Raw genomic sequence first — 72,089 nt, forward strand, 5'->3', positions numbered from 1 at the left:
CATATGGCTAAAGACTGCTATAAAAAGCAGAATGACATCATGAATGGAAAACTGCAACAAGGGAATTATGCATCTTCTAGCAGACAGGGTGATGACAGAAATGAGCATTTGTTCATGGTGCAGCACATGAACAATTCTGTGACAAGTGCAGAAGAAAGCAATGATGTATGGTATGTTGACTCAGGTGCATCAAACCACATGACAGGTCATGCAGAATGGATGGAGGATGCAAGGAAAATGGAAAAACCAGGATTTGTGGAGACTGGTGATGATACTGCACATCCGATTGTGCAGATTGGAAAAATTCCTTTGTCTATGCAGGATGGGAAAAAGAAATACCTGTCCGATGTATTTCATGTCCCGAATATCACCAAGAATCTGGTTTCTGTCGGTCAAATGGTTGAGCAGGGGTTGCAGGTCAGATTTAATCCTCATGGATGCTTTGTTGAGGATATGAAAAATAAAGGTCGCTTGATAGCAAAAGGAAAGAAGAAGGGCAGAATGTTTACGTTGGATGCAGACATGCCTGAATTGAGTGCAGCAATGTTTGCACATGGGACCGGTGTAGTTGCAGATATTGATATCTGGCATAAATGCATTGGTCATGTTAATGTACAGCGACTTAAATCAATGCAGGCCCAAAATATTGTCGCAGGTTTGCCAAAATTCAAGGTTGCAGAAATGCATAAGGTATGTGAAGCCTGTCAGTTTGGAAAACAGGCAAGGAAACCATTTCCTAGACATGTTCAAGAGAGTAAGAAGCCATTGGAATTAATCCACTCTGATGTGTGGACTACTAAAGCTGCATCTCTTGGAGACTGTCATTATTTTGTCAGTTTTATTGATGACTATAGCAGAAAAGTTTGGGTGTATTTTATGAAAAAGAAAAGTGAAGTTTTTGGGCATTTCAAAACTCTTAAAGCTATGGTTGAAAAAGAAACAGGTCTGCAAGTAAAATGCCTAAGGTCAGATGGAGGGGGAGAGTACCTCTCAAATGAGTTTGCAAGGTTCCTGCAGGAGCATGGCATAAAGCAGCAATATTCATGCAGTCATACCCCACAGCAAAATGGAATTGCAGAAAGAAAAAACAGACATATTGGAGAGGTGTCTCGTGCCATGCTCAATGAAAAAGACCTGCCAGATTTTTATTGGGCTGAAGCAGTTGCTACAGCAGTCTACATAATGAACAGGATTCCCACTGCAGCAATACATGGAATGACTCCAGAGGAGAGGTATACTGGTAGGAAACCAGATATTTCTCATTTGAAAATTTTTGGTTGCATTGCCTATGTACATGTGCCAGATGAGTTGAGATCCAAGTTTCACATTCTTCGCCATGGACAGGCAGATTGAGATCAGGAGAATCTTCTCAAAGCAATGCAGATGGTGGTATGCAGGTATCACGAAAAGGAAAAGAGAAGGTTGATCAGCCCATGTTTGATGTGAATGCAGGTCACTCTTATGTGGATGGTGAATCCAGTGGCTCAGAACAGAGCATTGATAATGAGTTGGGTATCCCCTCTATTGTTACACCTGGAGTAAGGAAGACCAGGGATGTTTTGAGAGCACCGGGGAGTGAACCCACTTTGCGCAGGTCTACCAGAGTTAGGTATCCTGTGGATAGGCTGAAATATGATGGATTTACAGCCATTCACTATGCATATATGGTCAAGGTGATACAGGAACCAGAACCCACTTCTTTTGAGCAAGCCATGGGAAAAGAAAAATGGGAGAAAGCCATGGATGAAGAAATGGATGCCTTGGAAGCAAATGCTACATGGGAATTGGTACCTTTGCCTAAAGGTAAAAATGCAATTGGCTGTAAGTGGGTTTATAAGGTGAAGCATAATGAAGATGGTTCTGTGAACAGATACAAGGCAAGATTAGTAGTCAAGGGGTATGCACAAACATATGGCATTGACTATGAAGAAACATTCAGTCCGGTTGCAAGGATGGCAACCGTAAGAGCAGTCATTGCTATGGCTGCATCAAAGGGATGGTCTTTACATCAGATGGATGTAAAGAATGCCTTCTTGCATGGTGATTTGCAAGAAGAGGTCTATATGGAGCAGCCACCAGGTTATGTGCATGCTGTTCATCCTGAGTTTGTTTGCAGGTTGAAGAAAGCTTTGTATGGATTGAAGCAAGCACCTAGAGCATGGTCTGACAAGATAGGACAGTATCTTGTCACTATTGGCTTTCAGATTTCCAAGGCAGATTTCTCACTTTATGTGAGAAAAACAGAGAAAGGTATTATGCTACTTGTCATTTATGTTGATGATTTGATTATGACAGGTGACAGTGATGAAGATATCCTTCATGTGAAAATGCTATTGAAGCAGAAGTTTGAGATGAAGGATTTGGGAGAGCTGCGTTATTTCTTGGGCATTGAGGTGATTAGATCACCAAGTGGGATACAGCTCTTGCAGAGGCAATATGGATTGGACATGCTATCCAAATATGGGATGACAGGCTGTAAGCCTATTTCAGTTCCTTTGGAGCAAAATGTGAAGCTGAGTGCAGATGCAGGTGAGCTTCTGGAAGACCCTACTATGTACAGACGCATAGTAGGAAGCTTGATTTATATGACTATTACCAGGCCAGATTTGAGCTATGCTGTTGGATTGGTAAGTCAGTTTATGCAGGCTCCAAGGAAATCGCATTTGGATGCGGCTAGACGCATACTCAGGTATGTGAAGTCCACATTGCAGTATGGACTATTTTATGAGACTGGGGTTCAGATACAGCGGCATGGATACACTGATGCTGATTGGGCTGGTAGTATTTCTGATAGACGATCTACCAGTGGATATCTGTTCTCTTTTGGGAGTGCTGCAGTCACTTGGAGCAGCAAGAAACAGCCTACAGTTGCCTTGTCGAGCACAGAGGCTGAGTACAGGGGTGCAACAATGGCTGCATGTGAGGTAGCTTGGTTGCATAAGCTACTTTATGATATGCATCAGTCTACAGATGGGCCAGTTGTCATTTATTGTGACAACATGAGTAGTATACACTTGGCAAATAACCCAGTCTATCATGCTAGAACAAAGCACATTGAGGTGCATTATCACTATGTGCGAGAGAGGGTTTTACTAGGTCTTATTGATCTAGTTTATGTCAGCACAGAGGATCAGGTAGCTGACATATTCACGAAGGCATTGGGCGCAGAGAAGCTACGCAAGTTCAGAGACCTGCTTGGTGTGCAGGAATTGGGATTGAGCTCGAGGGGGAGTGTTGAGATATCGAGCTCCACTCGTGATATGCCAGGGTGACCGTTGTGTATTTATGTCACCGACTTGTCAGTTGCAGACGCGGTTGGTACACCGCCCATGAATAATAGCTACATGATAGCTATCCTTATCTACTCTAGTTCGTGGCTCAGTTAGTATGCCACCTTAGTTAGTTGAGTTTGGTTTGAGACCCATATATAGGGTTCTTCTATTTCTTTGTATTTGAGTTCTTTTGGCTTACACAACTAAGAAGAGGAAAACTGTTTTCAGCCTCCACCCTTGTGTGTATTCCCCCATTGTGCAAGCAAGAAAGCTACAAGTGAGACTCCTTCCTTCTCTCCCACAATCTTGACAGTCCAGCACATCACTTGCCACACATCTCAATTACATGGAAGGACTCCTAACCCAACTTACAAGAATCAACATTAAAATGGATGAAGATGTTTGCATCGGTGTTCTACTTAAGAGTTTGCCTCCTGAATATAATAATGTATCAACAACTTTAATCAATATGCCAAATCCTGAACTTGTTGATATCCAGGCATCACTGTTAGAAGAGGAAAAGAAGCTAAAAACTAAGGAAGAACCAAGTATTTCTAGAGATGAGCATGCATTATATGTTGGCAACAGGTACAAAGGCAAGAAGGATCAGCTCTTCTGTGACTTCTGCAAAAGGAACGGACACACCGAGAAGTTCTGCCATGCAAGAAAGAGATCCCAAAAGGCCTATCTAGTCGCAGTCAAAGAAAAAGAAGAAAATGGAGCAAAGGAAGAAGAAGATGAAGATGAAGACCACCAGGATCGAAAGGACAAGACTCATCAGTCCTTCTACTCTCATAACTCTGATAGACTGTTTTAAAAGCCTTGTATTTCCTTGCCCTAATGCTTCCTGCCATAAGATTTGTAAACTCCTTATGTAACTTGGCATTACAGTCCCTGTACACTTTGTGAGGCCCCTGTTACAGCCTCTGGATGTCCATCATGTTTTGGTGCCCACACTTAGCCTTTTCTGCAACAGCCTCTAGTGTCTACCATGTTTGTGGTGTGCCCACACTTTGTAGGTGGTTCTCATTACAGCCTCTACACACTTTGTGCCTTATCTAGTTGTGATTGAGGAGGGGTGTTGAGAATTAGCAATCACACTCACTAAACAGCCTCTTTGTATGGAGCTTCAGGGTCAAGGATATGCAGGCTAACCTATCCCATATGCACAATGGTGCCTACTGCAGTTTCCTACTTTCCTATAAAGCATTGTACTTGCTTCCTTTTCTAAAAACATAATGATAGTACTCTTTTCATTTCAGTGGAGTGTCAATGTCATTGTCCACATACACAAGATTGTGTTTATGAGTCCAAGTCTCAATCTTGGAACCTAATTCACTTGTGTAACAAACAGTGTCTTTATCTTCTTCATCATGAGTCCACACTTCTTCTTTCATCCACCATAACTCACTGCCATGCTCTAGATCCCACATTTCTCACAATGAAGATATTGAGGAAACACATGATGGGTTCTATCAGCCCATTGACAACTTTGGTATGCTACAGCCAATAGAAGAAGATGTTGATTGGAATGCATATGGAGATGTACATGAGAAAAATGTTTGGGATGCATATACTTTTGATGAGACTATCAATGAAGACATGCCTTATGATGATGATGAGATATCTTTTCCCTATGATCCGGGTAGTCATGATGGAGATGATTCTCTCTTTCCTTTTGACCCGGGTGGTTTGACATTTATGGTTCATGACAATCCTACTTCTCTTGATTGTTATTATCTCGGTATTCCATATGACCTAGGTGGTCTTATACTAAGAGTAAGTCATTTGCAGCAAGGCATCCTACATACAAAACTTAATGATACTTTGCTCTCATGGTTTCTTCATGGTTTATATGGGAGAAAGGCTGAGGAAGATGGATTTTCCTGCAGAATACAGCTTGTTGTATTAAATTCTTATCATGGAATTAAATGATTTATCTTTGTCAAAATCATGGATTTTTTCTTGGAGAGGGTAGCCTACATCATATACTTCGATATGACATATCATTTGTCCAATTTGGATGTGTCTATCAAAAGTTATGCCTATTTTACTATGGCAGCCCGCTTATGCCAGCATGCAAGAAATTCACTATAGATTTCTTGTGGAGCTTCATCAATCATGGGATCTTTTCAGCCACATATGCTTTGATCTACTATTCCATCCATTGTATTCTTTCCCATTTTCTCAAGCTTTGAGGACAAAGCTTCTTTAGGTCGGGATGGATTGTAATAAAGTAATTTTCATGCTACTTTAATTAGGCCAATTAGTCTATTTTAGGCTAGAGTATAAAAGGCAAGAGAGTGCCAATGTAACACATCTTTCAATTCATTTCTTGAAACTCCACTTCTTGGAGCTAGAAGGTTTCTTCCTTCCCCACCATTGCAAAGGGTGTGTACCTTGCAGCAGCCATCATCATAGTATTCTCAAGAAGCAGTCATGGCTTCAACATTTGTATTTCTTCTTCTCATTGAATATGAATGGCAAGCTATGGTTTGTTTCTAGCATTTCTTAGAAGCATTTCTTGTTAGTTTTCTTATAATTTTCTTGGATATGGCAAAGCATCATTTCAGACAGTTGCCATCCTAGCAACTGGACTGAAGGTTTCTTCATAATCTATGCCATATGTCTGGGCATAGCCTTTTGCAACCAGCCTAGCTTTGTACCTACTAATAGAACCATCTGCATTGTGCTTAATCTTATAAACCCACTTACATCCAATAGCTTTCTTGCCCTTTGGCAATGATACTAGATCCCAAGTCTTATTGGCCTCTAATGCAGCCATCTCCTCATCCATTGCTGCATCCCAATGAGCATGACCAACAGCCTCCTCAAAACATGTGGGCTCAACATCCTCAACTAGTTTCACCATATAAGCATAATGCTCATTGGGATGCAGCCATCTCCTCATCCATTGCTTCATCCCAATGAGCATAACCAACAGCCTCCTCAAAACATGTGGACTCAACATCCTCAACTAGTTTCACCATATAAGCATAATGGTGAGCTGCATAACCTTCAAAACCAAATCTTTTAACAAGGTATCTGACCCTGTTAGATCTGTGTACCGCTGGATCACTCAATGGAGCCTTTACATTATTATGAGCTCTCTGTACACCTGGTGTCCTGACAGAAGGAATACCAAGCTCATCATCTAAGCTCTTTGAGCCACTGGAGTCTCCATCAAGAATTGCATCAATGCCATCTGACACTTTATTCTTTCCCTTATCTTTACCTGTAGTGCTACTAGATGCACCTGAAGATGTAGAGCTACTCCTTAGTCTCCCAGACCAAGGACTACCAGATGATGTCTCCAGTCCACTACTAAGACTCCGTGATTCTTGCTTTTCAGCCTGCACATGAGTGTCATGATCATCATCATTATCCAATGCATCACCACTAGATGTATACCAACTGCTCATTTCATCAAAGATGACATCCCTGCTCACTCTGAACTTACATGTGACAGGGTTATAACAGTGATACCCTTTCTGCTCTAAAGAGTATCCAATAAAAACACATTTTTCTACCTTTGGATCAAGCTTCTTCCGTAGCTCATCTGGCACATGAACATATGCAACACAGCCAAATACCTTCAAGTGCGATACATCAGGCTTCTTTCCAGTAAAGCATTCTTCAAGAGTCATCCCATGAACTGTAGCTGTGGGAGTTTTGTTCATAATATAAACAGCAATATGAACAGCCTCAGACCAAAAATGCTTAGGCATATTCTTTTCAGCCATCAAGGCGCGTGCAACTTCTGCAATATGCCTATTTTTCCTTTCTGCAACCCCATTTTGCTGTGGGGTATATCTGCATGTGAACTGTCTCTTTATCCCATGAGATCTTAGAAAATCAATGAACTCATTTGAGAGGTACTCTCCCCCTCCATCTGACCTCAAGCACTTTACTTTCAAGCCTGTTTCTCTTTCAACTGCAGCCTTGAAAGTTCTAAAGTGCTCAAACGCTTCACTCTTTTCCTTCATAAAATATACCCACAGCTTTCTAGAATAATCATCAATGAATGTGACAAAGTATGAACTGCCTCCAAGAGATACATTTTGTGTAGGCCCCCAAATGTCTGTATGCACAACATTAAGGATATTTCTGCTTACATCTCTGTCATGTGAAAAGGGTTGTCTTGCCTGCTTACCAAACTGACATGCTTTGCATACCTTATGAAATTCTACAACTCTAAATGTAGGCAAACTTGCAACCAACCCTTTTGACTGCATTAATTTCAGCCTTTGTACATTTGCATGTCCAATGCGTTTGTGCCAAATTTCAATATCTGCAACAATACCTTTTCATTTAGCATACATAGCAGCATTCATAGTAGGAATTCCAGCATCCAGAGTAAATATACGTCCAACTCTACTTCCCTTTACTACCAACTTGCACTTGTCATTGAAGTCTTCTACAAAGCAACCCTTTGCATTAAATCTGACTTGCAGCCCTTGCTCTACCATTTGACCGACTGACACCAAGTTCTTTGTAATAGATGGCACATGTAATACATCTGAAAGACTCTTTGTCTTACCATCATGCAAGGACAGTGGAACTTTTCCAATGTGTGAAATTGGGTGGCATGAATCATCACCCGTCTGCACATAACCTGCATTTTGCAAATCTTGCATCTCTCCAAACCATTCTGCATGGCTGATCATATGATTGGATGCACCTGAATCAACATACCAAACATCATCATGTGTTCCCTTTCCTGTAACAGCATTCAGCATATGCTGCATAACAAACAGACGTTCATTTTTGTCTTCATTCTGTCGTGAAGACGATGCATAGTTTCCTTGCTGCAACTTACCACTGCGAATATCATCTTTCTTAGCATAACATTGGGCTGCAATATGACCTGTTTTGCCACAATAGTGACACACAATACCAGAGTTGTCACAGCCTCTTTTCTGCCATCCACCTCTTCCTCTAAAGCTCCCCATGCCTCTAAAGTTACCACGATCTCCTGAAACCTGCATATCTCCAAATTGCTGATTCAATTTGTTTTGCTGGTTGTCACTACCACGTCCTGTACCACGGCCTCTTGAAGAAAACCTACCACGTCCCCTTCCTGAACTGGATCTCTTCAGTGAGTTGATCATAAGGGAGATCAACTCATCGAAATCTAGAAATGGCTTTCTGACATATACGGAAGTTACGAAAGACTTCCAAGCCTTTTCATTGTTAAGTCCACCCAAGGTAGACGATACCAAATCATCATCATCGGGTATTGCATCAATCGCTGCCAATGCATCTGCAATGCTCCTTACCTTCAGTGCATACTCATTGATAGACATATTCCCTTTCTTCAATGTATTCAACTCTTGCTTGAGTTGAATCTTTCGTGTCTTTGTATTTAAGGAAAACATACTTTCAAGTATGGTCCAAGTTGCATATGAATTCTCTGCATTTCTAATATGTCCCAGCATATTATTGTCAATTACTGCAGACAACCAATACATGACCTTCTTGTATTTTGCATTCCATTCCTTCCGTGCCTTTGTCTCTTCTGCAGTTGGAAGATCACTCACCTCCGGCTCCTTTTCTTCACCTGAAACAAACTCGTAGAGGCCTTTTCCAATAAGGAAGTTCGTGACACAGAACTTCCATGAAGGGTAGTTGTTCTTGTCGAGCTTCTCAATGATGGGGCTTCCACTGTTATCTGCCATTATAATAAAACTAATATCAAATAGCAAGCAAATCTTCTGCAACCCTCAACCTGTAGTGCACAACAATACACCAGAGAGTCTTTTTCACTGTTTGCTCAACAATACATGCAATCTGCAACCTGTTTGCAGATAAACCTTATGTTTGCTTCCTGCAAACACCTCAAGAATTACAGATTCGCAATCTGTAACCTGCGCACCCACTTTTGGTCAAAACAGTCGAAATCACAGTGTACCCCAAAACTGCTGTCCGCAACCTTGCGGCTCTAAAACGGGGCCTGAAACGGCTTCAGATGCCCAAAATAAGTGCGGGAAAGCCCAAAGGGTTAATCTACAGAATAGACATCACTCTTCGCGCACACCAAATCTCACTACAATTTGAGATTTTTGCTCTACCCTGCTTCCGGTGCCTCCACAGGCACTATCCAAGAGAAAGAGTGGAAGGATGGGAGAGCTTCTTACCCGTGGCTTGCTTGCTCGAACCTTGCTTCTTGTCCTTTACTTCAGCCTTCAAAATCAGCCTCTCTCAGTGGCGTGGCTCTGATACCATGTCAAGAATCGCGTGGTGGGGGGACTTGCTCAAGATGCTGCGCTGAACACACATAGAATGCATAAGGAGAAGCTCACTCAAGAGACAAGAAGAGAGATGGAGGCCAAAACGTTTTCTTGCCGATTTCTTCTTCTTCCACACTCTTTACAATGTACACTAAGTATAGATAAGATACAACATAAAGAAAAGTGGCCTACTAAGTCAAACAATGCATAACCGACTACACTAGTCAACTGGTGCTATAACTATGCTAGCTGTAAATAGGTGTAACAACCTGAATATAATAAGTAATGAGTCAGTGGCCATGTGAGAGTCATAATGACCACCGACGTGCTAAGTGTAGATGTGTGGACCCATCTAACTAGGTGGTCCATCTCATCAATGTCCGCATGTGTTGAGCTTGTCATCTCAACAGAAATAACAACTCGATGCTCTAGACTATGCATTTGAGTAAGTTGTGATCTTGTGCCTCAGCACTTCCCTCTATGCTTTCCATCATCGTTGCATCTCTTTGTACAATGGTATGTAAGGTAAGCCTCTCGAATGCAATATTTGGGAGAACTTCCTCTATCGTTTTATCCATGCTAATGATATATGTTTCCTCAGTTATAGGTCTCAATCACAAGGCCTACAAAAATGTATCACGTCATGTTCGGCAATATATATCAACTATAGTACATGAGATGTGTTGGCTATCAAACTGTAAAATATCAAACCTCTACAGATTGGAAAAGCCAAATTAATTGGTACGATGAGATTGGATATCCACTCAGACTTTCTTAATCAATAGAAGAAGTCTATTTGCTTTTATGTTTTCATTTTCCAACAATTGCACTGTTGGTATCACTTTCTTGTGACTAGGCATCATCTCTTTACAAGGAGACAATGAAGTGTGTCGTATTCAAAAGAATACATATCAAATTACTTACCACAGCTTTGGATCCTTGTGTCTCTTGTATTTTTTTTCTTGGAGTATTTTTGGTATAATGCTTTCTTATTGGAGGGGAATTTACCTTGAACACAGTAGTTGAGAAAGACAAGGCATTTTCGATACACCTCCTCATCCCATTATTGCTCAATTTGGTGATCCTTGTATGTGCATTACTCCTTCTCCAAGTTTAACTAGAAGTCCTTGCATTCTCTTAGCAAATTTTGTAGCGCTCCCCTCTCCAATTTCCCATACATGAACGTATCAGACAAAATCACTATTATGTATGGAGAATATAATAATATGATAGCATCATAAACATGCTATTATAGAATGATAATATGTTATGCCTATAGAGAAGCTCCATGCCACTAGCTTGCATGACTTTTAAGACTCAATATTATCATCTAGTTTGAAATCATAGAAAATAGTGTGAAACATATGTTCTCTATGTTTTCTCTTTATCTGCAGCAACAAGCACAACGCCAAGATTGTTCATCCATTAGGGCATACATTGTGATACTTCCCTGCAATTAAAAAATTAGTTGGTTAGTTTGAAATTTAGTTAGTTAATTAATAAGTTAGTAAGATTACTAACCAAAGTAAAAATTAACTAATCTTAATAGCTAACAAATTTTATTTAATTAAAAATAAAAAATTAAGAGTCATAATTCGACATTTTTCTCGGATTGACAAGGACTGTAGCCACCCTTCACGAAAGTTATAACGTGAACAAGAGTTATGAGACATATTAATCACTAGTGTTAATGTGTATAGTATGGATGGTCCAAAAATATTAGATTTTGGAAAAAACTAGCATATTTTAGATATTACTTATTGTAAATATCCTAAAAAGTTATGGAGATTTCTAGAACATGATGTCATGTAAAAAAAGAAAGTGGGTTTTTCACCTTGTTTTGGAGATTTAATAAAAAAAAGAAGGATTGGCGAAATCGTGTGCATTGTGATCGCAGTTTACAGGCAGTAAACATCACTTCGAATAGGGAGAAGAAGAAGGAGCGATCTCAAAGATTTCTAATCAAGTGTCTTGGAGTTTTACCCTCCTTTCGGAGCTTACGAAACTATCAAAATTGTGATTTAACCATCATATTGCTAATTTTTCCAAGATCCCCTCCATAAAGAGCTCTTCTTCTCAGCCACCACAACCCTTCTTCTCTTGTTTAGCTATAAATATGAGGCATGGGAAGCAGTTAGAAAAGCACAAGGAGACCTCAAGAGGCTGCAAGAGAGAGGTAGAGAGAGGGAGGTAGAAGGATACCCCTCCAAGATCTTGCGAGAAGGAGCGAGAGAGAGAGAGAGAGAGAGAGAGAGAGAGAGAGAGAGAGAGAGAGAGAGAGGAGTACCCCGAGAGGCTGCAAGGGAGAGAGTTAGCTCAATTCTCCCTATCTTTGTCTTCAATTAAGCCATCTTCTCTTACACTCTCCCATCTCAAATCCATTCCTCCTTCTTCATCTCTTGAATCCACTTGCAAATGATGGTCCCCCAAGCGAAAGATATCTCCAAACACTGAAACTCCCACCACAACCAACGGAACCGCAAACCAAGGGACTACAACTATGGGAAATGCATGTCTTACGAATCAGGTGCACCCCATTGTATTAGGAAAAAGAAATTGGGAGAAAATAAACATGGTAGGATGTTTCATAAGCTAGGAGCACATTGCATGGATGATGGGGTCACAGAAGCTGGTAGTGGGGCCTTTGGTTGTACTTGGAAAGAAAAGAAAGGTGCATTACGTTGGTGGATTGTGCACGTACTAGTGGGATGGGGCTTAGGGTGACAGGTCTAACCATAGGCGAGTGTTACCTCCCTGGGTGTGTCCTGCCCTTGATGTTCCCTAAGCAAAAAGTGGGGTATCAAAACAAGGCTAGGGGGTTAGGAATGGAGCCGGTCGACCGGGGCCATCAGACACACCTATCTTGAGGACCCCTAGGTGTGGTGGTTGTAGTGGATGTGCAGCTTGCGGGGGTGATTTTTTTTTGTTTTTTTTGGGCCACAGGGGTGCTCACAGAGACTGTACCCCATTCTTACTTGGACGAGTCACAAAGTGGTCTTAGGTATTTAGTCAATAAGGTTTGGCTTTGCAGGTATTCCTTGATGTTAGCCCTCATATTGAGAGGTGTGGTTGACAAAAAAGGGTGGCTACACCTTGTAAAGTGGCTATCGTTCATGTCTTCAAGGATCCTCATGCAAAACGAGGGGAATAGGGTTGCCCTCATCATGAGCCTAGCCATAGCACAACTATCTATTCCTAGGTTAATGTCAAAAAAGAGTGGGGAAAGGTGGGATTCCTCAGCCAGGCTTTTGTTTTAGCAGAAACCCAATGATCCTCAGGTAATTACAAGTGGTTATGAAGGCTGGGTCTTGGCACGAAGAGAAATCCTCGAGGAAGCAGTTAATAGAAGGGCACAAGTCCCCTACTCTGAAAGTCATTCATTCCCCGAGAGTTGCCGCATTGACATTGTAGATATTCAAAAAGTCATACCTACCATGCACCCCCTATTGTAATCCACCCTGTGTCTACGAGGGTAGGGCATGTAGGCGAGATCATTTCGTTCTTCCTGTAGAGTGCCGTAGAAAGCCCTCCACGCATCAAAATTGGTGTCCCAAATCCTCCTCCGCCACTTTGGCACTCTACCTCATAGCCTTGGATAGTTTTGGGAACCTGATGGACCTTGTCCTGCCAATAGTCCATGGGCTCCTGCCTCCATTGTGTGATGCTGATGCTCTGCTTCTTGACCCATCGGTTCACTAGAGTATTGCCCAAGCGAATGATTCCTTCCACTACTTTTAGGGGTAAGACTCAGTTTAAGGGCCGTGGGTAGAGGAAGGAGAACTCGAAGGGTCAGGATTGGAGCTCTTGTTGTTGCCAAATAGTCAGCTCCTATGGCCAGTTGATGGGGTGGTGATCCTTGTGTGGCGGTATGGGCTCGTCAGGAAGTTGTTGTGGTTGTGCCTGTGCCCTATGATGGGCTTGTTCCACAAGTTCATGTCTTCTTCTTCTTGCAGCAATAACATGCTCGGGAGCTTGGGTGCCCTCCAACTCTTCTAGTGGTAGATTAGGTGAGGGCGGACTAGCCTCCCTGATTTGCAGTTCTTCTTCGAATGCTTGCTCGAGGTCAAAGGCCCTTTCTCAGTGTCTTGCTTCATAGAGAGATGGACTGGGGATGGGTGGGGCTGCTCTTGTTCCTCGAATCCAAGTTTCTTGAGCTTGTCAGTGGAGAGGTCGGCTTGTCGCAAATATCTATGTTGCTACTCCTTGGTTATGCCCATGCCAGTTGGAAGCGTGTGCTCTTGCAGACCATATCTTAAAGCTCTGGTTATCAGTTCCAGCTTCCTCCTCATTCTCTCCACCGAGTCCTCACATTCAACTTGTGTGAGATGAAGCACAATGCTAAAAAAAACTTGTCTCTTCATGTTAGAGCATGCTTCAGCAGCCTCAACTTTGGACTCTGTGAGCATCCTCTCATATTCTGATACTGCTAGGTGCTCTATCAGTCCTCGCACTCTTTCAAGGTTCCAATCGTCCCACTACTGTGCCTTTTCTTCCATGTTTTCCTTGCCCCTCTCCATCTCCTGAGACCACATCATTACCACCTATTGCTACTTGCTCCAGATTTCTAGCATCTGGGTCTTATCTTCATCTTGGTGGTTTAGCTACTCTTCGGTTATCCTCCTACCTTGCTTAGCCACAGAGCACTATTGGTAGGCTTCTGCAATCTGCTCTGATAGATCTTCAATGGTTTGTGCACAACTTTCAAGGTCTGCGCGATGCAGCTTCCTTTCAATCATGGCCATGGCCATTAGTGCCTCCACCTCCTCTCGGGTGTTCTTCAGGTCATCCTGTAGGCTTCCGGTGGCTTTGTCGATGGCTCGTCCCTCATTTCTGATGCAATTTCTATTTCTCTCTCTAGTCGTCCCTGCTCTTCCATTGTTGTCCACAGCTGGAGGCCCAGGGCATCCTCCTGTTCTTGGCGCCGTTCTTCTGGTGCCTGGTCTCCTTCTTGTGGGCTTCCCTGTAGTTGTGCATGCATAGCTTCCACCTGCACCATCCTTTGTTGGAGCTCAGCATATTACTGGATGAGCCACTTATGGTCTCGTTGCTTCGCCACCAGATCATGGGCTTGATCTTCTAGTCTTCACCTTAGGCGATCTTCATTTTCTTGAGCCTTATTTTCTTGGGCACTAAGTTGCTCCTTCAGGATTTGAATTTCTTTTTGATGCTCAGAGGCTTACCATGTCATCTCTAGTCGCAGGGCTGCGGTAACCTCTCTTTTGGCCTCTAGCTCCACAGTAGCAGCCTTCTTCTCTTCCTTGGCCCTTTCTAGTTGGGCTAGGAGCTTTGCCACATAGGCGTCATAGTCCGCGGCCGAGGGCATCGTTGGCAGTGCTGTGGTGGATGCTTCCAGCTTTTGCCGCTTTGGGTCCTGCCTAGATTTGGCGTTTGCCGCAGGTAACCTTTTGGCTCCTGTCCCTAGCGCCATCTCGTGTACTTTTGTGACCAGGAACTGCATCATGGACATGAGCTGAGTGGTATCCATGGCAGACACGGGCTCCTATATGGTGGAGGTGGTGGTGACGGTTTGAGGCGTGAGTTCGATGGAATGGGGTGCAATGGGGCCTTACCCTTTCCTGTGACGATTGAAGCTACTTTAGCACTGCCGTTTGGTTCGCCTTCGTGCCGTGGGTTCAAGGTGGCCTTTCCTCTAGAAATGTAGGCCTCCTCTATAGACCTGTGCATGGCCTCTGCCATGTCTTCATCTTCCTTCCTTTTTAGCTCTTTTGCCCCCCTCTCGGCTCTTATCTTTCTCTCATCTTCAATCCTCTTGGACTCTTTTTGGGCTTTCCTCAACTCGGCCCATTCTTCCTTTTTCATTGTTTCTTTTGTCTCCTTCTTCCGCTTTGATGGGGTTTCCTTCGTCTGTGCCTTTGGCTCTCCATGGCCTCATCTCCTGTTCTTCCTTATCACTTATAGTACTTTCGCTTGACTGCACTTGTTTATGGTGAGGCAGCCGGTCATGGATTTCCCCTACTCCCTCTCCACCTTCCTCTATGTCCTTCAAGGCCTCTTGGATGATGGTCGTTAAGATCTCACCAAACTTGATGGTGGGTGCTTTGGAGGAGGACTTCTTTCGAACTGATCTTGCTATGGAGGTCGGGGATTCTCCTCTTGCTACCATTCTACCAGTGGTTAAATCTTTCATTGAGCTTCCATTAGTTTTGCACATGAAGGTGTTCCAATCAATTTCATATGGGGATCCTGCTGCAATGTTCTCCAACAATGGCACCTCGATTCTGTTCATAAGGGCATTATACCTTTGATTGGAGAATAGAGTATGGACCATCTTTGCCTACAGCTTGATCTCAGGATTTGGAATATCCGCCAAACTTACCCCATCCATGTGTGCGTATGGCAACCTTGTTCATCCCTAGCATGTTGTACACATCCCTTTTTGGGTGTTGCTCGGTTCTGCTAGTTAATCCTAGGGCCCTCTCCACCACCTTAGGGCTCAATTCCACCTCCACTTGGTGGGCTTATTCCCCTTTCCTAATTGTCACCATGCCATAGTTCCTTTTGGTATTGAAGCCCCTGAGAAGCTCTGCGCATTTTTTGTAGTTGACCGCCTGCCCAACCTTTTCTGTGAACTTCTGAAAGCTACACTGGTCCATGAGTTGTTTTATGGGTGGCTCTTCCATGATGATGTCTTCCAAGTTCATGGCATGCTTGAATGTGAATTGGTTGTAGCCCCTTGTTTCTACCGTCAAGCCATACTTAGCTTGCTCTTCCTCCATGAATATAAGCTTGTTGCCTTTATGTTGCCTTGCCATTTTAGGTTCCTGCCACATAACATGGTTCACCATTAGTATTCCTAGGACATTCTCTTGGAAAATAAACAGGAATAGATCATGCCTTTATGGCAAGAAGAACATGCTTTAACCAACAAAAGGAATTTCCCCTTAGGCAATTCTATTCCTTTCCAAGATCTTATGATACTTTTCCTTGATTTCATCTTTATTCATGTTTACCCCCCCCACCTCCCCGAGAAGGATCCTCCTAGGATTGGACATGGGAGAGCCAAGACATTTGAGCATCGTAGGGTGCCAGTTACTTGGGCATCAGCCAATTATAGAAATCAAGGCTATATTCCAATTGGGCATGACGATCGAGATTACAAGGACTAATGCATGTTTGGGTAATGTAGGTTAGGACATCGGTTAGAAAGTCACCCAAGTTGATGTGGCTAGCCACATCTATCTCTTCTTCCGTAAGGATACGATATCAATGTAAGGATGGGCCAAGACCTGGTCATCTAGGTGTTGGTGTGAGTGGTGGCCAAGACCCTAAACGAGCCATTATTTGGCAACCTTGCTTCTCCCATTGGAGATGTAGATTACCCCATTTTTGTAGGAACAAGGAGTTAGAGTCAGCGAGATGAGTAAGTTCCTCAATCTCAATGGTTGCCGCAGACCTTTGGGGCTTGCGGTAGGATGTTATCAATCGTCTGATGAATGCGTGCTTTTTTGATATTTCACCATTATTGATCAACTCCTTTGAGACTTTGGGGGATGTTATAGTTATGAACTCGTATTCTTCCCATGTGTAGGACAAGGAACGAACCTCAGAGGCAAGGGGTTCATTAAGCAAACTGAGGCCAAGTCTTTTGTAGCTCCTAGCAAACTTGGTAAAGGTGTCATCCAAGAGCTTGATGCAAGTCACCGAATCATCTCCCGTATTCTCAGCAAGGTCCTTGGCAACCGATAGCATTGAATGTTGCTCGTAGGAAGGTCTTAGACCTGTTGGTGGTTGCGGTGGAATTGAGAGCGACAACAATGGTTCGACGGGTGGTGGAGTAGGAAGTGCTGGATATAAAGATAACTTTGTAGTCCAATCCGTGTGTCTAGCGCTGCTTTGGGGTATTGAGGGTGGCTCCGGTGTGGCATGGACAATGTATTGATTCCCTCTTGCACAGCCACTGGGGTGCCAAGTTCTTTGGACTTGGATGATTTTGAGATATCGAGCTGCTATTTTAGTCAATATATTGGTTGGTTCTTTTTACCGCACCCGTCATGGGTTTTGTGGGCTTTGTAGCTTGGGTTTCCTAGGTGTTCCTCACCTTAGCTAGAGCAGGGCTTCCTGGAGATGGGGTGGCAGTCGATGGTTGTGATTGGGCTATGCTTTTAGGACTTCTCATCACAGATACCCATATCCAGGAGTTGCCTTGGTAGTATCCTTGGGCTTGCAATAGATCTTTGGGAATCCGTCGCGGCTTAATTGTGCATCTATCCTGATAGCATTGGGTTGGTCATTTAGGTTTCGAATGATAGCTGTTGGCAGTATGGGGCCATGTTTGCTTGCTATACATAGGTCATTTTTGGTGCCTTGGCATCCATTTAAGCGTGGGATCTGCGGCCTTGGGCATGGCCTTAGTTGGCGGTGGTTTTGTGGTCTGGGTGGATTGTGATAACTCATGATCCCCCTCCTTAGGCTTGGTCCCAGGTGGCTCTATCGTGGCATAGCAGGCTTTGGTGGAGCCTTGCTGTCCTTGTTGAAAGGTGTCACGATTCGAACGTTTGCCAATAGAAAGGTGAATCCGCTTAGATCGTAGTCCACGTTGCAGTGTGCTTGCTTCTTGAAAGTGCATCCTAATAGTGTTTCTTGAGTTGCATCCTTCGTATTTGGCAATATGTAGAAGATGACTGGTAGGCTCTCAGAGTTAATAGAGACTGCAATCTTGCACTAGTGCATATGAATTGCCCTCAAATGGGCTTGCACTAGTGCATATGACTTGCCCTAAAATGGGCCGAGTTTAGCATTGGTGGGCTATAACTGTGGCTGACCAATGAGGGTCCAATGAGCATAGGTCAAGACATTGAAGTCAGCTCCGTCATCAATCAAGACATCAAAAGCATGTGTGTGCCGAGGGGTGGCTGTGATGCGTAGGTATGTTGGTGCTACCACCTCTTCATCCTCGTCCTCTAGTTCGGTGACGGTGGCTACTCGAACATTGATAGGGGCTTCCAACATACGGGGCTTATGCCATCGGTGTATGGGAGGATAGTACTTCTTTACGCGAGTGCCATTAAAGAAGCCTATGCCCTCACCTTCAGTGTTAGATTCTATGGTGTCCACCTCCTCCCTAGTCTCCTCACTACTGGAGTAGCAGTCCTTGTACTCATCATCAGAGTTGGGTTCTCCTTTTTGCTCGTTATCCCCCAGACTCTTGTCTCTGGCATGTCCTTCATCGGTAACTAAGGCCCAATTGTACCTGAGGTTCAGGTTATGCACCTTAGTTCATCTCCACTTAGGAGCATTTAGGAGGTTTCTAAGGGGCTTGAGATTAGCGGTGGGATTGCCAGTCAACTTGCCCGTCAGATACTCGAGGGTCTTGTGTTGTTCTAGCTTGTTGCTAGGAACATGGGAAGGGATAGGTCTAGGTCAGTTGCATGAGCTCCTGGCCATCGTATAGAGGGTCACTACGGGCTCCCTCCTTGAGACACTTGCGATTTTTGTAGCCTGTTTGTATGTCTCCTCTTCGTCGGAGAATGGAAGATCAGTGGTTGCTAGTGTGTGTATCCGATCTCCTCATCATCAGGGCAAAGAATGCATTTGATTAGGGGTCTGTGAGACTCCCTTATTGGTGTGTCACACCTGAGCAAGGCAAGGATGGCACCCAGGTCATTAGGGGTTGTCTCCCAAGTGTCCATGTCAACCTTTACCGCTTTTTTTTGGTTCTCTAGGAACATTAGACCATTGCCCCAATCTTCCATGACTCGATCGTTCCTCATCCAGGGTCATCCTAGCAGAATGTCATAGTCCACTCTCTTCATGACAATGAATTTTACATAGAACTAGACACCTGTGATCTTCACTTACCAATTTTTTGAGACTGTAAATGGCCTTACTTTCATTCCATTAGCTAGAGTGCTACTGACCCTAGCAGTTTCGATGGACGGGTTTCCCCAAGCCTGGAGAAAAATTACTTGCATCTCAATACCTTCCCAGAAGGTATTAACATGTAGTGACTTTGGCACTAAGTGCAGTGTCAAGCTGGGTATTTGCATGACTACATCATGATCCTGCAAGTTAGCGGTAGCTTGCTCTGTCAGTTCTTCTATCTAGCATTTCAATTCCTGCCATATCATGGGGTGCTATCTGAATGGGTCTCCTAAACTCAGGGTCACTAGGGTGGTCACAAAATCGCTCAGTGTGAGGTCTGCCTCTAGCATCCTCTCTCTCTCCATGTTTGGTCCTGGCTTGCTTTTATCAGCTAAGGCTAGCAGTTGTCAAGCTTCATGCACATCCACGTCCTGCTGCAGCTTCTTAGCTCTCTACTCACAGTTGCAGGTGGCTACACCCTGCAGTGCTTCCCTAACTTCTCTCCTCTCTTCCTCTAGGCCTGCCACGACCTCCTCTACTGGTCTATTGTGGATTACTATTTTGGTCAGCAGGTCATATTCATTGATCACGTCTTGGATCGCGGCTGAGAATTCACCCATGTCCAGCTAGTCTACGTTTACTCTTGATTCCTACTTCCTGCTCCACGAGGTTGTCAACCAATTGGAGCAGCTTTGTAGTGCTTTGCCCTCAATTTTGATGTTCTTTCAGTCCCCTTGCCATCTTCACGGGTCCTATTAATAGGGCTATGAGGCACTTGACTATGTTTTGGGGTCTCCTTCTATTGGTGGGTTCCTTCGAGTTATTTAGTCACCTGTATTCTTATTATTGAAAACAATCAACTTATATACATTCAGTGATGGGTGCTCTGTTGTGCATGGTGCACAATCAGGCTTCTCTGTCCTTTTCCAGTGCACTTATGTGGAAGAAATCACTGTGTGGGGTACACCTGCAAAATGATTATGCAATTCTAGCCATCCACCCTTCTTGTCTATGACCTAATATGTCTCTAAGTGTAGTCTCTGGTCACTCCTAAGGATTGTCCAGGATCTGTGCTGCTCCCTCTACATTCCATCAAGGCTGGGTTATAGTCTAGAGGCCAACCTTTGGGCTACACATCTAGTCGGCTAGACTCCTAGAGTTTGCCTCTAGGCAGCATAGTCACGATTTCTTCTTGTTACTGGCTTTGGCCAGCGATGCTAGATTTCCAAGGGTGTTTTGGTTTCGATCCTAGCTGGCTCTGAGCCATGGAACTGGTCCTGGGTTTGTATCTTTTTCCTTTGATTTGTTGGTCTGATTCCCACTCTGATTCTAGGTGGTTTGACTTTCAGAGTTGGACGGTCTGGTTGGGCTGATCCAACTCCATGAGTGGTTCGATTACGAGGGTTGATTGTCATGCGCTTAGACGGTTCGGGTCGTCCTCCCGATTGGATGGTTGTGTGTCCAATTGGAATTGGTTGGAGTTTGACTATAGGGTGATCTGATAGTTGTGCACGTTCGACTAGACAAATGGGTGTTTGATCGGATAGTTGGTTCGATCGGCCCAAAAGGTATGGTCTGACTCTTGCAGTTGAACGGTTCGACTACCCGATTCTAGGAGTCGGACCGGATACAATGGTCTGATTGTGAAGCAACAGGGCGCAAATGACAATTTTGGGTCGATTTCTTCAAGCTTGGTCCATGACTATCTGCAAGCTCTCTAGATCATATCTATGCCAATCAAGGAAGGGATTTGCATACCTAGATCAAAGGAATAGCTCGAAAATCGAGTGCTCCAATCTCTTCTACTCAGCAGGTCTCTCTCTCTCTCTCTCAAGCTCTCCTTAATCTCTCAAATGCAAAATGAGGTCTCCCTTGTCACTCATGGCCTTTTATTGCCCTGCCCAGGTCTACATTTACCTTAGCCTTGCTCCTCTTACCAGCATTTAACCCATGACTTCATTTTTTGCCCTTCTTTTCCTTGTTTCTGCCTGTTATACAACAGTAGAATTCCTGCTGTGTGCTCAAATGTTTTGCTCCTATCCTACCTAAATGCAAGCAAAAATCATAAAGAAAATACCTACACTACTCCAACCTACTTTTCCAAATCCAAAAAACCAAAAACCTACTTGCTAAGGAGATCGAATACCTCTTCAAACTCCCTCACTTCCTACCTATCTACCTCAAGCACCAGTTTGGGAAAAAACCCTACTTCAATACTCAATTCGAAATGCGTAAGTGCTCAAGGATTGAATCCGTGGTCCTAGAAACAGAACCAAAATGTAGAGGCGATCAACTGCCAAGATCCTTGGACTGCTTATTACTTCAAGCGTTCCAAGCTGAGCACTAATGGCTACCTCTCACATAGCCGATATGCTATCCATCTCTACGGGTGTAGTGAGCTTACCTCTATGCTCGATCGAGTTACCTCCTCTCCCGAGCACTCTGATAGCTCCACGATCCAAGTGCAAGCTTCATCCTCAAGCTCCATGCTCCAAGCTCCATTGCCACAAGCAAGAGAAAAGAAGAGAAGAGAAGAGAAGAAGAGAGGAGAAGATGAAGAGCTTCTCCTCCACGGTCCCTCACCCTCACACACTCACTCCCTCACACTCTCCCACTCCCTCTCTCAAGCACAAGCACAAGCAAGAAAGAACAACAAGAAGAAGAAAAAGAAGAGAGCTACCTTTGGCCACACATAAGAATGAGCTTATCGTTCACTTTTCAACTTTATATGCAAAGCCTTGAATCCCATTTGGGCGGCCATCCCCTTATCTCCTTTTTTACATGGCCGGCCGTAGCCTGCCCTTTTTCCCATTGTCCTCCTATCTTCTTAGCTTCCTTCCCACCACCCATCTACTTTTACAATTTGCACGGGTGAGAGCTCAACACTCTTAAAATAACTCATGGTACACCTTGCACTCTTTTACAAAAGTGTTGATATGCGCTTTTTCTTGTGCACCTTTTTCCTTGATTTAGGACTTTTTTGCACTTGTTGTGTTTCTAGATTCTTCTTGGCGCACCTTCGTCTTTCATTCCACTTTTGCCTTGGCTTTGTCTTCTGCTTTAGATTTTCTTGATTTTCCACCTTGTTTGTTTCAGAATTAACAGCAGCCTCAGTCAGGTCAAGCTTGAGACTTTACATTTTTGTCGGTAGAGTTTGTTACATCCACTATGGGAAGCAGATCCACTAAGGGAATATGAGATTAACTATGGGAAAGATCCACTTTGGGAAAACATGATCCATGATGGAAAATTTTTGCAAAACATTTTGTTTGTAGTAGCGGAAAGTATCTTCTTCTTCATGCTTCTTTGGCATTCTTCGAATTTCTTCTTTGTCTTCATGCTCTTTTTGTTTGTTGTGCTTCTTATCCCTTTTGTTAGTGCATGGTACTTATCTTTTTGCTTCAGGCTTCTTAACATAGTCGTTTTGCTTCATGCTTTTACAAGTGAACACAGTGATGGGTACATGGTCTTGGTTTGACAAACTCTCATACATGAGATCAATTTTGGGATACATGATTTTTTGTATTTTATTTGGATTGATAACATATTATTTCAAATCAGCACCAATCTCATAATTGGTAACGGTTTCATCATGTTGGGTTGATATTAACACAATGTGCACACAAAGAGGAACCATTGCACCATGATCATTCTTGTACTCAACAATGACTTGAGTTTTCCCATTAGGACGAAGCTAGGCACAAGTACCATTCTTTTTTACCTTAGTTAGCTTTGCCCCAAGCTTGGTAGCTAGTACATGACTCAAAGGCATTGATTCTTCCATTTCATTTGTTGCATACCCAAATATGTGGCCTTGGTCACCAGCTTCAATCTTCTCAGGCTTCTTGGTAAAATGCCCATGGACACCTTGAGCAATGTCAGGAATTTGTTGTTTGATGTTAACCATAACCTTTCATGATCAACATCTAGACCAACATCATCAGAAATGAAACCAATCTCCCTGCATGTGTCCCACACAACTTTTCATAGTCCACCTTGGCTTTTGTGGAGATCTCACCAAAAATCATGACCATATTAGTCTTAGTGCAGCTTTTCTCATTTGACAAGCTGCCTTCAATGGTGTTGGGGTTTGGCCTTGTGACGATGTTGCTACTTGTTTGTACAACTAGAGCTTCACCAGTTCCCCAATGACATTTAGCTCATGAAGAGTGGTAGCTCCATCAGGGATTGTTGCAATGTTGCTGAGGATCAAGAGGGCTCTGCTTCCCAGGTCACGCCTCTCTTCAGATTGAGCAAGACTAAGGAGAATAGGAACTGCACCTACCTTAACCAACTTTTCCATGTTGCTCTTGAATAGGGAGAGATGGTAGAGCGCCATGGCTGCAACTGGCTGAGACCCAGGAGGGCCAAATTGTAGGATGTGGACGAGAGTTGGAATAGCTTCTAACACCCCAATGGGATGCATGTTTTCATCACACTGAAAACAAGGCTGAAGACTGCACTGCAGCAAGCTCTTGAGCTTCAGGACAGCCAACCACTGGTGAGGGCATAAATTATGCACGGAATAGATCTAGCTTGGATGATTTTGACCTTATCAAGCTTCTCCAGGGAAAGGTTGACCAGAGGAGCCACGACATTAATCTAGATATTGGAATTTTGCAATCGGCTGAGAGGGATGACTGTGAGAGGGACTTGGATGCCTGCCATGGTCATTGCAGGCCAAGCTTACACCAATATGCCTAAGGTATGGATATAGTAGAGGGCCTTAAGATAGGTTCAATTCCTACTATCCATAATTAAACAAGGCTAAATAAGGACTCTACTCTAATGAAGCTAGTCATAGCTCACCATGGCTCTGATACCATGTTGAGAAACACGGATCTAGAGCTATGCTAGCTATGGTGGATGGAGGTTATAAACATAAAACATGATGGAGATAAAGAATTGTAACTAAGTGAATTAGGTTCCAAGATAGATTAATTCGGACTCATAAACACAATCTTGAGTGACACAGAATGATAGTACTATTACATTGAAATAAGTGTCAAGTACATGCTTATATAGCTTTTGGATAGTACCACTTTTCTTCTCTATGCTTATGGGATTTTGGACATCTCTTCCTAGAGCTTCTAGAGCATACATCTTTGTCATATCTCTCATACAAAACCATTAATGGGAAAGCCTCTATATTAGGCATCATTTGATGTTCTCAACAAATGTGGATGCTAAGAAGTTTACTACAAGTTTTATCTTCACATTCACGAGGTATAGCTTCATGGTTCCTTGATTACAACCATACATGGCCTTATCTACCACTAAGGTTGACTGAGGCATGTAAGGGAGCTATATGGCTTACTCATCTATTGGGAGATCTAGGTATTGCTAAAAGAGATGCCCATTTTGTGTTATGATAATTAAGAGTGCCATCCAATTAGCATAGAAACTTATCTTTCATGCCAAGATAAAGCACATTGAGGTAAAGTATCACTTCATCAAGGAGGTTCTTAAGGACAAACACATTGAGCTTGTCAAGATTCATATAGATGAAAACCCTAAAAATCCTCCTACGAAGAGTTTATCTTGCAAGTGCTTTGCACATTGTAGAGTACTATTTGGTGTTTGATAACATCTAACATTTTTACTCTCTATTCTCCCTTAAAGATGCATTGGCCTTTAAGTGGGAGGTTACTAAGTAAAAGGCAACACCAAAGGTTGGCAGATACCCTTTGTACTAATGTCGGTGCTATCTCTAGCAACGATCGAAACCCTACAGAGACCACTTATCAAGTCAAGCATTTCAAGTGAGTGGCTATGGCTACCTCTCTCATAGTCATATACCCTCTCACACAAGGATGTAGTGAGCTTACCGTTGAATCTGATCATTGTAGTCCTCCTCCTCAAATTCTTAGATGGCTCTATGATTCAAGATGCTAGCTCAAGAAAGATTGATCTCCATGCTCCAAGCTCCAAGATCCAACCTCCACAGCTACCCGAGTGAGAAAAGAGAAGAGAAGATGAAGAGAGGAGGATAAGAGCTTCTCCATAGTTCCTCACTCTCACACACTCACACTCTCTACCTCTCACACTCCCTCTCTCATGCACAAGAAGGAAGCAATAGCAAGAACAAGAAGAGAGCTAGTTTGCACACACACCAAGAAAATGAGCTTATCCATTCACTCTTCAAATTTTATACATGCCCTTCTCCTTGGGCACCCAACCCATTTTCATGACCAGCCATCGACCTTGGTCCTCTTTTCCACTTTTTTTTCTATTCTCATGGCTCCTTTATAGACTCCTTTTCATTTACAACTTGCACATGAGAGAGCATGGTGCTCTTTTACAAAGGGTTAAAATGTGCTTTATTTCTTGACATGTGCCTTGTTCTTGATTTTTCAAAAAATTTCCCCCACTTTTCTTGGTCTTCTTTTTCCAATGAGCTGTCCTTTTATGCTCCTTCTTGAGTCTTCTTTGCACCTTGTGTCATTCCGAGGGTTGCATCTTGTGTTGTTCCGAGGGTTAACATTATCCCCCCCCCTAGCTGAGTGCTAGTCCCATGGCACTAGATTGCATGGGTTGAAGAGTTGAGGGTGGTCTAGAAAATGGTACTTGGGGCTTTTAGGGAATTGGTCATGTAGGATAAGCTTGTGTTATATTATTAGAGATTGTTGGTGCTTACGTGTTGGCTAGTTGCATAGCTGCAAAATATACATGCAAAGGAAGAATATGTACACTACCTAGGGGGTGTGTCTGCCTTACCGTGCAGTGCATGGTGCAAGTGGTGGTGGACTGAGACCATCTCTTAGTCCATCAAGCCTGCCTGAGGTGCTGTCCCACACTTGAGGACCCAGTTCATGGAAGGGGGAGGTGTTGTACATGACTTAGGGAGATATGCCTATCATAATGTCCTGCTCTTGATGTGCCCTAAGTGCGTGAAGTGGGGATGGGCTAGGGATTTAATGGTCCCTAGATGTAGTATTCATGGCACTCATACATCACAAATGAGAAAAAATTTTAGTTTTACTTTTCTTTTTGTCTCTCTCTCCTTTTCTTCTTTCTTTCTCTCTTTTTTTATAATAATAATATAAATAAATTAAAAAGGATGATGCTAAGTGGGATCCTGTTCTTCTACAGGGGCAGAGCTAGGTGGAGGTTTAAGTGACCTACTTAGGAAGGACCAGCCTAGCACATAGCTTTTTAGGTTAACCCTCATGTTCAGAGGTGTACTAGACAAAAGTGGGTGGCTACACCTCGTGAACTGACTATTGCTCATGTCCGCTAGGAGGTTCATACAAGAGGCTGGCAATAAGGTAGCTCTCATCATAAGCCTAGTTGTAGTGCAACTATCTATACTCGCATTCATAAAAAAAAAGAAAAGGGGAGGTAGTAACTCTTCCTTTATTGCTAGCTTTTTCTTAAGAAGTATGGTTAGGAAACGTAGATAGTTACAAGTGGTGATAAACACCGGATCTAGACATGAAGAAAATTCTTTGAGGAAGTGCGCAATAGATGGTCAAAGATATTTTCCCATGAAGAGCATGCACTCCTCAGGGGTCACGGCTTTAACATTGGTAGATTCGAGGGAAATTGTAACTCCCATGCACCTCATGATCAAAATCTACTCCACGTCTTCTTAGGTAGGGCATGCAGGTTGGATTATCCCTTTGATATGGCAATGTGTTGCAGAAGGCCATCCATGCATCCATACTACCATCCCATATATTTCTTCTCCATTTTGGCAAGGATTCATAGCCCTTGACTGCTCTAGGCTCATCCATCACTTTATCTTCCCAATATTCCCTCTACCACAACATTGGATGTCTTGCCCTTTCCTCTAGCCACCTTTTTCCCAACTACATTGAGAGATTGATCACCTCCTCCACCACCCTTGGATAGCACTCAATCAAGTGATCAAGGGTAGGAGAAGGTGAACTCAAAAGGATTGCAACAGCTTTCATAGGGATAATTCTCGAGCCCAATTGACTAGTAAGCATTCTTCCTGTTGAAGGATGGGGGACTTCAGGTGCACTGTGGTTGAGGCTTGGCATTAAGCTTCCTCGGTGACACCTCCACCAACTCTCTTCTTCTGTGCTTAGGTCCTTCTTCCAAATTTGGCTCTACAGGATCTTGAGTGGGGGACTATGCTTGCTGCTCTTGTTCCCCAAAATCTAGCAGGTCAAGCGCTTGCCTAGATAACCATGCCTTGACCATATGCTCCCTTTTCTCTCCTATGCTTAGGCTAGTGCTGGCTCTGGGTATCTTTTCATAGAGGATGTTGAGATGACAAGCTCAACACATGCGGACATTAATGATGGACCACCTGATTAGATGGGTCCACATGTCTACACTTAGCACGTCGGTGGTCATTATGAATCTCACATGGCCACTGACTCATTACTTATTATATTCAGGTCGTTATACCTATTTACACTAGCATAGTTATAGCGCCAGTCGACTAGTGTAGTCGGTTATACATTGTTTGACTTAGTAGGCCACTTTCCTTTTATGTTGTATCTTATCTATACTTTGTGTACATTGTAAAGTGTGTGGAAGAAGAAGAAGAAATCAGCAAGAAAACGTTTTGGCCTCCATCTCTCTTCTTATCTCTTGAGTGAGCTTCTCCTTGTGCATTCTGTGTGTGTTCGGCGCAACATCTTGAGCAACCCCCTCCACCACGTGATTCTTGACATGGTATCAGAGCCACGCCATTGAGAGAGGCTGATTTCAAAGGTTGAAGCAAAGGAGAAGAAGCAAGGTTCAAGCAAGCAAGCCACGGGTAAGAAGCTCTCCCATCCTTCAACTCTTTCTCTTGGATAGTGCCTGTGGAGGCACCGGAAGCAGGGCAGAGCAAAAATCTCAGATTGTAGTGAGATTTGGTGTGCGCGAAGAGCGTTGTGTATTGTGCAGATGAGCCCTTTAGGGTTTCTCGCAGTTATTTTGGGCATCTGAGGCTGTTTCAGGGCCTGTTTTAGAGCCGCAAGGTTGCTAACAGCAGTTTTAGGGTACGCTGTGACTTCGACTATATTGACTGAAAGTGGGTGCGCAGGTTACAGATTTCAGATCTGTAAGTTCAAAGGTGTTTACCAGTGAGTAAACACAAGGTTTATCTGCAAACAGATTGCAGATTGCATGTATTGTTGAGCAGACAGTGAAAAAGACTGTCTGGTGTATTGCTATGCACTACAAGTCCAGGGTTGTAGAAGATTTGCTTGTTGTTGGTATTAATTTTGTGATAATACAGAGAACAGCGGAAGCCCCATCATTGAGAAGCTCGACAAGAACAACTACCCTTCATGGAAGTTCCGTGTCACGAACTTCCTTATTGGAAAAGGCCTCTACGAGTTCGTTTCAGGTGAAGAAAAGGAGCCGGAGATGAGTGATCCTCCAACTGCAGAAGAGACAAAGGCACGGAAAGAATGGAATGCAAAGGATAAAAAGGTCATGTATTGGTTGTCTGCAGTAATTGACAATAATATGGTGGGACACATTAGAAATGCAGAGAATTCATATGCAGCTTGGACCATACTTGAAAATATGTTTTCTGTAAATACAAAGGCACGAAAGATTCAACTCAAGCAAGAGTTGAATACATTAAAGAAAGGGAAGATGTCTATCAATGAGTATGCACTGAAGGTAAGAAGCATTGCAGATGCATTGGCAGCGATTGATGCAATGCCCGATGATGATGATTTGGTGTCGTCTACCTTGGGTGGACTTCACAATGAAAAGGCTTGGAAGTCTTTTGTAACTTCCGTATATGTCAGAAAGCCATTTCCAGATTTCGATGAATTGGTCTCCCTTATGATCACTGAAGAGATCAACATGCAGAGTGAGACATCTGAAAGAAGTGGTGAACAGGTCCAAGCTTTCTACTCCAGTTCTGGAAGGGGACGTTGCAGGTTCTCTTCAAGAGGCCATGGTACAGGACGTGGTAGTGACAACCAGCAAAACAGATTGAATCAGCAATTTGGCGATATGCAGGTTTCAGGAGGTCGTGGTAACTTTAGAGGCAAGGGGAGCTTTAGAGGAAGAGGTGGATGGTAGAACAGAGGTTCTAACAACTCTGGTATTGTGTGTCACTACTGTGGCAAAACAGGTCATATTGCAGCCCAATGTTATGCTAAGAAAGATGATATCCGCAGTGGTAAGTTGCAGCAAGGAAACTATGCATTGTCTTCACGACAGAATGAAGACAAAAATAAATGTTTGTTCGTTATGCAGCATATGCTAAATGCTGTTACAGGAAAGGAAACACATGAAGATGTTTGGTATGTTGATTCAGGTGCATCCAATCATATGACCAGCCATGCAGAATGGTTTGGAGAGATGCAAGATTTGCAGAATGCAGGTTATGTGCAGACGGGTGATGACTCATGCCACCCAATTTCACACATTGGAAAAGTTCCCTTGTCCTTGCATGATGGTAAGACAAAGAGTCTTTCAGATGTATTACATGTGCCATCTATTACAAAGAACTTGGTGTTAGTCGGTCAAATGGTAGAGCAAGGGCTGCAAGTCAGATTTAATGCAAAGGGTTGCTTTGTAGAAGACTTCAATGACAAGTGCAGGTTGGTAGCAAAGGGAAGTAGAGTTGGACGTATGTTCACTCTAGATGCTGGAATTCCTACTATGAATGCTGCTATGTATGCCAAAGGAAAAGGTGTTGTTGCAGACATTGAAATTTGGCACAAACGCATTGGACATGCAAATGTACAAAGGCTGAAATTAATGCAGTCCAAAGGGTTGGTTACAGGTTTGCCTACATTTAAAGTTGCAGAATTTCAGAAGGTATGTGAAGCATGTCAGTTTGGTAAGTAGGCAAGACAACCCTTTTCACATGATAGAGATGTAAGCAGAAATATCCTTGATGTTGTGCATACAGACATTTGGGAGCCTACACAAAATGTATCTCTTGCAGGTAGTTCATACTTCGTCACATTCATTGATGATTGTTCTAGAAAGCTGTGGGTATATTTTATGAAGGAAAAGAGTGAAGCTTTTGAGCACTTTAGAACTTTCAAGGCTGCAGTTGAAAGAGAAACAGGCTTGAAAGTAAAGTGCTTGAGGTCAGATGGAGGGGGAGAGTACCTCTCCAATGAGTTCAGTAATTTTCTCAGGCCTCATGGGATAAAGAGACAGTTCACATGCAGGTATACCCCACAGCAAAATGGGGTTAAAGAAAGGAAAAATAGGCATATTGTAGAAGTTGCACGTGCCTTGACGGCTGAAAAGAACATGCCTAAGCATTTTTGGTCTGAGGCTGTTCATACTACTATTTATATTATGAACAGAACTCCCAGAGCTGCAGTTCATGGTATGACCCCCGAAGAATGTTTTACAGGTAAGAAGCCTGATGTTTCACACTTGAAAGTATTTGGCTGCATTGCGTATGTTCATGTGCCAGATGAGTTGCGGAAGAAACTGGATCCAAAGGCTGAAAAGTGTGTCTTTATTGGATACTCTTTAGAGCAGAAAGGGTATCACTGTTACAACCCTGTCACATGTAAGTTCAGAGTGAGCAGGGATGTCATCTTTGATGAAATGAGCAGTTGGTATTCATCTAGTGGTGATGCATTGGATGATGATGATGATCATGACACTCATGTGCAGGCTGAAAAGCAAGAATCACGAACTCTTAGCGGACCAGACACATCATCTGGTAGTCCTTGGTCTTGGAGACTAAGGAGTACCTCTACGTCTTCGGGTGCATCTAGTAGCACTACAGGTAAAGACAAAGGAAAGAATAAAGTGTCAGAAGGTATTGATGCAGTTCTTGATGGAGACTCCAGTGGCTCAGAGAGCTTGGATGATGAGCTTGGTATTCCTTCTGTTAGGACACCAAGTGTACAGAGAGCTCATAGTAATGTAAAGGCTCCATTGAGTGTTCCGGTGGTACGCAGATCTAGCAGGGTGAGATACCCTGTTAAAAGATTTGATTTTGAAGGTTATGCAGCTCACCATTATGCTTATATGGTGAAACTAGTTGAGGATGTTGAGCCCACATGTTTTGAGGAGGCTGTTGGTCATGCTCATTGGGATGCAGCAATAGATGAGGAGATGGCTGCATTAGAGGCCAATAAGACTTGGGATCTAGTATCATTGCCGAAGGGAAAGAAAGCTATTGGATGTAAGTGGGTTTATAAGATTAAGCACAATGCAGATGGTTCTATTAGCAGGTACAAAGCTAGGCTGGTTGCAAAAGGATATGCCCAGACATATGGCATAGATTATGATGAAACCTCCAGTCCAGTTGCTAGGATGGCAACTGTCAGATGTGTGATTGCTTTGGCAGCAGCCAAAGATTGGAGGTTGCAGCAAATGGATCTAAAGAATGCCTTCTTGCATGGTGATTTGCAGGAAGAAGTGTATATGGATCAGCGAGCAGGTTATGAAGATTTAGAGCATCCCATGTATGTGTGCAGGTTGAAGAAGGCACTCTATGGGGTCAAGCAAGCACCTAGAGCATGGTCTGACAAGATTAGAGAGTATCTTGTCAATATTGGCTTTTATGTTTCTGATGCTGATCACTCACTTTATGTGAGAAAGGGAGATGCAGGTTTGGTCATCATAGTCATCTATGTGGATGACTTGATTATTACAGGTGATAGTGATAGTGGGATTGCTGAAGTCAAGGGCTATTCGAAGATAAAGTTTGAGATGAAGGATTTAGGTGAGCTAAGGTACTTCCTTGCCATTGAGGTGATCAGATGTGATGATGGTATATGGCTGTCCCAAAGACAGTATGGCTTGGATATGTTGTCCAAGTATGGTATGACTGCATGCAAACCACTTTCAGTCCCGTTGGAGCAGAATGTGAAGCTGAGTGCTGATGTTGGGGATGAGATAGAAGACCCTACTATGTTCAGGAGGATAGTGGGGAGTTTGATCTACATGACCATTACAAGGCTAGACTTGAGCTATGCTGTTGGTCTTGTGAGTCAGTTTATGCAAGTACCTAGAAAGCCACATTTGGATGGAGTCAGACGCATATTGAGATATGTGAAGTTCACATTACATTATGGACTTTTCTATGAGGCAGGTACAGATGTACATGTATTTGGATACACAGATGCAGATTGGGCTGGTAATATGTCTGATAGAAGATCTACCAGCGAATACATGTTCTCTCTTGGTAGTGCAGCAGTTGCATGGAGCAGCAAAAAGCAATCTACAGTTGCTTTGTCGAGTACAGAGGCTGAGTATAGAGGTGCTGCTATTGCAGCATGTGAGGTAGTATGGCTGCAAAAGCTATTGGCTGATTTGGATGTCCAGGTGGAAGGTCCAGTTGTCATTTATTGTGACAACATGAGTAGTATACAGTTGGCTAGGAACCCTGTGTTCCATGCCAGGACAAAACATATTGAGGTACACTACCACTTTGTGAGAGAGAAGGTACTAGCAGGTGAGATTGACTTGGTGTATGTCAGCACACAGGATCAGATAGCTGACATCTTCACGAAGGCATTGGGTACAGAGAAGCTTCAAAAGTTTCGAAGCTTACTTGGAGTTGCAGAGATGCAGTTGAGCTTGAGGGGGAGTGTTGAGATGACAAGCTCAACACATGCGGACATTGATGATGGACCGCCTGGTTAGATGGGTCCACACGTCTACACTTAGCACGTCGGTGGTCATTATGAATCTCACATGGCCACTAACTCATTACTTATTATATTCAGGTCGTTACACCTATTTACACTGGCATAGTTATAGCGCCAGTCGACTAGTGTAGTCGGTTATGCATTGTTTGACTTAGTAGGCCACTTTCCTTTTATGTTGTATCTTATCTATACTTTGTGTACATTGTAAAGTGTGTGGAAGAAGAAGAAGAAATCAGCAAGAAAACGTTTTGGCCTCCATCTCTCTTCTTGTCTCTTGAGTGAGCTTCTCCTTGTGCATTCTGTGTGTGTTCGGCACAGCATCTTGAGCAACCCCCTCCACCACGCGATTCTTGACAGAGAGAAGAAGATAATGGGACAACAGACAGTCAGTTGCACTTGAAGATTGAAGTGCCCAGAGTTGACAGCAAAATGATATTACGAAAGAAAAGTCTGAATCTCCTACTTTTACAGACAGAGATGATCATCTCTATTTTTGGTTTCCGCTTCTTGTTGGATTGTCAGAACTAAGTTTTGATCCATGTCCTGACATACGCAAAAGTGCGCTAGATATATTGTTCGATACTTTGTGCTTCCATGGTCATTTATTTTCCCTTGGATTGTGGGACCGTGTATTTGAGTCTGTTTGTTCCCTATATTTGACTCTGTCAAGAGAGCAACAGACCCTGCAGCTCCTAAACAATCAGATGAGGGACTTGAGGGTGAACAAAATGACGTTGAAGTAGATGCATGGCTCTACGAGACTTGCACTCTAGCATTGCAACTTGTGGTTGATGTCTTTGTGAAGTTCTATGGTGTTGTCAACCCTATTGTGGAAAAAATGTTGCATTTGTTGACAGGATTTATAAAACGGTCTCATCAGACTTTGGGAGCAATAGGCATTGCTGCATTTGTACGTCTGATCAGCAATGCAGAGCACCTTTTCTCTGATGAGAAGTGGTCAGAGGTTTTGTCAGCTTAGAAAGATGCTGCCATTTACACTCTGACATTGTCAATAGGGGTTGGAGAATGATCCTTCTGTTGGCACTTCTTTGGTCGACTTGTTTAGCAAAGCTGGCTCCCTTATAGAAGCAGAGGACATTTTTAACAAGCTAACAGATCAAGATGTTGTTGCATGGAGTGCACTAATTGCAGGATATTTGAACAAGGCCTTGCTGAGGAAGCACTAACTTGTTTTAAGCAGATGCAACTTGAGGGTTTGCATCCAAATCCTGCTGCTTATGTATGCTGCTTGAAAGCTTGTGGCATGATTGGGGCTTGTTGGATATGCTGAACATGGGTTTGACAAGGAAGCTTTAAGCCAGTTTGTACAGATGCAATAGGATGGCATCTCTCCAAATGATGTTACATATGTTTGCATACTAAAAGCTTGCGCAAGCATGGGTTTTATTGAAGTAGGCAGAGAAACACATGCTGAAATTGCCACGAAGGGACTAGAAACAGATCTTTCAATTGGAAACACACAACTTCAAATGCAACTGAGTGCTTAGCGAGTTGTATTTGACTCACCATTTGAAAGTATCATTTACATTGGTATCATTGTCACTATGGACAGCATGTATAACGGGGGGTATAGACATGTAAGTGTGAGACCTATGCTCAGTCAAAGGCAACAACCTAATCATCAGCATTCCTATAGACATCAAGTGCATGAAGGGCATTGTTCTTATGATGATAGATCTCATAGGTATTATCCTTATGGTTAGCAAGAGTATGCAGGAAATTACCATATGGGGCAGCATTCATTGTGAGAAATGCGGGATCTAGAGCATGGCAAAGGCGGAAGCTATGGAGGATGGAAGAAGAAGTGTGGACTCATGATGGAAAAGACATTGTTTGTTACACAAGTGAATTAGGTTCCCTGGAAAATGATAGCCTTGCCATTTGGATTCCTATCATGACACAATAGCTCATAATGAGTTCTTTCTGGAAGGACAATTTTTGCTTAAAAAGCGAAGTAGTTAGAAGGATACATTATTAAATAGTGAATTGTATAAGCCAAGGAATGAAAATGTTTCATTTTAATCAATCCATACATTCCACGCAAGAACTTCGTGAAGAAAATTTTCACTAAATAAAAATTCAATTCATCCTTCTCTTTGGAGTTCAATCATATTTCTATTCACATTCACCTTTCACCTTCTCTCCCCTCTTGGAACAATGAGAATCCTTCCTAGGATTGGAGAATGAAGGGATAAGGCCATTTGGTATGCTCTTGATGGGCTCTAGTGTTTCAAGATCTAATTCTAAAAGTGTGGGTTATACTCCAATGTAGCCTAGTAGTCCATGTCTTGTGGGTGAACGCCCACATATGTGATATAGGTGAGAATGTTGATCACCTGAGTTCATTCTTCTAGCAACATGAGGTTCTTCTTCTGTCAAGGTCCTATCTAAGTATGGATTCAATATGACGTTGTCTTCTAATGGTCGGTTTTGTGTCATCATGGCCAATACTCTAAATAAAGTTGGGGTCATATTCAGAAGTTTTAATGGCACGTTGTTACTCGAAATTTGTCATGATTTGACAACCCTCTCATTCCCATTGGATGTGAAGAGAGTATCATTTTTGTAGGAAATCGAATTTGGATTCAGTTAGCTTTTTCAACTCATCAAGTTCATTAGGTAACATTTGAACTCAGGTTTTCTTGAAGGACGTGATTAACTATTGGTTTAAGGCTTTTTCTCAGGGGATTTTAGTGGCAATCAACTCCTCTACAATCCTCGAAGTTCTTGAAAATATGAATTCACATTTCTCCCAAGAACAAGGCAAAGAGCATACATCATTTGCTATTTGTTCATCAAGCATGCATCATTCATAGCTTTGAGAAAATAGTGTGAAAGTTGAGTCCAATCATCTAATACAAGTCACTAAGTCATCTCTTGTATTCATGGCCATATTGAATGCCAAGAATGGATTGACATTGATAAGATGGTTTAAGGCCTATGGGTGGTTGGGGTTTGACTTGAATGGACTGTTGAGATATCGAGCTCCACTCGTGATATGCCAGGGTGACCGTTGTGCATTTATGTCACCGACGTGTCAGTTGCAGATGCGGTTGGTACACCGCCCATGAATAATAGCTACATGACAGCTATCCTTATCTACTCTAGTTCGTGGCTCAGTTAGTATGCCACCTTAGTTAGTTTAGTTTGGTTTGAGACCCATATATAGGGTTCTTCTATTTTCTTTGTATGAGACTTCTTTTTGGCTTACACAACTAAGAAGAGGAAAACTGTTTTCAGCCTCCACCTTTGTGTGTATTCCCCCATTGTGCAAGCAAGAAAGCTACAAGTGAGACTCCTTCCTTCTCTCCCACAATCTTGACATGGTATCAGAGCCTTGTTCGTGGTAAGGAGCTCAAGAAAGCAAGCCAAGCTCGCGGTGTTCTGGTAAGAAGAGCAGTGTTGCTTTCATTTTTTGTTTTGGGAGCAGATCTCTACAGCAAGTAGCACAGCCGAAAATTGCAAGAGTGCAGTGTCTCAGGTTGAGACGCCCTTCGCGGTGAAGCAAGAGGGCAGTATATGCTGCAAGTAAGGGATTTAGACCTTGGCAACCCTGTTTTTTTTATTTGAGGCCATTTCGGGGCCTGTTTTGGAGGCGGAAGTTTTCTGCACGCACTCAGGAAAAGGCCCAGTTTTATGCTGTGCAGCCACTGTTCTACATATCGGTGAAAAGTTACTGTAGAAATTGCATCGTATGCTTGTGTGCAGAGACATTGGGAGTTACAGAATCATCCTTGGTTCCTGTTTATGCAAAATCGTCACTAGGAAGTGACTGTGTGGTCAAATACCACTTTCGCCAGTTTTGCAGATTTGCCCTTGTGAGAGTGAAGCTGTGTTTTTTGTAGTGACAGAATTTTTTGCAGTATTCTGTAATGGCGTCTGATTCTCTTTCATAGATTGTAACTGAAAAGCTTGACAAGAACAACTTCCAAGCATGGAAGTTTAGAATGACGTATTTCCTTATGGGAAAAGGATATTGGGAATTTGTTGCAGGAAATGAAGAAGATGTTCCCAATCAACAGCAAATGCAGGCATTCAAAGCATGGCATGAGAGAGCCAGGAAAGTTATGTACTGACTGTCTATCAGTATTTCAGACTCTATGATTGTGCATATTCAGGATGCAAGTACGCCAAAGGAGGCATGGGATACTTTGTCAAAAATGTATAGCATAAATACGCAAGCCATGAAAATGCAGCTCAAGCAAGAGTTGCATAATGTGCAAAGAGAAAATATGAGCATCAATGACTACCACATGAAGGTGAAGAAGATTGCAGATGCACTTGCTTCCATTGGATCGCCAATGGAAGATGATGATTTAGTTTCTGTGACCTTGAATGGTCTAGGAAAGGATTATGCACAGTTCCGAACATCCATTTCCATCCGTGAAAGATTTCCTGATTTTGAGGAGTTGATTGCTCTTCTAATTTCTGAGGAGCAGAGAAATGGTGGTGCATCTTCTTCAGGAGGAACTTCAAAAGAAGCTGTCTTCTACTCAAATACTAGAAGAGGTAGAGGCAGAGGTAGAGGAGGCAGATTTGGAGGCCGTCGTAGAAATCAGAATATGCAGCAAACTCAAGAAAACCAGTCCTATGGAGGAGGACGTGGTAACTCTAGAGGCAGGGGGAGCCAAAGAGGTCGTGGTGGATGGCAAAGAGGCCAAAATGCAAACAGCAATGTTGAATGCTACTACTGTGGTAAAATGGATCATATGGCTAAAGACTGCTATAAAAAGCAGAATGACATCATGAATGGGAAATTGCAACAAGGGAATTATGCATCTTCTAGTAGACAGGGTGATGACAGAAATGAGCATTTGTTTATGGTGCAGCACATGAACAATTCTGTGACAAGTGCAGAAGAAATCAATGATGTATAGTATGTTGACTCAGGTGCATCAAACCACATGACAGGTCATACAGAATGGATGGAGGATGCAAGGAAAATGGAAAAACCAGGATTTGTGGAGACTGGTGATGATACTGCACATCCTATTGTGCAGATTGGAAAAATTCCTTTGTCTATGCAGGATGGGAAAAAGAAATACATGTCCGATGTATTTCATGTCCTGAATATCACCAAGAATCTGGTTTCTGTTGGTCAAATGGTTGAGTAGGGCTTGCAGGTCAGATTTAATCCTCATGGATGCTTTGTTGAGGATATGAAAAATAAAGGTCGCTTGATAGTAAAAGGAAAGAAGAAGGGCAGAATGTTTACGTTGGATGCAGACATGTCTGAATTGAGTGCATCAATGTTTGCACATGGGACCAGTGTAGTTGCAGATATTGATATCTGGCATAAACACATTGGTCATGTTAATGTACAGTGACTTAAATCAATGCAGGCCCAAAATATTGTTGCAGGATTTCCTAAATTCAAGGTTGCAGAAATGCATAAGGTATGTGAAGCCTGTTAGTTTGGAAAACAGGCAAGGAAACCATTTCCTAGACATGTTCAAGAGAGTAAGAAGCCATTGGAATTAATCCACTCTGATGTGTGGACTACTAAAGCTGCATCTCTTGGAGGCTGTCATTATTTTGTTACTTTTATTGATGACTATAGCAAAAAAGTTTGGGTGTATTTTATGAAAAAGAAAAGTGAAGTTTTTGGGCATTTCAAAACTCTTAAAGCTATGGTTGAAAAAGAAACAGGCCTGCAAATAAAATGCCTAAGGTCAGATGGAGGGGGAGAGTACCTCTCAAATGAGTTTGCAAGGTTCCTGCAGGAGCATGGCATAAAGCAGCAACATTCATACAGTCATACCCCACAACAAAATGGAATTGCAGAATGGAAAAACAGGCATATTGGAGAGATATCTCGTGCCATGCTCAACGAAAAAGACTTGCCAGATTTTTACTAGGCTGAAGCAGTTGCTACAGCAGTCTATATAATGAGCAGGACTCCCATTGCAGCAATACATGGGATGACTCCAGAGGAGAGGTATACTGGTAGGAAACCAGATATTTCTCATTTGAAAATTTTTGGTTGCATTGCCTATGTACATGTGCCAGATGAGTTGAGATCCAAGTTGGATCCAAAAGCTGAGAAGTGTATCTTTATTGGTTACTCTCTGCAGCAAAAAGGGTATAGATGCTATAACCCTTCTACTCGTAAGTTTACAGTGAGCAGAGATGTTGTTTTTGATGAGATGAGTAGCTGGTATAAACCAGTAAATGTGATTGATGATGTAGATGCACAAAATGGTAATGCTGCACAGAATTTACAGCAGCAGTCACAAAATATTAGTGGACCTGGAGCGTCCTCTAGCAGTGGTTCACATTCTTCGCCATGGACAGGCAGATTGAGATCAGGAGAATATTCTCAAAGCAATGCAGATAGTGGTATGCAGGTATCATGAAAAGGAAAAGAGAAGGTTGATCAGCCCATGTTTGATGTGAATGCAGGTCACTCTTATGTGGATGGTGAATCCAGTGGCTCAGAACAGAGCATTGATGATGAGTTGGGTATTCCTTCTATTGTTACACCTGGAGTAAGGAAGACTAGGGATGTTTTGAGAGCACCTGGGAGTGAATCTATTTTGCGCAGGTCTACGAGAGCTAGGTATCCTGTGGATAGGCTGAAATATGATCGATTTACATCCATTCACTATGCATATATGGTCAAAGTGATACAGAACCAGAACCCACTTCTTTTGAGCAAGCCATGGGAAAAGAAAAATGGGAGAAAGCCATGGATGAAGACATGGATGCCTTGGAAGCAAATGCTACATGGGAATTGGTACCTTTGCCTAAAGGTAAGAATGCAATTGGCTGTAAGTGGGTTTATAAGGTGAAGCACAATGCAGATGGTTCTGTGAACAGATACAAGGCAAGATTAGTAGTCAAGGGGTATGCACAAACATATGGCATTGACTATGAAGAAACATTCAGTCCGGTTGCAAGGATGGCAACCGTAAGAGCAGTCATTGCTATGGATGCATCAAAGGGATGGTCTTTACATCAGATGGATGTAAAGAATGCCTTCTTGCATGGTGATTTGCAAGAAAAGGTCTATATGAAGCAGCCACCAGGTTATGTGCATGCTGTTCATCCTGAGTTTGTTTGCAGGTTGAAGAAAGCCTTGTATGGCTTGAAGCAAGCACCTAGAGCATGGTCTGACAAGATAGGACAGTATCTTGTCACTATTGGCTTTCAGATTTCCAAGGCAGATTTCTCACTTTATGTGAGAAAAACAGAGAAAGGTATTATGCTACTTGTCATTTATGTTGATGATTTGATTATGACAGGTAACAATGATGAAGATATCCTTCATGTGAAAATGCTATTGAAGCAAAAGTTTGAGATGAAGGATTTGGGAGAGCTGCGTTATTTCTTGGGCATTGAGGTGATTAGATCACCAAGTGGGATACAGCTCTTGCAGAGATAGTATGGATTGGACATGCTGTCCAAATATGGGATGACAGGCTGTAAGCCTATTTCAGTTCCTTTGGAGCAGAATGTGAAGCTGAGCGTAGATGCAGGCGAGAGCTTTTGGAAGACCCTACTATGTACAAACGCATAGTAGAAAGTTTGATTTATATGACTATTACCAGGCCAGATTTGAGCTATGCTATTGGATTGGTAAGTCATTTTATGCAGGCTCCAAGGAAACCGCATTTGGATGCGGCTAGATGCATACTCAGGTATGTGAAGTCCACATTGCAGTATGGACTATTTTATGAGACTGGGGTTCAGATACAGTTGCATGGATACACTGATGCTGATTGGGCTGGTAGCATTTCTGATAGACGATCTACCAGTGGATATGTGTTCTCTTTTGGGAGTGCTGCAGTCACTTGGAGCAGCAAGAAACAGCCTACAGTTGCCTTGTCGAGCACAGAGGCCGAGTACAAGGGTGCAGCAATGGCTGCATGTGAGGTAGCTTGGTTGCATAAGCTACTTTATGATATGCATCAGCCTACAGATGGGCCAGTTGTCATTTATTGTGACAACATGAGTAGTATACACTTGGAAAATAACCCAGTCTATCATGCTAGAACAAAGCACATTGAGGTGCATTATCACTATGTGCGGGAGAGGGTTTTACTAGGTCTTATTGATCTAGTTTATGTCAGCACAGAGGATCAGGTAGCTGACATATTCACGAAGGCATTGGGCGCAGAGAAGTTGCGCAAGTTCAGAGACCTGCTTGGTGTGCAGGAATTGGGATTGAGCTCGAGGGGGAGTGTTGAGATATCGAGCTCCACTCGTGATATGCCAGGGTGACCGTTGTGCATTTATGTCACCGACGTGTCAGTTGCAAATGCGGTTGGTACACCGCCCATGAATAATAGCTACATGATAGCTATCCTTATCTACTCTAGTTCGTGGCTCAGTTAGTATGCCACCTTAGTTAGTTGAGTTTGGTTTGAGACCCATATATAGGGTTCTTCTATTTTCTTTGTATGAGACTTCTTTTTGGCTTACACAACTAAGAAGAGGAAAACTGTTTTCAGCCTCCACCTTTGTGTGTATTCCCCCATTGTGCAAGCAAGAAAGCTACAAGTGAGACTCCTTCCTTCTCTCCCACAATCTTGACATGGACTACTTAGCTATGGTTGCCTTCGCCATAAGGTTGTCATTGGAGTGTTTGTTATTTTCCACCTGTAGTTGAGCTTGTGATTCATGAGATATGTGGGTCTCTATTTGTGTAATGTGTGGTGCGTTTTAGGTATTAGGGCAAGGCCTATCGGTAGTAGGTGAGACTTTTGGGCGATAGGCCCATTGAGTGTTCATGGGTTGAGCATCATTTTTCTCATTTGGGTTTTTACCTCCTGTTGGCTTACAGGTGCATGTATGTTGGTTGGAAGGTTGTGGCGGATGGGCAAGTGTGCCATGTATGGGTTTAGGTAACCACACCAAGGTGTTTCCATCTTAGAAGCCTTGGGCGTGCAATAGGGCTTTTGGCACCCATTGCAGTTTTGTACTTTTCCTATTCGTGTAATGCCAATTTTTCTTTTAGGTCTAGTGTATGGGATAAGAGAGTCATGAAATCTTGTGGATGTTCCCTTAGTAGGTTGCGATTTACATTTGGGAACCCACTTGATTATCTGAATTTCATCTTTGGTTGGGGCTTCTAAGTGTTGCGAGTATTTCCCATTGGATGTCTTTGCATGTTCACTACCATCCTCCTTAGTATTGGTGTCGGGTTTAACTACTGATGGTGATGTGGCTTTGGTGAAGCTACAGTACGCATGCTACAAGCCGTGACTATCTTAACATTGCCTATGGCAAGGTAGATGTGGTGTGAGTTGTAATCAACATTGCAATGAGTTTGTTTCTTGAAGGGCAATCCAAAAGTGATTCCTTACCAACACTTTTTTTGTTAGGTGAATGGGGTGCTACTACATTAGTGTCCAACACAAAAGAGATCATTACCAATCAAGCCCTTAGTAGTAGATAGATATTGGGTGATTTTACAACCAACTAGGACTAACTAAGTTTCTAAAGGAAATATCTACATTGTTTGCCATTTCGAACTTGATAAAGGAGGATAACTTGAGCGACCTACTCCAACTGATTAGAAGTGATTGTATAAAGAAAAGAATGCAAGCACCATAATTTGTGTTTCAATATGGTCAAGGCAATTGTAAAATAGTTCCGTAAGTCCTTCTTCTGAAAGGAGTCAAGCAAAGCTACATTTTTTGAAATGTTTTGATGATATTAATTGGCCACACTTTAGCCCTACAACAACAATATTTGTGGATAATAGCATAGAGAAAATGCAAACGAATCCATCTACATCCTTTATATGCTCACCTACATTTAAGAGAAATCCCATACATACGAGCCTCTTGGAACACATGCTTCCCTATTTGACTAAGCTAGCAAGTTTTAATGGGGGAGTCCATGAGTTTGTTAGAGATCACCCATTCTAGCCTCCAACAATAGAGCTAGATTGATATTTGATGTTTGTAATTAATATGCACATTTGCTTTGTGCACAATAATTCACCGTCTTGCAATTGTAGTTATGGACTTAGTATACTTTTTTGTAGTAAGTTTATGTAGTATAATGTGAAATATATTAGTATATCAAAATATTTACTTGTTGAAGTTTGGAGTGTTAAATGGTATACTCTTGGAAGGAATAATTGATACATGTAACAAGGCAATAAGATAAAGAGAGAGAGAGATATAGAGAGATGGTGTTATTTAGGGGGAGGAGGAGAGGGAGATGCATGTCATGGGTCCCCAACATATGAGAGGGAGAGAGAAAGAGAATGGAGGAGTAATGGTGAGTGTGAGAGTTGGGGGGGGGAGAGAGAGAGATGTTATTAAATGGAGGGAGGTGTTGGTTGGTCCCTAACATATGAGGGGAAAGAGAGAGAGAGAGAGAGAGAGAGAGAGAGAGAGAGAGAGAGAGAGAGAGAGAGAGAGAGAGAGAGAGAGAGATGAGAGAGACATTATTGAAGGCAATGTTGGTGGTTGGTCCCCAACATATGAGCACAAAGAGAGAGAGAGAGAGAGAGAAATGAAATTATATATTAATGTCTACAAAAGATCAAAATGACCTATGAGACCATGACTTACAATCATGTGTATGATGATACAACTGTTTGGGCAAAATATGTAGCACAAGGAAAAATAAGAAAGGAAACTAACTATAGCTATGTGCAAAACATAGAGGTTTGTCTAGTAACAATGAGGTCCAAATGGTATAATCTCATGTGGGTATGGAGAGCCTAGCTCTAGCCTGAGCAATAATCCCAATATATCCACCTATGAAGGTGTCATCGGTGTCTGTGTCGAGGCCTAGGACGTTTGGATCGGCTAAGTTGAACGGTCAATCAATCAGTACTCCTTGTCTATGTGTGGATTGTGGCAGTGAGAGAGGCTCTCATGTGGATTGTGTCTGTAACTGTATTGAAGTCTTCTGAGTCTCCTTTGCAAAGAAGTCTGTGAGCTGCCTTTGTGAAGGGCCTCGATGTCCTAGAACAACTGTACTCCTAAGGCACATGTCAGAAAGCCATCGTATCTCAAGAAGAAAGAGGCCAAGGCATCACTGATTGGTAAAATCCATGACTCTGGATAGTGGTCCAAATCCGTCTCTAAAGAGACAGTAGAAACGACCACGGACCTCATAATACGCTGGGCAATGGCAAATTTAATGCTCCTTTGTCTCTGGATCTGATTGGCATATTTGGCATATGTGCTCCTCTGGTGGGATGGATCTATATCTGCTAGTCTCAATCTCTAGCTGATGGCTGCTCCATGCAACTGCTGCACTACCAAGAGAGAACATGTATCCGATGGTAGATCTTCTATCAGACATACTACCAGCCCAATCTGCATCTGTGTATCCAAATACATGTACATCTGTACCTGCCTCATAGAAAAGTCCATAATGTAATGTGGACTTCACATATCTCAATATGCGTCTAACTGCATCCAAATGTGGATTTCTAGGTACTTGCATAAACTGACTCACAAGACCAACAGCGTAGCTCAAGTCTGGCCTTGTAATGGTCATGTAGATCAAACTCCCCACTATCCTCCTAAACATAGTAGGGTCTTCTATCTCATCCCCAACATCAGCACTCACCTTCACATTCTGCTCCAACGGGACTGAAAGTGGTTTGCATGCAGTCATACCATACTTGAACAACATATCCAAGCCATACTGTCTTTGGGACAGCCATATACCATCATCACATCTGATCACCTCAATGCCAAGGAAGTACCTTAGCTCACCTAAATCCTTCATCTCAAACTTCATCTTCCAATAGCCCTTGACTTCAGCAATCCCACTATCACTATCACCTGTAATAATCAAGTCATCCACATAGATGACTATGATGACCAAACCTGCATCTCCCTTTCTCACATAAAGTGAGTGATCAACATCAGAAACATAAAAGCTAATATTGACAAGATACTCTCTAATCTTGTCAGACCATGCTCTAGGTGCTTGCTTGACCCCATAGAGTGCCTTCTTCAACCTGCACACATACGTGAGATGCTCTAAATCTTCATAACCTGCTGGCTGATCCATGTACACTTCTTCCTGCAAATCACCATGCAAGAAGGCATTCTTTACATCCCTTTGCTGCAACCTCCAACCTTTGGCTGCTGCCAAAGAAATCACACATCTGACAGTTGCCATCCTAGCAACTGGACTGAAGGTTTCATCATAATCTATGCCATATGTCTGGGCATAGCCTTTTGCAACCAGCCTAGCTTTGTACCTGCTAATAGAACCATCTGCATTGTGCTTAATCTTATAAACCCACTTACATCCAATAGCTTTCTTTCCCTTCGGCAATGATACTAGATCCCACGTCTTATTGGCCTCTAATGCAGCCATCTCCTCATCCATTGCTGCATCCCAATGAGCATGACCAACAGCCTCCTCAAAACATGTGGGCTCAACATCCTCAACTAGTTTCACCATATAAGCATAATGGTGAGCTGCATAACCTTCAAAACCAAATCTTTTAATAGGGTATCTCACCCTGCTAGACCTGCGTACCACTGCATCACTCAATGGAGTCTTTGCATTAACGTGTGCTCTCTGCACACCTGGAGTCCTCACTGAAGGAATGCCAAGCTCATCATCCAAGCTCTCTGAGCCACTGGAGTCTCCATCAAGAACTGCATCAATGCCTTCTGACACTTTATTCTTTCCTTTGTCTTTATCTGTAGTGCTACTAGATGCACCCGAAGATGTAGAGGTACTCCTTAGTCTCCCAGACCAAGGACTACCAGATGATGTCTCTGGTCTGCTAAGAGTTCATGATTCTTGCTTTTCAGCCTGCACATGAGTGTCATGATCATCATCATCATCCAATGCATCACCACTAGATGCATACCAATTGCTCATTTCATCAAAGATGACATCCCTGCTCACTCTGAACTTACATGTGACAGGGTTGTAACAGTGATACCCTTTCTGCTCTAAAGAGTATCCAATAAAGACACACTTTTCAGCCTTTGGATCCAGTTTCTTCCGCAACTCATCTGGCACATGAACATATGCAATGCAGCCAAATACTTTCAAGTGTGAAACATCAGGCTTCTTACCTGTAAAACATTCTTCGGGGGTCATACCATGAACTGCAGCTCTGGGAGTTCTGTTCATAATATAAACAGCAGTATGAACAGCCTCAGACCAAAAATGCTTAGGCATATTCTTTTCAACCATCAAGGTGCGTGCAACTTCTGCAATATGCCTATTTTTCCTTTCTGCAACCCCATTTTGCTGTGGGGTATACCTGCATGTGAACTGTCTCTTTATCCCATGAGACCTCAGAAAATCACTGAACTCATTCGAGAGGTACTCTCCCCCTCCATCTGACCTCAAGCACTTTACTTTCAAGCCTGTTTCTCTTTCAACTGTAGCCTTGAAAGTTCTAAAGTGCTCAAAAGCTTCACTCTTTTCCTTCATAAAATATACCCACAGCTTTCTAGAACAATCATCAATTAATGTGACGAAGTATGAACTACCTCCAAGAGATACATTTTGTGTAGGCCCCCAAATGTCTGTATGCACAACATCAAGGATATTTCTGCTTACATCTCTATCATGTGAAAAGGGTTGTCTTGCCTGCTTACCAAACTGACATGCTTCACATACCTTCTGAACTTCTGTAACTTTAAATGTAGGCAAACCTGTAACCAACCCTTTGGACTGCATTAATTTCAACCTTTGTACATTTGCATGTCCAATGCGTTTGTGCCAAATTTCAATGTCTGCAACAACACCTTTTCCTTTGGCATACATAGCAGCATTCATAGTAGGAATTCCAGCATCTAGAGTGAACATACGTCCAACTCTACTTCCCTTTGCTACCAACCTGCACTTGTCATTGAAGTCTTCTACAAAGCATCCCTTTGCATTAAATCTGACTTGCAGCCCTTGCTCTACCATTTGACCGACTGACACCAAGTTCTTTGTAATAGATGGCACATGTAATACATCTGAAAGACTCTTTGTCTTACCATCATGCAAGGACAAGGGAACTTTTCCAATGTGTGAAATTGGGTGGCATGAGTCATCACCCGTCTGCACATAACCTGCATTCTACAAATCCTGCATCTCTCCAAACCATTCTGCATGGCTAGTCATATGATTGGATGCACCTGAATCAACATACCAAACATCTTCATGTGTTCCCTTTCCTGTAACAGCATTCAGCATATGCTGCATAACGAATAAACGTTCATTTTTGTCTTCATTCTGTCGTGAAGACGATGCATAGTTTCCTTGCTGCAACTTACCACTACGGATATCATCTTTCTTAGCATAACATTGGGCTGCAATATGACCTGTTTTGCCACAGTAGTGGCACATAATACCAGAGTTGTTAGAACCTCTGTTCTGCCATCCACCTCTTTCTCTAAAGCTCCCTCTGCCTCTAAAGTTACCACGATCTCCTGAAACCTGCATATCGCCAAATTGCTGATTCAATCTGTTTTGCTGGTTGTCACTACCACGTCCTGTACCACGGCCTCTTGAAGAGAACCTGCCACGTCCCCTTCCAGAACTGGAGTAGAAAGCTTGGACCTGTTCACCACTTCTTTCAGATGTCTCACTCTGCATGTTGATCTCTTCAGTGATCATAAGGGAGACCAATTCATCGAAATCTGGAAATGGCTTTCTGACATATACGGAAGTTACAAAAGACTTCCAAGCCTTTTCATTGTTAAGTCCACCCAAGGTAGACAACACTAAATCATCATCATCGGGCATTGCATCAATCGCTGCCAATGCATCTGCAATGCTTCGTACCTTCAGTGCATACTCATTGATAGACATCTTCCCTTTCTTTAATGTATTCAACTCTTGCTTGAGTTGAATCTTTCGTGCCTTTGTTTTTACGGAAAACATACTTTCAAGTATGGTCCAAGCTGCATATGAATTCTCTGCATTTCTAATGTGTCCCAGCATATTATTGTCAATTACTGCAGACAACCAATACATGACCTTTTTATCCTTTGCATTCCATTCTTTCCGTGCCTTTGTCTCTTCTGCAGCAGTTGGAGGATCACTCATCTCCGGCTCCTTTTCTTCACCTGAAATGAACTCGTAGAGGCCTTTTCCAATAAGGAAGTTCGTGACACGGAACTTCCATGAAGGGTAGTTGTTCTTGTCGAGCTTCTCAATGATGGGACTTTCACTGTTCTCTGTATTATCACAAAATTAATACCAACAGCAAGCAAATCTTCTGCAACCCTGGACCTGTAGTGCATAACAATACACCAGACAGCCTTTTTCACTGTCTGCTCAACAATACATGCAATCTGCAACCTGTTTGCAGATAAACCTTGTGTTTACTCACTGGTAAACACCTTTGAACTTACAGATCTGAAATCTGTAACCTACGCACCCACTTTCGGTCAATACAGTCGAAGTCACAGCGTACCCTGAAACTGCTGTCTACAACCTTGCGGCTTTAAAACGGGCCCTGAAACGGCCTTAGATGCCCAAAATAACTGCGGGAAACCCTAAAGGGCTCATCTGCACAATACACAGTGCTCTTCGCGCACACCAAATCTCACTACAATCTGAGATTTTTTCTCTGCCCTGCTTTCGGAGAGCTTCTTACCCGTGGCTTGCTTGCTCGAACCTTGCTTCTTCTCCTTTGCTTCAACCTTTGAAATCAGCCTCTCTCAATGGCGCGGCTCTGATACCATGTCAAGAATCGCGTGGTGGAGGAGGTTGCTCAAGATGCTGCGCCAAACACACACAGAATGCACAAGGAGAAGCTCACTCAAGAGACAAGAAGGGAGATGGAGGCCAAAACGTTTTCTTGCTGATTTCTTCTTCTTCTTCCACACACTTTACAATGTACACAAAGTATAGATAAGATACAACATAAAAGGAAAGTGGCCTACTAAGTCAAACAATGCATAACCGACTACACTAGTCGACTGGCGCTATAACTATGCCAGTGTAAATAGGTGTAACGACCTGAATATAATAAGTAATGAGTCAGTGGCCATGTGAGATTCATAATGACTACCGATGTGCTAAGTGTAGACGTGTGGACCCATCTAACCAGGCGGTCCATCATCAATGTCCACATGTGTTGAGCTTGTCATCTCAACACTCTCTTATCATACAATGCTGGGTCATGGTTATGTCACTAGGCTTGTATGGTGCTGAAGGTGTTAATATTGATGGCTCTAGAATGAAGCCTCTTGCGGTTACCCAAGTTCTGTTGATTTTTTCTCAGGAGGAGAAAGAATAGTTAAATTCATTTGCATGGCATTCAGTAAGTCAAAGGCAGAGAAACTTTCCTCCCAAACAGCCCCAACACCATCAAGTAGACCCCCTTGAGACTCCTAAAGAAGTCCCTGCACAGATGCCAATATGGGTTGCACGGCCACCAGGGGAGGGTAGAGGCAGGAACCAGTTTTGCTGCCATGCTACTGGCCTCGAATTACTGATCAGGAGCTTTAGCAAATTACAGCAGGAGACTCAAACTATACTATCACTCCATTGTTTGAGAAAATATTGAGTGCAAGTGATGCAAGTCGAATAGGACGACTTGTTCTTCCTAAAGCATGTGCAGAAGCTTATTTTCCTCCGACTTCCCAACCTTGTATCCAGTCATTCTTTGGCAAGAGTGGATTTTCAGTGTTGTTGCCTCGGATGAAGGTGTCTGCTTCATGGAACGGCAAACAATACTGGAAGGAGGCTTTTCGTCTCATGTCCGATGAGGTGCCTGTTGTCAGACAAGGCTGAAGCAATGCAAACCATGTAGTACCACAGCAAAGCAGCTCGCAAGACCATGACAATCAACATTAAGGCAGCAGCTCACAGCCTTCTGCAAGAGAACCAGATAGGATGAGAGATTCGTCTCGCAATAGAGGAAGCTCGACTAAGGAAGAGCCTGTCGGCAAAAGCACAGGGCCAAAAATTGCAAAGCACTTGCGGCAATGCCATAGGTTGATCACACCGTTGATCAACGTCAAGTCCATGCACCGGTCCGGCGCCAAAATGAACGTCCAGCAGAAGATCCTCCCATCTTGGTCGAATATGCATGCAAGGATTGAAAAACTTGTCTTCTTCTTCTTCAACCAAAAACCTTGTGAAGGATTTGATTTGTATTGATCCACAAAGCTCTTTAGTTTTCCAAGTACTGATCACTGTGAGACTGACTCTGTGTGTGTGTGTGTGAGAGAAAGCGAGAGACCCAGTAGCACCAGATCGCTCCTTCCACAGCCAATGAGACACTCCAAGGGGCTACCACCTTACACCCCGCCCCTCCTATTACAGGTCCCAGCCTTGAGAGTGGCAGGGAAAGCCCCTGTAGCAAGGCGAAATCTTTCCTTGGGAAGGTTAAGGATAAGGCCAAGAAGCTCAAGATGAAGATCAAGAAGCCTAAGTCACCTGGTGAAGCTGGTGAAGATGATGCCAAGAGTAGCCCCAATAGACCCAATACAGTTTTGCCTTATGCCAGAGGAGCAGCTAGCTCTGACATGTACCAAGTTCCATTTGATGGCGGTCCTGGTTCCTTCCAGGCATTTGATGATGACTATCACCTATTTGGAAATCTCCTGAATGACTGCCTGCAGCTCTATGGGAGCTATCTAGCCCCAATTTTTGTATCATACGTGAGTATGTTCTTGAGCGCCATGGCAGCAGCACACACACTCCGAGATGCGCAAGAAACAACGAGATGAACTAACCATAAGGCTACTCCTCATGAAGCTCATGCTGAAGAGAGGCAAGATTTGAAGTCACTGGATAGTGTAGAAGCCATAGATTGAAGATATGAGCAAGGATCCACCATGAAAGCTTGAGGGAAGCTTGAAGGAAAGAGGAAAGAGAAGCTTGTTCCAAAAAGTAATCAAGGTTTAACTCCTGTAATCCTTGTTTAAACTCTAGTTAGAGCCAAGAACCTTCAAAATGGGCCTTCATTTGACCATGACCTACTATCTTGACCAAGAACCTCCATCTTCCTCAAGATCTCTCCAAGAAACCTCCAAAATTAATCCCGACTTACTGCAGAGAACCCTGACTAGTCACGGTTTGAACTGCACCAAACCCTGTGACCAAATCTTGATGCTCCAGTTACTTGTTGCTTGTCCCTGTGACTAAATTCTCCATGACAGTGACTCTTCCCATGGATCAAAGTTGCAGCTCTGATACCAATGAAATGATGATTTGCCATATCCAAGAAAATTACAAGAAATGTTTTCAAGAAATGCTAGAAACAAACCATAGCTTGCCATTCATATTCAATGAGAAGAAGAAATACAAATGTTCAAGCCATGGCTGCTTGTTGAGAATACTATGATGATGGCTGCTACAAGGTACACACCCTTTGCAATGGTGGGGAAGGAAGAAACCTTCTAGTTCCAAGAAGTGGAGTTTCAAGAAATGAATTGAAAGATGTATTACATTGGCACTCTCTTGCCTTTTATACTCTAGCCTAAAATATGTTGAGATGACAAGCTCAACACATGCAGATATTGATGATGGACCGCCTGGTTAGATAGGTCCACATGTCTACACTTAGCATGTTGGTGGTCATTATGACTCTCACATGGCCACTGACTCATTACTTATTATATTCAAGTTGTTACACCTATTTACAATTGGCATAGTTATAGCACCAATCGACTAGTGTAGTCAGTTATGCATTGTTTGACTTAGTAGGCCACTTTCCTTTATGTTGTATCTTATATATACTTAGTGTACATTGTAAAGTGTGTGGAAGAAGAAGAAGAAACCAGCAAGAAAACGTTTTGGCCTCCATCTCTCATCTTGTCTCTTGAGTGAGCTTCTCCTTGTGCATTCTGTGTGTTTTCAGTGCAGCATCTTGAGCAAGCTCCCCCCCACGCGATTCTTGACATGCTATCAGAGCCGTGCCACTGAGAGAGGTTAATTTCGAAGGCTAAAGTGAAGGGACAAGAAGCAAGGTTCGAGCAAGCAAGCCATGGGTAAGAAGCTCTCCCATCCTTCCACTCTTTCTCTTCGATAGTGCCTATGGAGGCATTGGAAGCAAGGCAAAGCAAAAATCTCAGATTGCAATGATATTTGGTATGCGCGAAGAGCACTGTGTATTCAATAGATTAACCCTTTGGGCTTTCCCGCACTTATTTTGGGCATCTGAAGCCGTTTCAGGCCCCGTTTTAGAGCCGCAAGGTTGCGGACAACAGTTTTGGGGTACACTGTGATTTCGACTGTTTTGACCAAAAGTGGGTGCGCAGGTTAGATATTGTGAATCTGTAATTCTTGAGGTATTTGCAGGAAGCAAACATAAGGTTTATCTGCAAACAGGTTGCAGATTGCATGTATTGTTGAGCAGACAGTGAAAAAGGCTGTCTGGTGTATTGTTGTGCACTACAGGTTGAGGGTCGCAGAAGATTTGCTTGTTGTTTGGTATTAGTTTTGTTATAATGGTAGAGAACAGTGGAAGCCCCATCATTGAGAAGCTCGACAAGAACAACTACCCTTCATGGAAGTTCCGTGTCACGAACTTCCTTATTGGAAAAGACCTCTACGAGTTTGTTTCAGGTGAAGAAAAGGAGCCGGAGGTCAGTGATCCTCCAACTGAAGAAGAGACAAAGGCACGGAAGGAATGGAATGCAAAAGATAAGAAGGTTATGTATTGGTTGTCTACAGTAATTGACAATAATATGCTGGGACATATTAGAAATGCAGAGAATTCATATGCAGCTTGGACCATACTTGAAAGTATGTTTTCCGTAAATACAAAGGCACGAAAGATTCAACTCAAGCAGAATGAAGACAAAAATGAACGCCTGTTTGTTATGCAGCATATGCTGAATGCTATTACAGGAAAGGGAACACATAATGATGTTTGGTATGTTGATTCAAGTGCATCCAATCATATGACCAGCCATGCAGAATGGTTTGGAGAGATGCAGGATTTGCAAAATGCAGGTTATGTGCAGACGGGTGATGATTCATGCCACCAAATTTCACATATTACAAAAGTTTTCTTGTCCTTGCATGATGGTAAGACAAAGAGTCTTTTAGATGTATTACATGTCCCATCTATTACAAAGAACTTGGTGTCAGTCGGTCAAATGGTAGAGCAAGGGCTGCAAGTCAGATTTAATGCAAAGGGCTGCTTTGTAGAAGACTTCAATGACAAGTGCAGGTTGGTAGCAAAGGGAAGTAGAGTTGGAAGTATGTTTACTCTGGATGCTGGAATTCGTACTATGAATGTTGCTATGTATGCTAAAGGAAATGGTGTTGTTGCAGATATTGAAATTTGGCACAAACGCATTGGACATGCAAATGTACAAAGGCTGGAATTAATGCATTCCAAAGGGTTGGTTACAGGTTTGCCTACATTTAGAGTTGCAGAATTTCATAAGGTATGTGAAGCATGTCAGTTTGGTAAGCAAGCAAGACAACGCTTTTCACATGACAGAGATGGAAGCAGAAATATCCTTGATGTTGTGCATACAGACATTTGGGGGCCTACACAAAATGTATCTCTTGGAGGCAATTCATACTTTGTCACATTCATTGATGACTGTTCTAGAAAGCTGTGGGTATATTTTATGAAGGAAAAGAGTGAAGCATTTGAGCACTTTAGAACTTTCAAGGCTACAGTTGAAAGAGAAACAGGCTTGAAAGTAAAGTGCTTGAGGTCAGATGGAGGGGGAGAGTACCTCTCGAATGAGTTCAGTAATTTTCTCAAGTCTCATGGGATAAAGAGACAGTTCACATGCAAATATACCCCACAGCAAAATGGGGTTGCAGAAAGGAAAAACAGGCATATTACAGAAGTTGCACATGCCTTGATGGCTAAAAAGAATATGCCTAAGCATTTTTGGTTTGAGGCTATTCATACTACTGTTTATATTATGAACAGAACTCCCACAGCTGCAATTCATGGGATGACTCTTGAAGAATGCTTTACTAGCAAGAAGCCTGATGTATTGCACTTGAAGGTATTTGGTTGTATTGCATACGTTCATGTGCCAGAGGAGCTACGGAAGAATCTTGATCCAAAGGCAAAAAAATGTTTTTTTATTGGATACTCTTTAGAGCAGAAAGGGTATCGCTGTTATAACCCTGTCACATGTAAGTTCAGAGTGAGCAGGGATGTCATCTTTGATAAAATGAGCAGTTGGTATGCATCTAGTGGTGATGCATTGGATGATGATGATGATCATGACACTCATGTGCAGGCTGAAAAGCAAGAATCACGGACTCTTAGTGGACCAGAGACATCATCTGGTAGTCCTTGGTCTGGGAGACTAAGGAGTAGCTCTACATCTTCAGGTGCATCTAGTAGCACTACAGGTAAAGATAAGGGAAAGAATAAAGTGTCAGATGGCATTGATGCAGTTCTTGATGAAGACTCCAGTGGCTCAGAGAGCTTGGATGATGAGCTTGGTATTCCTTTTGTTAGGACACCAGGTGTACAGAGAGCTCATAGTAATGTAAAGGCTCCATTGAGTGTTCCGGTGGTACGCAGATCTAGCAGGGTCAGATACCGTGTTAAAAGATTTGGTTTTGAAGGTTATGCAACTCACCATTATGGTTATATGGTGAAACTAGTTGAGGATGTTGAGTCCACATGTTTTGAGGAGGCTGTTGGTCATGCTCATTGGGATGAAGCAATGGATGAGGAGATGGCAGCATTAGAGGTCAATAAGACTTGGGATCTAGTATCATTGCCGAAGGGCAAGAATGCTATTGGATGTAAGTTGGTTGATAAGATTAAGCACAATGCAGATGGTTCTATTAGTAGATACAAGGCTAGGCTGGTTGCAAAAGGCTATGCCCAGACATATGGCATAGATTATGATGAAACCTTCAGTCTAGTTGCTAGGATGGCAACTGTCAGATGTGTGATTGCTTTGGCAGCAGCCAAAGGTTGGAGGTTGTAGCAAATGGATGTGAAGAATGCCTTCTTGCATGGTGATTTGCAAGAAGAAGTGTATATGGATCAACCAGCTGGTTATGAAGATTTAGAGCATCCCACGTATGTGTGCAAGTTGAAAAAGGCGCTCTATGGGCTCAAGCAAGCACCTAGAGCATGGTCTGCAAAGATCAGAGAGTATCTTGTCAATATTGGCTTTTATGTTTCTGATGCTGATCACTCACTTTATGTGAGAAAGGGAGATGCAGGTTTGGTCATCATAGTCATCTATGTGGATGACTTGATTATTACAGGTGATAGTGATAATGGAAATGCTGAAGTCAAGGACTTTCTGAAGAAGAAGTTTGAGATGAAGGATTTAGGTGAGCTAAGGTACTTCCTTGGCGTTGAAGTGATCAGATGTGATGATGGTATATGGCTGTCCCAAAGACAGTATGGCTTGGATATGTTGTCCAAGTATGGTATGACTACATGCAAACCACTTTCAGTCCCGTTGGAGCAGAATGTGAAGGTGAGTGCTGATATTGGGGATGAGATAGAAGACCCTACTATGTTTAGGAGGATAGTGGGGAGTTTGATCTACATGAGCATTACAAGGCTAGACTTGAGCTACGTTGTTGGTCTTGTGAGTCAGTTTATGCAAGTACCTAGAAAGCCACATTTGGATGCAGTCTGACGCATATTGAGATATGTGAAGTCCACATTACATTATGGAGTTTTCTATGAGGCAAGTACAGATGTACAGATGTTTGGATACACAGATGCAGATTGGGCTGGTAGTATGTCTGATAGAAGATCTATCAGCGGATACATGTTCTCTCTTGGTAGTGCAGCAGTTGCTTGGAGCAGCAAAAAGCAATCTACAGTTGCTTTGTCAAGTACAGAGGCTAAGTATAGAGGTGCTGCTGTTGCAGCATGTGAGGTAGTATGGCTACAAAAGTTATTGGCTGATTTAGATGTGCAAATGGAAGGTCCAATTGTCATTTATTGTGACAACATGAGTAGTACACAGTTGGCTAGAAACCCTGTGTTCCATGCCAGGACAAAACATATTGAGGTACACTACCACTTTGTGAGAGAGAAGGTACTAGCAGGTGAGATTGACTTGGTGTATGTCAGCACACAGGATCAGATAGCTAACATCTTTATGAAGGCATTGGGTACAGAGAAGCTTCAAAAGTTTCGAAGCTTACTTGGAGTTGTAGAGATGCAGTTGAACTCGAGGGGGAGTGTTGAGATGACAAGCTCAACACATGTGGACATTGATGATGGACCGCCTGGTTAGATGGGTCCACACGTCTACACTTAGCACGTCGGTGGTCATTATTACTCTCACATGGCCACTAACTCATTACTTATTATATTCAGTTTGTTACACCTATTTATAGCTGGCATAGTTATAGCGCCAGTCGACTACTGTAGTCGGTTATGCATTGTTTGACTTAGTAGGCCACTTTCCTTTATGTTGTATCTTATCTATACTTAGTGTACATTCTAAAGTGTGTGGAAGAAGAAGAAGAAACCAGCAAGAAAATGTTTTGGCCTCCATCTCTCTTCTTGTCTCTTGAGTGAGCTTCTCCTTGTGCATTCTGTGTGTGTTCGGCGCAGCATCTTGAGCAAGCTCCCCCACCACGCGATTCTTGATAAAATAAACTAATTGGCCTAATTAAAGTAGCATGAAAATTACTTTATTACACTGTCAGATATGTGATTGCTTTGGCAGTAGCCAAAGGTTGGAGGTTGCAGCAAATGGATGTGAAGAATGCCTTCTTACATGGTGATTTGCAGGAAGAAGTGTATATGGATCAACCAGCAGGTTATGAAGATTTAGAGCATCCCACGTATGTGTGCAGGTTGAAGAAGGCGCTCTATGGGCTCAAGCAAGCACCTAGAGCATGGTCTGACAAGATCAGAGAGTATCTTGTCAATATTGGCTTTTATGTTTCTGATGATGATCACTCACTTTATGTGAGAAAGGGAGATGCAGGTTTGGTCATCATAGTCATCTATGTGGATGACTTGATTATTATAGGTGATAGTGATAGTGGGATTGCTGAAGTCAAGGACTTTTTGAAGAAGAAGTTTGAGATGAAGGATTTAGGTGAGCTAAGGTACTTCCTTAGCATTGAGTGATCAGATGTGATGATGGTATATGGCTGTCCCAAAGACAATATGGCTTGGATATGTTGTCCAAGTATGGTATGATAGCATGCAAACCACTTTCAGTCCCAGTGGAGCAGAATGTAAAGTTGAGTGCTGATGTTGGGGATGAGATAGAAGACCCTACTATTTTCAGGAGGATAGTGGGGAGTTTGATCTACATGACCATTACAAGACCAGACTTGAGCTATGATGTTGGTCTTGTGAGTCAGTCCATGCAAGTACCTAGAAAGCCACATTTGGATGTAGTCAGACGCATATTGAGATATGTAAAGTCCACATTACATTATGGACTTTTCTATGAGGCAGGTACAGATGTACAGGTGTTTGGATACACAGATGCAGATTGGGCTGGTAGTATATCTGATAGAAGATCTACCAGCGGATACATGTTCTCTCTTGGTAGTGCAGCAGTTGCTTGGAGCAGCAAAAAGCAATCTACAGTTGCTTTGTCGAGTACAGAGGCTAAGTATAGAGGTGCTACTGTTGCAGCATGTGAGGTAGTATGGCTACAAAAGTTAATGGCTGATTTGGATGTGCAGGTGGAAGGTCCAGTTGTCATTTATTGTGACAACATGAGCAGTATATAGTTGGCTAGGAACCCTGTGTTCCATGCCAGGACAAAACATATTGAGGTACACTACCACTTTGTGAGAGAGAAGGTACTAGCAGGTGAGATTGACTTGGTGTATGTCAGCACACAGGATTAGATAGCTGACATCTTTATGAAGGCATTGGGTACAAAGAAGCTTCAAAAGTTTCGAAGCTTACTTGGAGTTGCAGAGATGCAGTTGAGCTTAAGGGGGAGTGTTGAGATGACAAGCTCAACACATGCGGACATTGATGATGGACCGCTTGGTTAGATGGGTCCACACGTCTACACTTAGCACGTCGGTGGTTATTATGACCCTCACATGGCCACTAACTCATTACTTATTATATTCAGGTTGTTACACCTATTTACAACTGGCATAGTTATAGCGTCAGTTGACTAGTGTAGTCGGTTATGCATTGTTTGACTTAGTAGGCCACTTTCCTTTGTGTTGTATCTTATCTATACTTTGTGTACATTGTAAAGAGTGTAGAAGAAGAAGAAGAAACCGGCAAGAAAACGTTTTGGCCTCCATCTCTCTTCTTGTCTCTTGAGTGAGCTTCTCCTTGTGCATTCTGTGTGTGTTCGGTGCAACATCTTGAGCAAGTCCCCCCACCACGCGATTCTTGACACTTTCTCTTTACAATATCAATAATAATATTTTGTATTTGTGTAGAGGAAAAAAAGCATGAATTTGCAATGTTAGAGGATGTGGCCCTTACACATACATGTAAAAAAATATGACATATAAATTTAATGTATCATGATCATGTGATGTGAAAGATTTTGAACCTTCTTTCTCTTTTCAATATCTATAACAATGTTTTTTCTTGTACAAAGGAGGAAAGAATTCAAAATCATAAATTTGCAATTTTTGTCTTGTGCAGAGGAGGAAAGAATTCAATATCATAAACTTGTAATGCTAGACAACATGACACTTAAACATGACTCAAGAATTATATGTGTGGAAATATTCAAAAAGAAAGATATATAGCTAATAGTCAACTCTATTTGTAGAGGGCCATAATTACATTCATGAGGAAGCACCCTCACAAGACATTGTCTCCCACTACTTTGAGATGGAAAACGTGGAGTGGCATACTATTGTGTGTTACCTATTTGAAACAAGAAATGCTTTACAAAGTTGTCAATCAAGTGAGCCATTCTTTCGATTTAGCAGAGGCATTGAAGAAGATAAACTAATACAAAATGGTCAAGGTTGAAGAAGAAACCAAAACTACATGTGATATCAAGGTGTTTGTCTCCCCAATGACAAGGCCATGCATGGATTGGGGGATCGAATCCTATCATGAAACTCCCATACTAAGGTGGATTCAATCGACATCATGACTTGAGACTTAATGGAGAATGTGATCATATCTCTTGTGAATTTGACAAGTACTTGGCTAAGTATGGCATTAAAAGGTAGCTTACATGCAGTTATACACCACAACAAATGGTGTTGCAAAGAGGAAAAATAGAGTGCTTATGGAAGCTACAAGAGCCATGCTAAATGAAAAGAATTTACTGAACTATTATTCAGTTGAAGTAGTTATAAGTGTATCATATGTCTTAAAGAGAACTCCTACATCTGGTATTCATAATCTTATACCATATGAGAAACTATATGGATACAAACTAGATATCAACCATCTTAAAGTCGTTGGATGTATTGGTTATGTACATGTGCTAGATGAGAAGAGAAAGAAGTTAGATTCGAAGGTTGCTATGTGTGTCTTTATTAGGTATGCACATGATAGAAAAGCCTACGAATACTACAATTCAACTATCTGTAGCCGATTGGTCAGCAGTATGTAGCATTTGATGAGCTAGCTTCATGGTATGGTGGTCCAAATATGCTTGTTTCTGATGGACCAATAGATGACACTCATGCTAAAATTTGTATAGGGATAGTACCATTATTAGTGATTCTACGAGAGACACATCCTTTACTGTTAGTTCATGGACATGTTGTTTGCATAGTCATGGTTCTATATCCATTAACATGGATATGTCACTGAGGGGCAAATTAGATAAAGGCAAAGGGAAGATGTTACTAGGCCACTCACTTCTATCTATGAGTCATTTGGCAGTGACAACATTGATAGTGAACTTGGTATCTCGTCTATTATTATACATGGAGCTAGGAAAAGTAGGTATGTACCACCTCATGAGAGGGAATCACATAGTGCGCTGCAATTGAGAAGGTGAGAGAGAGTCAAAAAGCATGTTGTTGGACTAACTTATAATGGGTATTCAACTAGACACTTTGCTTGCATGACAAAAGTGATGGGTCATAAAGAGCCTACAAAGTTCATGAAACAATTAGTGACAAGAATTGGTGTCAAGCATGGATGAGAAATATGCAGCATTGGTTAAAAATGGCACTTGTAATTTCATCAAGTTGCTTGAAGTCAAAACACCCATGGGCTGTAAATGGGTTTACAATGTGAAATGCAAAGAAGATGGATCTCTGGATAGATACAAAGTACGGCTAGTTGCGAAAGGTTATACGTAGCAGTATGGTTTGATTATGAGAAGACTTTCAGCCCAATTGCAAAAAATGTGAGAACTATCATTGCTTTGGCAGCATCTAAGGGATGAAAGCTTTGGCAGATGGATGTCAAAAATTCATTTCTAAATGGAGATTTGAGTGAGGAAGTGTATATGGAACAACTTGAGGGTTATGTACACCCTGATTACCAAAATCATGTGTATATGCTTAAAAAGACACTTTATGGGTTAAAACATGCATCAAGAGAGCATGGAATGCTTAGATTAGCTCATATTTACAGCAATTTGGATTTCAAATGGGAAATGCACATCATAATTCACTCACTAAGCAGACAAAGACAAGGTATGTAGTCTTGGTTATTTATGTAGATGACTTGATCATTACTAGAGATGATGACCATGGTATTGCTGAAATTAAATCCATGTTACAAGTGGAGTTCAAGGTAATATTTTTTTGGCACTGAGGTGGTGACTACACCTCAAGGAATTTGGCTGCTATAGAAATAGTATGCATAAGATATGCTAATCGAGTATGGAATGATGGATTGTAAGACCATGGAAACACTGCCATATCATAATGTAAAGCTTGGATTTGATGTTGGAAGTAAGATAGAGAATGTTACAATGTATAAGCAGATGGTGGGCAGCCTGATCCATCTGACCATTACTCATCCTAACCTCGGTTATTCAGTGAAGTTGATTAGTTAATTTATGCAGAAGGCATTCAAACCTCACTTGGACGTAGTCAAGAGAATTATGCAGTAAGTGAAGGGTACTTTTGATTATGGGCTATTTTATGAGTTTGGAAAGTCACTTGAGCTGACAGGATATACAGTTTTCACTATGATCTAAGATAATCAATACCCGGTTATGGTGTCAATATTATGAACATTTTATGGTAGCACTACAACATAGAGCTATATGAAGAAGGCTCCAAGATCCACATGTCCAAAGCATGTCCTGTATATTTGGATTGTGTAGTATGACAAAGGCTATATACTTATACTATAGAAAAGCATAGTACATAAACATGTTGACTCCATTGATTTCAAGACTAGCCATCTCCATGCATTATGCTACTTGAGAATTAAAAAAGATCAAAATACCACAAATTTTATCTAAAAGAAAAACAAAAACAAATTCCCTTGTGTCAACTACTCACTAACCACACATAATGAACTTATTTAGAAAGATAAAGACAATATAAAGCTTGTTGTAGATTGAAATCACTTGCTTTGAGCATGGAAATTATTGTTCAATACAGTTGAGAAAGTCATTAGATATCTTATAATCATTCTCATCTAATTGGTATCTTTCATTTGATGCATTGTATGCTAAATATGCCAACGCAATGACTGACTCTATGGCAATCATGTTCAAGTTAGTTAAGTCATATGTGAACATACGCAATCCTTTCACCTTTTGGTACCAACCAAGCTGAACTTCTATCCCTTGAGGTTGATTTGTCAAGTTAAAGCCTCATTTATAGTCCACATATCTACCTTCTACTTTCTTTCTCATCTTTTGGACTCTCTGAAGGTACCATGTGCCCTGAGACTTATCCATTTTATTTAAGTTTTTGGCTTTTCCATATCTCTTTGGATGCTTACTACTTCCTTGATCTTGTTGTTGCATGCAAAATATATTCCACAATCACAACCTGTCCTAAAGAAATTCGCATTGCTTGATGATTGTGATTTTTATTCATTAACAAAATAGATGCCTTGCTTCACTCTTGTCAATATATCCTTTGACAATGTTGAATTCCCATTCAATTGGTTGACCAATGTAGACTTGAACATATACTTTCCATCAACTTCTACCACTGGGTTGATCTTTTGTCTCTTTACAATAGTGCTTGAGTCATGAACCTCATCTAGGAGCCCATAAATTTCATGTCAAATCTCACCAATAGCAATGACCTCATCATCCCCATCTAAAACTTCTTGTAGATGTTTGTCATCACTACTTGGTTGTGCAAAATCGTCATACTCATCAGCCTCCCCCATCTCAGTGTCTAGTTTTGACCATGCAGAACTTATATCCTCCCAAGGTCGTAACCACCAGTTTTTGTAATCTATTTTGCTAGGCTTCAATCCTAATGATTGACACAACATTTGTGCTTGTTGCAAACCCTCTTTTAATGCATCTACTAGTACATCATCTAAAGATACACATTTATAGTTTCCTAAATCTACTTCTACAATTCCATCCTTTTTATTCAAATTTTTCTATATGTGCACATGTTTTTTATGAGCTCTTGAGAATATTGGCCCATCTAAGTAACATTCATGCATGGCAATCTTATTCAAAGTACCAATACTATACAAAAGGTCTCCAAAGTCAAAGGCTCTCTCTTGTCCCACCATAACTCTAATTTTACTAAAATAAATTTCATGGACACTTGAGAGTAGGATAAAAGTCAAAAAACACCTTTATATGAAGCATAAAAAAATGGCATGAAAGTTGATTATTTGTGTAGGTCTCTTTACTTATGAAGTTTATCTTCAAGTTGTATGTTGCATGTTGATGTATCCATAACCTCCAAGGCTTGAAGAAGAAACTAATCTTGGCTCCCATCACTACATGCTCCTTGAAGTTTCCAAACTCTTTTTCAACATGTGTTTTAAAGTCCTTGAAAACATCTAGTACTTCATCCTTGTGCATAAGTGTTAGAAATCAAGCTCACTGTCAGTGTGTCTTCATCTATGACCGACATCTATGACAGCTAGTGTGTACAGCTGTCTACATGTGACTACATTAAATAAGTCGAGTTAGTAGTCAGTCAGTGACCTGACTAGAGTTAGTCAGTCTAGTCTACATTTACACTAGGTCACTTTATCTTGTAGTGTGTGTGTGCTTTTCAGTTGAGAGTGTGAAAATGAAGGAATGAGCTTGAGAGCCTGAAGGCTCATGGATATGGAGTTTTTCCCTTTCTCTCTCTCTACTCTTTGAACATGGTATCAGAGCTTCATCCATGAGGCTGTGGGAGAATGGGCATGGCAACTTGCAGTGCAAAGGAGATGGAAGTAAGAAATGAGGAAGAAGCTGGACACTTGCAAATGAAGCCATAGTCAAAGGAAGGAATCAGCATGGACTGCCTTCTGAAAATCGTGGACTGCCTCCTGAAAATCAGCAACCTGTATCTGAAAATCTGCGCCTGCTGATCTGAATGGACAGCAACCTGTATCTGAAAATCTGCGCCTGCTGATCTGAATGGACATCAACCTGTATCTGAAAATCTGTGCCTGCTGATCTGAATGGACTGCAACCTGTATCTGAAAATCTGCGCCTGCTGATCTGAGTGAACAGCAACCTGTCAATCTTCAGTGGGGCACCTGGACAAGGTTCATAGAGCATGTATGCTCACTATTGAAGGTATTTGAAGTATGCAAGGAGTAAATGCTTGTGTGGGAGCTCTGTTATGAGCTAGAGTGACAGACACAGACCTGTAATCATTTCTGAACTACTGTAAACATGAATGGACAGTATGCATTCAGTCATTACTGACACACAAGAGCCTTGTACTACACTCAGAAGGCATCTTTGGAGCACAAGAATGTGTCAAAGCATGTATACATTGGATCAAATGTCTTGGAGCTGAGATCTCTTGCTCAGAATACTCAGATCTGAAAATCAATGACAGGCTGAAAACTGTCATACACAGTCAATGACACAATACTCAAATCTAAAAATCAATGACAGGCTGAAAACTGTCATACACAGTCAATGACAGAATACTCAGATCTGAAAAGCAATGACAGGCTGAAAACTGTCATACATAGTCAATGACAAGTACTGTGCATTACTGAAGCAATACAGGTCATCTTGGGGGTTCCATCATCTATATGAACTGGCCTATACATGCTGAATGCATGGAGAATTGAAGCAAGCAATGAGCATCATTGAAAACTGAATTTTGAAGCTGAAATAAATGCAATTACACTGTCCTGGTTAATTACAAACAGCTCATGAGGTTTATGCCATTGGTCAATGAAGACAGGTTGTATATGCCTACTCATTTGCTCATGTATTGAACTTGCCACTACAAAGTAAATGTATGACATGGTCAAAAGACATTTTGGAGCTGCTTGGAGCTTGGTATGCTGAATTCTGGTTGACTGCAACCTGAAGCTGAATTTGTTGACACACTCAGTTTTGGACTTGAAATTGCTGCTGGTTACTCACAGTTTACAGTTTTCAGACTGCATGTATGTACCCTGGCAGTGAGGTTACATAAGCTTAAGCTGAAGCAAACACATAGCTTATGTATTGACAGTTATATCTACAGTTGAGACCACTTGTTTGAGGGTTGTTTTGGGGTGTCAGTGGGCTGAAATACCCTGGTTTTTTTCTACAATTTAGTGCAAAAAACTGTCATAAACTGTTACGGACTGAACTTAGTCAGTCATACTTATTGGACTGCAAGGAGTCAGGCACTTGATAGACAGTCTATTGCATCATGGCTAACGCACATGGGACTGACAATATCACTCAGATAGTTGGAGAGAAGTTGGATAATAAGAACTTTACATTATGGAAATTCAAAATGAAAAACTTTCTAGTTGGCAGAGGTTATTGGGATTTATGTACAGGAGATGAAGTTGCTCCTGAGTTGCCTGCACACAATCCAACAAATGAACAGAAAAGAGCCTACAGGCTATGGAATGAAAGAGCATGCAAGGTGTTGCATTGGTTTTCCTTATGTATATCTGATGCTATGGTAATTCAAATCACTGGATGTGAGACTCCCAAGGATGCTTGGGACATACTGATGAAAATTTATGGAACCATGACACATGCAAGAAAGATCCAGTTGAAACAGCAGTTCAACAACATGTCTAGGAATGGCAAGAGCATCCAGACGTATACCACGGAGATTAAGACCATAGCTGATCAACTTGCTACTATTGGCTCAAGTGTATCAGAAGATGATATGATTGCTGTTGCTTTGAATGGCTTAGGAAAAGAGTACAAAGCTTTTGTCACTTCCATTTCTGTCAGAGAAGAGCCCCCTAGCTGGGAAGAGCTAGTTGCTTTGTTGCTGCATGAGGAAGTCAAACTTGGTTTGAATACAGGTTCTAGTGCATCTCAGAGTAGAGATAATGTGTTGTACTCTAGCCAGCGTGGCAGAGGATCTAGAGATCATGGTTCGTTTCGAGGTCGTGGTGACACTCGTAATACTTATGGACAGTAGCAGCAGCAAAGTAATTGGCATGGTGCAAATACACAAGGCCAGCGTGGATCTGGTGGGTTTAGAGGCAGGGGGATATCACCCCGAGGTAGAGGTGGTGGTTCTGGTTCATGGCAGTCGTCTGATCAGTCCAACAGGGACAAGGACTGCCATTATTGTGGCCGGTATGGGCATATTGCAAAGGATTGTTACAAGAAGGGTAGACAGCATGGGCACTATGCATCTTCCAGTGGTGCTCATGATGAGTCAGTTGATAGACTCTTTGCCATGCAGCATGTATCTAAAAATGCATCGAGACATGATAGAGATGACAGATGGTACATTGACTCTGGAGCGTCAAACCACATGACCCCGCATGGAGAATGGTTTGATGAGATGGTTGCAGGTACACATGGTCATGTATGTACTGGAGATGATACCCAACATGACATAAAGCATAAAGGGATTGTTCCATTGATGATGCCTGATGGCAAGAAGAAAGGCCTGCATGATGTCTTACATGTACCGACCATAACAAAGAATTTGTTGTCTGTGGGTCAAATGGCAGAACAGAATTTGCAAGTGAGGTTTAACAAGGATGGATGTTTCATTGAGGAGTATGGAAATGGCTGCAAGCTAATTGCCAAGGGCAGAAGGGATGGCAGGATGTTTACTTTGGAAGCGACCATTCCTGAACTTAAAGCAACTATGTTTGCACATGATGAGAGTCCCATTCGGGATGTAGAGATTTGGCACAAACGGATTGGACATGTCAATGTACAAAAGCTGAAATCTATGTAGCAGAAAGAAGTAGTACTTGGATTACCTAAATTCAAGTATAATGATTTTGGTCATGTATGCCCTGCATGTCAGTTTGGGAAGCAAGCACGGTTTCCTTTCATGAGACATGTAAAAAACAGCACTAGGCCTTTACAGTTGGTGCACTCTAATGTCTGGGGTCCTTCACATAATGCTTCTTTTGGCAGTGCATGATATTATGTCTCGTTTATTGATGATTTCAGCAGGTACACTTGGTTTTATATCTTGAAACATAAGGATGATGTGTTTGATGCATTCAAAGACTTCAAGAAACATGCTGAAAATGAATTGGGCTGTTACATATCATGTTTGAGATCAGATGGAGGAGGTGAATATGTCTCAAACTACTTTGACAGGTATCTTGCTAAACATGGGATCAGAAGACAGCTCACATGCAGTTATATACCGCAGCAAAACAGTGTTGCAGAGAGGAAAAACAGGGTTTTGATGGAGTCAGCTAGAGCTATGCTGAATGAAAAATGTCTGCCAAATGGTTATTGGGCTGAAGCAGTGGTGACTGTTGTATATGTGCTGAATCGAACCCCTACAGTAGGGATTCATGATGTCACTCTGTATGAACGGCTGTATGGTCATAAACCTGATATTTCACACTTGAAGGTATTTGACAGCATTGCATATGTGCATATACCGGATGAGAAGAGGAAGAAATTGGATCCTAAGGCAGTGAAAAGTGTGTTTATTGGATATGCACAGGAACGGAAAGCTTATAAGTGTTATGTACCTTCTACGCATGAGACACTCATAAGCAGAGATGTGGTATTTGATGAGTTAGCATCTTGGTATGGGAATCCTGTTGCAGTGCCTACTGATGACTCACCCAGTATGAGTCATGCTGAAAATACTCCTGCAGAGAGTACTTCCATGACTGGTCAAACAGGTGATGTATCATCTACAGTGAGTCCTTGGACAGGACGATTACGGAGTCGCACTACTGCATCCACTGACACGGATATGTCAGTGAGGGGGAGAACAGATAAGGGAAAAGAAAAGGTTTTTGAAGATGTAACAGGTCCACTCACTGCAGGTTATGATTCATCTAGCAGTGACAGCTTAGATAGTGAATTGGGGATTCCATCTATTATGACGCCAGGTGCTAGACAGAGCCGTTATGTGCCACCTCATGAGAGGCAAGCTCACAGTGAGCCACAGCTCAGGAGATCAGAGAGGGTCAGACGACCTGTTGACAGGTATACTTACACTGGATATTCAGCCCGTCATTATGCTTATATGACGAAAGTAACAGCTTTTAGAGAGCCAAGTAAGTTTGATGAGGCAGTTTCAGATGAGAATTGGCGTGCTGCTATGGATGAGGAATATTCAGCTTTGGCTGAAAATTGTACATGGGATTTGGTATAGTTGCCTGAGGGCAAAACACCTATTGGATGCAAGTGGGTGTATAAGGTAAAATGTAAATCAGATGGATCATTGGAAAGATATAAGGCCAGGCTGGTTGCAAAAGGGTATGCGCAGCAGTATGGTCTTGATTATGAGGAGACTTTCAGCCCTGTAGCAAATATGGCTACAGTTAGAACTGTGATTGCTTTGGCAGCAGCTAGAGGCTGGAAACTATGGCAGATGGATGTAAAGAATGCATTTCTCAATGGAGAATTACAGGAAGAGGTTTACATGGAACAGCCTGAAGGCTATGTACATCCAGAATTTCCAGCACATGTATGTCGGCTGAAAAAGGCATTATATGGGTTGAAACAGGCACCCAGAGCATGGAATACTCGCATCAACAGTTATTTACAGCAACATGGTTTCCGATTGCGAGATGTTGATCATAGTCTGTTTGCGAAGAAGACAGATAGTGGCTATGTTTTTCTAGTTGTCTATGTTGATGACTTAATTATTTCAGGAGATGATGAAAATGGGATTGCTAAAATAAAGACGTGTTTACAGGCTGAATTTAAGGTCAAGGACCTTGGAGAGCTGAAATACTTTTTGGGGATTGAGGTTGTTTCTACACCTCAAGGCATATGGCTGCTACAAAAGCAGTATGCTCATGACATGTTACAGAAATATGGTATGGCTGATTGCAAGCCTATGGATACGCCTTTGGAGCAGAATGTCAAGCTGCAGATTGATGTTGGGACAGAGATTGAGAATGTTACTATGTACAGACAGATGGTAGGCAGCTTGATCTATCTCTCGATCACTAGACCTGACTTGAGTTATGCTGTGGGGTTGATCAGTCAGTTCATGCAGAAGCCTGGCAAACCACACTTGGATGCAGTCAGAAGAATTCTGAGATATGTAAAAGGTACCACAGATCATGGGATGTTTTATGCATATGGGAAAACCCTTGACTTGATGGGGTACACTGATGCTGACTGGGCTGGTTGCACATATGACAGGAGGTCAACCAGTGGCTATGCATTTGGATTGGGTAGTAGCATGATCAGTTGGCAGAGTAAGAAACAGCCTACAGTTGCATTGTCCAGTACGGAAGCAGAGTATCGTGGTGCGGCCTTAGCGGCCTGTGAAGCTAAGTGGTTTTACAGAAGTTACTGAATGACTTGGGAGTATACTTGGACAGCAAAGTCAAGCTGTACTGTGACAATTTGAGCAGTATTATGTTAGCAAGCAATCGTGTTTATCATGCAAGATTAAAACACATTGAGGTTCACTACCATTTCATCAGGGAAATGGTTTTACCATATCAGATTGACTTGGAGCGTGTGAAGACTGAAGACCAGGTAGCAGACATCTTTACTAAATCACTTGGTAAAGATAAGTTCATTCACTTTAGACAGCTACTTGGAGTGATGCAGATGATTTGAGTTTTGTTTTTGAGCTTGAGGGGTGGTGTTAGAAATCAAGCTCACCCTCAGTGTGTCTTCATCTATGACCGACATCTATGACAGCTAGTGTGTACAGCTGTCTACATGTGACTACATTAAATAAGTCGGGTTAGTAGTCAGTCAGTGACCTGACTAGAGTTAGTCAGTCTAGTCTACATTTACACTAGGTCACTTTATCTTGTAGTGTGTGTGTGCTTTTCAGTTGAGAGTGTGGAAATGAAGGAATGAGCTTGAGAGCCTGAAGGCTCATGGATATGGAGTTTTTCCCTTTCTCTCTCTCTACTCTTTGAACAATAAGAATATACAGCCAAGTATATATGCTGAAATCATCAATAAACAAGACATAATATCTTGCACCACTAAAGGATGCATTATGCACCAAACCCCAAACATCTGAACGTACCAATTGCAATGGTCTAGTATTATTTCTGACATGTCTGATAAATGGAAGTCTTGCTTGCTTCCCAAACTAGCAAGTGGAGCAACATACATGTCCTAACTGCATATGCTTGAATTTTGGCAAACCAAGTACAATCTCTTTCTACTACATGGTTTTTAGCCATTGTATGTTTACATGTCTGATAATGTGCTTATGCTAGATTTCCACATCTTTGACTACTCCACTTTCATGAGCAAACATGGTTGTCTTTAACTTAAGAATAATAGCATCCAAGGTAAACATCATGCCATCCCTTTTGCCTTTAGAAATTAGCTTGTAGCCATTTTCATACTCTTCAATAAAACAACCATCTCTATTAAATTTGACTTGTAGATTCTGCTCTTGCCATTCCTCCAACATACAATAAGTTTTTAGTGATAGATTGTACATGCAACACATCATATAGACTCTTTTTCTTTCCATCATACATGACTGGCAGAAAAACACTTGTATGCTTGATGTCATGTTGTTTATCATCACCAATATACATACATAGCCATGAGAGCCTAACCATTCTCCCTGCAAGGTCATATAATTTGAGGTGCACGAGTCATTATACTACTTTTGAGTAGCCTTGCCTTGCTTCGGCATACCTTGCTAGGTGGTAAAGGCACCTATGCCTAGCCGCCTGTATATTAGTTACACTTATAGTACTTGCATACCCACACACCTGTACACTGTAAGTGGTGGGCACCCATCACTATTACTTCATCCTTTATTCTATCAATGATATTTGAATAAAGGGAAGGCCGGTCACACATTGTGATTGTTGGAGTTCTGACATTGTGTGTATCTCTCTCTCTTGCTCTTGCTTTTGCTCTTTCCACCATAGCTCTTGCTTCCACTCCATGCTTCCACTTCAAGGCTTACTCCCTTCAACTAGGATTAGAGCCATTGCACTGACATTGAGGAGCTCAACCCGACATTGCTTCAACTTGTGGAGAAAAGCTTTAGTTCATAGTTTTAATGACAACCATGGCTCTTGCTCTTTCCACCATAGCTCTTGCTTCCACTCCATGCTTCCACTTCATGGCTTACTCCCTTCAATTGGTATTAGATCCATTGCACTGACATTGAGGAGCTCAACCTCGACATTGCTTCAGCTTGTGGAGAAAATCTTTAGTTCATAGTTTTAATGATAGCCATGGCTCAACTTGGAGAGGTATGATTTAGTACTCTTCTTCTTCCCAATGATAGAAGACCTATTGAGGATTGCACCAAGCCTTCCCCTAGTCGTGCCCCTGCAATCATTGCCTTGGGATCCATTGTGGGTAGTAGTAGCCACAATAAGAGGGACTGCAAGTAGCAGCATGTTTGTGTCTACCATCATTGCCCCTCTTCTTGCCTCATCTGGTACTTCTCGTGCCTTCCATTTGGTCCCTACTCCTTGGCTAACTCCTCGGTATTCACCCTTTGGCACCCCAACAACATGTTTGTGCCTACTATCCTCCATGCCCCTCTTCTTGCATCATTTAACTCCTTGGCATTCACCCTTTGGCACCTCAGTTGCAGTGTGTTTGTGCCTGCTATCCCTGCCCCTCTTCCTGCATCAAGTACTTCTCTTGCCTTGCATTTGGTCCCTACTCCTTAGCTGACTCCTCATCAACATTCACCCTTTGGCACTTTGGCATTAGTTACCAATGCCTGAATTTGGATTTGAGCCTTCCTATCTCAGTTCTTGACTATGTATTGATAGTGGTTTGTTGTATACTTCCTATGTGGATAGTAAGGATTAAGCTTATCTCTACCTATTTGATGCTCTCGAGGCTTGACATGGATACCCATATATTAGCTTGATGCTTGGGATGCTTCTTGGGCTTCTATTGAGCTCATTTGGATTAGTTCATAGAGGTTGTTTTGTTGCTTTTTATAACAAGTTTGAAGCTTATTTTACTAGTGAGAGCATATGCCTATTGCTCTCGAGTACTTACTAATTATTTGTAATGATGTACCGATGCTTATGGTTCATGTTACATGCTTGCTTATACTCTTTGATTACTTAAGAGCTGATATTGAAGCTTTGAATATTGACATTAGGTGTCATTCACTATTATGTATGGCTATTTGATGCTCCAGTAAGAGCTTGGCAAGTTACCTAGGTCGGATGCTCTCAAATATATGCTACTTGGAACTTGAATGTATGGATGCCTTCCACATGATGTTGTGATCTTTGTTTTCTCATCTAGCATTTGAATTTTGTTCCAGTGGGAGCCACTTCTTGACATTTGGATATTACATTGAGAATTTGGTTACACGATTGAGCTTGAGGGTCTTTCAAAGGAGACCATGGGACTTGGTGACATGTACATGCTCTTGGCATGCTTTATGTACACAACTGATGCTTGGTGGGTTGATCTGACATTCCTCTTGGGTTGGCACCTATCTCTGTCATGATGTTGTCAATAAATTATGCATCTTGGTTGGTTATGTATTGAGATTTTGTTGCATTACTCAGTCCGTATTGTGCCTTCATTTGGTCTCTTCTGTTACCTATGAGACCCTCTCTATGCATGATGGTTATGCCTATGTGATGCATCTCAATATAACACACTAATTCTTTGATAGTTCTCATTGCCACTCGCATATTTACTCACACTGCTAGTTGGAGCTATTCCCTGGCAGCTGCACTTTGTCTTATATTAGTGACTACTCCTCTTTTGCATTGATTTCTTATTGATGTACTTCATTTTCAGCATGTTGTAATTACAAGTTATTACATTGTTTATGCAAGCAGTCACCTTCACTTGATAGTTCTTTGCATTGAGTTTGTTGGACAGCTCATTACTTGGGTAGTAACACCTTGGTTTTAGCTTGATTTGGCAATGGTTTTAGGGCTATTTACAGTAATT

The 72,089-nt window shown here is 42.1% G+C and overlaps 1 pseudogene; it reads right to left on the reverse strand.

Moving 5' to 3' along the window:
• Positions 1-22,712: 22,712 nt before the first annotated feature.
• Positions 22,713-23,358, reverse strand: LOC148010299 (S-adenosylmethionine synthase-like; annotated as a pseudogene).
• Positions 23,359-72,089: the final 48,731 nt, after the last annotated feature.

Source organism: Lygodium microphyllum, chromosome 29 (assembly GCF_053477565.2).
Source record: "Lygodium microphyllum isolate KBCC chromosome 29, Lygodium_microphyllum_v1.1.10, whole genome shotgun sequence".
NCBI classification, from domain to species: domain Eukaryota; kingdom Viridiplantae; phylum Streptophyta; class Polypodiopsida; order Schizaeales; family Lygodiaceae; genus Lygodium; species Lygodium microphyllum.